General features: G+C 41.9%; 1 long non-coding RNA gene across 1 annotated transcript; it reads right to left on the bottom strand.

The window, feature by feature from the left end:
• Positions 1 to 29,461: 29,461 nt before the first annotated feature.
• Positions 29,462 to 59,780, bottom strand: LOC137332961 (uncharacterized). The gene is made up of 3 exons (XR_010965767.1): positions 59,510 to 59,780; positions 44,040 to 44,205; positions 29,462 to 30,183 (listed from the first exon to the last, which is right to left on the bottom strand). It is a non-coding gene; the product is annotated as an uncharacterized lncRNA (long non-coding RNA).
• Between the last annotated feature and the right edge of the window lie 12,309 nt (positions 59,781 to 72,089).

Here is a 72,089-nt window from a genome sequence, read left to right as displayed (position 1 = left end):
CAGTGGGATTCCACGCTGAGTCTGGCTTCACACAGGTGAGGGTGCAATCGATTGCACCCATATAGCAATACGAGCACGTCCACATGAGCCAGGACTGTTCATCGACAGACAGGGGTATCACTCCATCAACGCTCAGCTCGTTTGTGACCACCGCAAAGGATTCCTTCACGTATGCGCCAGATTCCCTGGCAACTGCCACGATTCCTTCATTCTGAGGGAATCCAACATCCTGCCCCTCTTCCACTCACCGCACACCCTTAAGGGCTGGCTCCTCGGGGACAAGGGATACCCCCTGCACATTTGTCTCATGACACCTCTGAGGAACCCCATCAGTGAACAACAGCGTCGATATAACGATAGCCACATCGCCACCAGGTCTACAATTGAGCGTGCTATAGGGCTGCTCAAGATGTGATTTAGGTGTCCTGATCATTCTGGAGGAGCAATTCAATATGCACCAGACAGAGTGGGATGCATTATAGTAGTGTGTTGTGCTCTGCACAACACGGCACAATGGAGAGGGGTACCGCTTGAGGACACCCCATCCACATCTGCCATCCACATTGAGGAGGAGGAGGAGGAGGAGGAGCAACCCATGGGCAGAGCAGCGGCTCACCTGGCTGCTCGTGAGACCAGGGAGTCACTGATATGCGAACGGTTCTCCTAACATCAGAAAGTGTGAAGAGTCAAGTCGTCAGACCATCTGGAAAGAGCAGCTCCAACACCAGCACCCCCACCCCTCCCTGCACAAAAAAGTCCTGCCACTACACGTACACCCACTGTAAAGTGACGCAATGGGTGGCATCAAGTGTCGCTGTTCATGATGAACCTCATGAAAGGGCCCTATCACAAAAGCCAGTCAAGAATGGGCAAGACGTGACAGTAATGGTGATAATCATAACATTTAATGTGACTTTAACAAAAAGCAAATACAAATGAAAAACATGACCATCTTTAAAACACCCTTGTGCACACCCTTCGTGCTTACAAAACCTTCACGTTTCTCTTATGACTACTTCTACGTGGTGCATCCCCAGGGACTGCAGCAGAGGTAGTGGCAGGTTGCTCATGTTCATTCCCTGACTGCTTAGATGATTTCGGCCCACGCCCTCTGGGTTTTGGAGCCCATGAGAGCCCCTCCAAAGACTGCTCCACCCGCACCTGTGCAGGGGCAGACTCGGCCACCTGGAGAGGAGGCAGCATTCTGGGTACTGGTTGAGAGGGGGGCAAAGGGTGAGACGTGGGAGCGCTTTGAGTGGCGTCCCCACTTTTTTTTTATTTGTTCATGGGATGAGGACATCGCTGGCAAGGCCAGCATTTATTGCCCATCCCTAATTGCCCATGAGAAGGTGGTGGTGAGCCGCCTTCTTGAACCGCTGCAGCCTGTGTGGTGAAGGTTCTCCCACAGTGCTGTTCAGTGGGGAGTTCCAGGATTATGACCCAGCGACGAAGAAGGAATGGCGATATATTTCCAAGTCGGGATGGTGTGTGACTTGGAGGGGAACGTGCAGGTGGTGTTGTTCCCATGTGCCTGCTGCCCTTGTCCATCTAGGTGGTAGAGGTCGCGGGTTTGGGAGGTGCTGTCAAAGAAGCCTTGGCGAGTTGCTGCAGTGCATCCTGTAGATGGTACACACTGCAGCCACGGTGCGCCGGTGGTGAAGGGAGTGAATGTTTAGGGTGGTGGATGGCAGGTGCCCCTTCCATGTTCCCTTTCGCCATCATCCCTCCCCTGGGCCAGGTCCACATCACTCCCATCACCCTGCTGGACAACAGTGTGGTGGACATGTGTGATGCATTGGAAGGCCACTTCTAAAGTATCTGTCAGCCTGTTTAAAGCCGCAGAATGTTGTTCACCCTGAGTCCGAACAACCATTGTTAGGGCCTGAATGGACCCATCTGTGAGCCGTGCTTGAAGCTCAATGGAGGCTAGCCTTCTCTCCATTGCAGACATTCCTGCCCTTACCTGAAACACTATCTCAGATATTTCCACAGTTACATGCGACACTATCTCAGACAGTTGCTCGCATCCCTGCGACACTATCTCAGAGAGTTGCTCACGGTCCTGTGATACTAACTCAGAGATTCCCACCCGTATCTGTGCCACCATTCCACTCATGCAGGAGTTGGACTCCTCCATCCTCTGCGCTATTGTGGAGAGTGGCACCTGTTCCAGTACCTCGCAAATGTGCTGCTGAACCTTGATCATTCTCCGTTTAAAGGCTGGCCCCTGGGGTGCAGCATCTGCATCCAGCTGAGCAGAGCCTGGAGAGGAGTGCTCCCACCGACATGGACTCTCCACAGCTGCCCCTGCCACCAGTGTCTACTCGTGCTCATTTGTGTGTGGTGACTCACCAGGTGCCAACCCAACTAACTGACTACTAGGACCCACCGAGTTGTGAGTATCTGCCCTGGTGGATGGCTCACTAAGATGTGACGGCGTGCCCTCTGCCATCACTGCGGTCATTGAAGGGCCTGTAAGAGAACAGAAGGCAATATTAAGCATCATCACAGATGTGTTATGTTACGATGAGCGTACTGTGGTGTTCAACATGCCAATCATTGTTAACATCAATTCATGTTGTGTGTGATGAATGTTAAAGTTGTGTCACCAGAAGTTCGTGGGGTGCCAGTCTCGCCATCCCCGACGGACAAGCATTCGAGGGTATGGCTGATCTTGAGGGCCTCCTGCTCAGTGTCTGTGAGGACCACTTCTTGTTGTGGCCCCCTCCAGTACTCGGCCTCTCACGTGCATTTTGCGCTATCTTCTCCTAGAAGGGGAGAAAGAGCAGTCGTGAGTGAGTGAGTGATGGTGAAGTGGACAACCGATGAATGCATTGCTTTGGGTGAGGCTGACCGTGAAAGAGATGCATCAGAGGGTGAGTATGAGACAGAGACATGACATTGGATGAGGATTGGGATGAATGGTAGTGGTGGGGTCACAAATTGGTGTGCTGAGGAAGTGCAGGTAAGTTGAGGATGAGGTTTGAGTGGGTGTGTGGAGTGATGTGATGGAGTAGTGTTGGCAATGCAGAATGAGTTGTGGGGGGGGTCGGGGGGGTGATGTGGAACACGGAATGCAGGAGAATCAGTAAGTGTACTCACTTTGGCTGACCTAGTTAGGTCATTGAAACGCTTCCTGCACTGGACCCAGGTGCGGGAGATGTTGCTGCTGTTGGTGACCTCCTCTGCCACCTCGAGCTAGGCCTTCTTCGTGGCAGAGGCAGGGCAGTTCCTCCCGTCTGCAGGGTGAAACACTTCCCTCCTCCTCCTCACCACGTCCAGTAGGTTCTGCAGTGAGGCGTCACTGAACCTTGGAGCAGCCTTGCCCCTGTGCTGTTCCATTGTGGTTTCCGGGTCTTTGCTCCAGCAAAAGCCTTTGGAACAATGGCCCTTTAAGTAGAGCTCCTCCAGCTGACAGCCTGTGATGCGGGTGCGCAGTCCGCCCACGGCACACCTTTCCGACGGCAAACCCAGATGCCACGTTACTAATTCACTTGCAATCGCGTGGGAAACGGACATATTTTATTGGTCGGGTTACCCACACGCCCATTCATCCCCCCCCGCCCCCCATGCTGCCATCCCGCCTCCATTCTAAAATCAGGGCCAGTGTCTCACTAAGAAAATCTTCATTTGCCAACATTATTTTTCTCAAGGTCAAAGAAAAAGAAATCCAAGACATTATTCTCAAATATTAAAGTCAGTAGCACGAAATCTGACGGTAATTTTTTTCTCTTGCTGACTTTTAAATAATTCGTAAGATTTCTCAAACTTAAGGGAACATCTCTAAATGCTCATATTCAAAATAATAAATCATTACATGGATCAGCTTCCTATCTGCAATCCACTTCTTTTATTCAAAGTGTCCTTTGCAGATTGCCAATAAACAGGATGGGGTGAAATTGCACTATGCGATATTAGCACTAAACTGAACCATTATTTTAAATGGGTTAACATTGCCATTAAAATAGCAGAGACGCAGCACAATTTTGTGCCAGATGACTCTTTTGAAGTTGCCTGTTTGTGTATCAAAGTTAGTTCCAATTAAGGTCACATTTGTAAAATTCTCCTAAACCTTTTTAAATTAAGCAAATACAATATCAAAACACACAACACCATTATTAGTCCTATTTTTCATTTGTGCCAGAATGTGAGTAGAAAATTTAAATCGCCAGATCAAAGTATCATAGATAAGACCTATTAGAGACCATTTGAAAACAATGTTCTTTTATTTTGTTTAACCTAAAACCTCTGGATGCCCTTTGCTAATGAATTATTGCAACAGTTAATTTGCAAGAAGGTTGATTATGAAGCAGGCAGGAAAGGCTGGCATTGTAGTACAAGAAAACCATCATGTCTAGATTAAAGCAGCCTTGTTAATTTGGGAGGAAACACTGATATGTTTTGTTTATTCAAGATCCTGTGGATTGCTATTCTGAGACTGACCCTTTCACTTTTCAACAGATCACTTACCGGTAGTCCCTTCCAGTATGGGTAAATGTTGCAAAATCATGAAAGTTTGGCTTCTTTTTCTTCTGAAGTGTTGGGCAAAAAAATAGAGTACAAGTTGTAAAAGAAAAATCGCACTGGTACAGGGTTGTTCTTTTGAGGCAGGAGTTGAGACCCATATGATTTGAAGTCACTTTGTGCAATACTAGGAACACACACATTAATGAGTTTGAAATTTGTTTGTCTAATATTTTAACAAAGATATTAAACTGTTAAAGTAGTACACAAAAAACATTAATGTGAACATATTGGCACATTCATTATAAATATTGCACAATGCTATTTTAAAGCCATTGTTCAAGGAGCTCTACTTTACATCAGGCTGAGCTATGAGCTGACACTGGCTTTCCGTTTTCTGTTGTTTTTATTTCTCACAGAGTTGAGCAGAAAAATTCACCGTATCTGCCAAATAATTAAATTTCTTGAGTTTTACATTTTTCCACGGCATTGCACCTGAATAGGAGTGTCACATCTCAAAGTGTCACACGTGCACTAAGAAAACAATTAAATAGCCACTTACCTGTTAAGTACCAAATATCCAATTTACATTAAATGTAAACAAATCAAAAGAAACAAAAGTATGAATGTGGAATGTATAACCAGCGAACCAGAAAACAGAGCGATAAAATCTCTTAATTTTTTTTCAAAACTATCATTCATGAGCCAGCATGGAACACAAAATTCACCAATCCAATCACTCAGAGTATCTTCATTCTGTTTATGGCTTCCATTTTCTTTATTCACTTGGAACAGATAGGAATAGCATTTATAACACTAAAAAAAAACATTTTCAAAAAAAATCACCAGAGCTGCCTCAAAGTTCAGTCAATTTGTACTAGAAATTCTCATGAGAATTTTCTCTCCTTTGGTCTACATTTCAGATTGGAGGCTGGGTTTTGAATTGGAAAACTTTCCTAGGATTGGGTGTTGGGGATTTCCAGCTGCTGCGGACATGTTCTGTATGTGAAAACCAGTTGTATATATCAAGGAAGTTGTAGTTAAAAAAGATTTCCCTCAAAAAAGACAGGTGGACATTTCTAAAAAAAAGCAACATTTTTTTTAAATTGTGATATTTCATTGCTGCAAAATCTTACTGAAAATCCCAAGCAAACTATGGAAGTTTTATTTTACAGACAGGAAGAGTGGGATGTGGAGAATAAATAAAAATTCTGAGTGAATGGTGCTTTTTGGATGAAATTTTTTATGTCACTGAGGGGGTACTGATATTTTCCAGAGGGGATAGTAATGAAGGCTTGATGCTGAACTTAGGCATTGTAGTTAGATCTGGACCATGGCATATGGTACTAGTCATGGAAACTCAATATTGGGGGGAAAAAGTCTTGGATAGTGCTACACCAACCACAGCTTCAGCAGGAATTACAAATACACAATGGGAGGTAATGGGGAGAGGGGAAAGAAAGTTATAAAAATATTGTAAAAAAACAGGAAAAAGGAGGAAGCTTTTAGGAAAGGGAATAATACATTTTTTAAAATACTTGCATCTTAAACAAATACTGAAAATCCATCACAGTAGGTAGAACAAAAAATAAATAAATATTTTATAGTGTAAATAGCTACAAATAAGAGGAAAAACAAACTTGCATCTTATGCAAATTTTATAAAGTGATGTAAATAGTATTACAAGTATTATATCTGTGAGCACTGTATCTTTCTGCATTAGTAAGGTGTGTAATATTTTTTTTACCTTGTGTCAATCATGCAACGTATTGCTTCAGTAAATTTGCTGTACTACATTATTGGGTAAATCGCTGCCATGCTTAGGATATGGTGAGACCATGGTAAGCCTCAGAAACCACATTTCAAGTCCAATTCCACCTGTGAGTAATGCCTCAGGAGATCCACTAGTAGTCGTCTAAATTAACTAGGATATTTCAATAGGCAATCCAATAGCACAGTGCTTGTGCTGAGTTTGCCTAGAAATTGATGTATCTTTACAGTGCATCAGGACTTTCTACAAGAGTTTATTTCCTGCAGCGAGGAAGCCTGTTAGAAGAAGTGAGCCGCCACAGGAAAATCCATTACAAAGGATTGCTCCAGGTTGCTGTTAAGCTGTCAGCAGAAGCAGGCACCCAAATTCTTAAATCACTACAAAAAGTCATAAGGATAAAACTGGATAGGAGGACGACATGGTAGTATACAGTCAGGAGAGAGTGGCCCTGGGAGTCCTCAACATTCACTCCGGACCCCATGGAATCTCGTGGAATCAGGTCAAACATGGGCAAAGAAACCTCCTGCTGATTACCACCTACCGCCCTCCCTCAGCTGATGTATCAGTCCTCCTCCATGTTGAGTACCACTTGGAGGAAGCACTGAGGGTAGCAACGGCACATAATATACTCTGGGTGGGGGATTCAATGTCCATCACCAAGAGTGGCTTGGTAGCACCACTACTAACCGAGCTGGCCGAATCCTGAAGGACATAGCTGCCAGACTGGGCCTGCGGCAGGTGGTGAGAGAACCAACACTAGGGAAAAAACCTACTTGACCTCGTCCTCATCAATCTACCTGCCGCAGATGCATCTGTCCATGAAAATATTGGTAAGAGTGACCACCGCACAGTCCTTGTGGAGACAAAGTCCCGTCTTCACACTGAGGACACCGTCCATCGTGTTGTGTGGCACTACCACTGTGCTAAATGGGATAGATTCAGATCAGATCTAGCAGCTCAAAACTGGACATCCATGAGTCACTGTAGGCCATCAGCAGCAGCAGGATTGTATTCCAGCACAATCTATAACCTCATGGCCTGGCATATTCCTCACTCTACCATTACCAACAAGCAAGGGGATTAACCCTGGTTCAATGAGGAGTGTAGAAGAGCATGCCAGGAGCAGCACCAGGCGTATCTAAAAATGAGCTGCCAACCTGGTGAAGCTACAACTCAGGACTACATGCATGCTAAACAGCTGAAGCAGCATGCTATTTGACAGAGCTAAGCAATCCCACAACCAATGGATCAGAGCAAAGCTTTCCAGTCCTGCCACATCCAGTCATGAATGGTGGTGGACAATTAAACAACTAACGGGAGGAGGAGGCTCTGTGAACATCCCCATCCTCAATGATTGTAAACAATTTTACAACACCAAGTGATAGTCCAGCAATTTTATTTTAAATTCACAAGCTTTCGGAGGCTTCCTCCTTCGTCAGGTGAACGATGTGAAAATGAAATCCTCGAAATGAAATCGCATTTATAATTCACAGAACAATGCTTGGTGATGACAGACAGTTTTTTCAACTGCCCGTTGCCAAGGCAATCAGTGTGCAGACAGACAGGTGTTACCTGCCAGGTCTCAGAATATACAAATCACCAAAAAAAAACAACAAACAAAAAAAAAACAGAGATAGAGAGGTAGAAACATAGAAAAGACAGCAACTGACCCATTATATTAAAAACAGATAATATTTGTTCGCTGGTGGGGTAACGTGTAGCGTGACATGAACCCAAGATCCCGGTTGAGGCCGTCCTCATGGGTGCAGAACTTGGCTATCAATTTCTGCTCGACGATTTTGCGTTGTCGTGTGTCTCGAAGGCCGCCTTGGAGTACGCTTACCCGAAGGTCGGTGGATGAATGTCCATGACTGCTGAAGTGTTCCCCGACTGGGAGGGAACCCTCCTGTTTGGCGATTGTTGCGTGGTGTCCGTTCATCCGTTGTCGCAGCGTCTGCATGGTCTCGCCAATGTACCATGCTCTGGGGCATCCTTTCCTGCAACGTATGAGGTAGACAACGTTGGCCGAGTCACAGGAGTATGAACCATGCACCTGGTGGGTGGTGTCCTCTCGTGTGATGGTGGTATCTGTGTCGATGATCTGGCATGTCTTGCAGAGGTTACCGTGGCAGGGTTGTGTGGTGTCGTGGACGCTGTTCTCTTGAAAGCTAGGTAATTTGCTGCGAACGATGGTCTGTTTGAGGTTGGGTGGCTGTTTGAAGGCGAGTAGTGGAGGTGTGGGGATGGCCATAGCGAGGTGTTCGTCGTCATTGATGACATGTTGAAGGCCGCGGAGAACATGGCGTAGTTTCTCCGCTCCGGGGAAGTACTGGACGACAAAGGGTACTCTGTTGGTTGCGTCCCATGTTAGTCTCCTGAGGAGGTCTATGCGATTTTTTGCTGTGGCCCGTCGGAACTGTCGATCGATGAGTCGAGCGTCATATCCCGTTCTTACGAGGGCGTCTTTCAGCGTCTGTAGGTGTCCATCACGTTCCTCCTCGTCTGAGCAGACCCTGTGTATTCGCAGGGCCTGCCCATAGGGGATGGCCTCTTTGACATGGTTAGGGTGGAAGCTGGAAAAGTGGAGCATCGTGAGGTTGTCTGTGGGCTTGCGGTAGAGTGAGGTGCCCGTCTTTGATGGAGATTCGTGTGTCCAAGAAAGAAACTGATTCTGAGGAGTAGTCCATGGTGAGCTTGATGGTGGGACGCAACCAACAGAGTACCCTTTGTCGTTCAGTACTTCCCCGGAGTGGAGAAACTACGCCATGTTCTCCGCAGCCTTCAACATGTCATCAATGACGACGAACACCTCGCTATGGCCATCCCCACACCTCCACTACTCGCCTTTAAACAGCCACCCAACCACAAACAGACCATCGTTCACAGCAAATTACCTAGCTTTCAAGAGAACAGCGTCCACGACACCACACAACCCTGCCGCGGTAACCTCTGCAAGACATGCCAGATCATCGACACAGATACCACCATCATACGAGAGGACACCACCCACCTGGTGCATGGTTCATACTCCTGTGACTCGGCCAACGTTGTCTACCTCATACGTTGCAGGAAAGGATGCCCCAGAGCATGGTACATTGGCGAGACCATGCAGACGCTGCGACAACGGATGAACGGACACCGCGCAACAATCGCCAAACAGGAGGGTTCCCTCCCAGTCGGGGAACACTTCAGCAGTCATGGACATTCATCCACCGACCTTCGGGTAAGCGTACTCCAAGGCGGCCTTCGAGACACACGACAACGCAAAATCGTCGAGCAGAAATTGATAGCCAAGTTCTGCACCCATGAGGACGGCCTCAACCGGGATCTTGGGTTCATGTCACGCTACACGTTACCCCACCAGCGAACAAATGTTATCTGTTTTTAATATAACGGGTCAGTTGCAGTCTTTTCTATGTTTCTACCTCTCTATCTCTGTTTTTTTTTTGTTTGTTGTTTTTTTTTGGTGATTTGTATATTCTGAGACCTGGCAGGTAACACCTGTCTGTCTGCACACTGATTGCCTTGGTAACGGGCAGTTGAAAAAACTGTCTATAATCATCAAGCATTGTTCTGTGAATTATAAATGCGATTTCATTTCGAGGATTTCATTTTCACATCGTTCACCTGACGAAGGAGGAAGCCTCCGAAAGCTTGTGAATTTAAAATAAAATTGCTGGACTATAACTTGGTGTTGTAAAATTGTTTACAATTGTCAACCCCAGTCCATCACCGGCATCTCCACATCATGATCCTCAATGATGGCAGAGCCCAGCACGTGAGTGCAAAAGACAAGGCTGAAGCGTTTGCAACCATCTTCAGCCAGAAGTGCTGAGTGGATGATCCATCTTGGCCTCCTCCAGAGATCCTCACCATCACAGAAGCCAGTCTTCAGCTAATTCGATTCACTCCACGTGATATCAAGAAACGGCTGAGTGCATTGGATACAGCAGAGGCTATGGGCCCAACAACATCCCGGCTGTAGTGCTGAAGACTTGTGCTCCAGAACTAGCTGCGCCTCTAGCCAAGCTGTTCCAGTACAACTACAACACTGGCATCTGCCCGACAATGTGGAAAATTGCCCAGGTGTGTCCTGTCCACAAAAAGCAATACAAATCCAATCTGGCCAATTACCACCCCTTCAGTCTATTCTCAATAATCAGCAAAGTGATGGAAGGTGCCGTCGACAGTGCTATCAAGCGGCACTTACTCACCAACAACTTGCTCATCGATGCTCAGTTTGGGTTCCGCCAGGATCACTCGGCTCCAGACCTCATTACAGCCTTGGTCCAAACATGGACAAAAGAGCTGAATTCCAGAGGTGAGGTGAGAGTGACTGCCCTTGACATCAAGGCAGCATTTGATGGAGTGTGGCATCAAGGAGCCCTAGTAAAATTGAAGTCAATGGGAATCAGGGGCAAAACTCTCCCAGTGGCTGGAGTCATACCTAGCACAAAGGAAGATGGTAGTGATTGTAGGAGGTCAATTATCTCAGACCCGGACATTGCTGCAGGAGTTAATCAGGCTAGTGTCCTAGGCCCAATCATCTTCAGCTGTTTCATCAATGACCTTTCCTCCATCAGAAGATCAGTATTGGGGATGATCACTGATGATTGCACAATGTTCAGTTCCATTTGCAAACCGTCAGATAATGAAGAAGTCTGTGCCCACATGCAGCAAGATCTGGACAACATCCAGGCTCGGGCTGATAAGTGGCAAGCAACATTCGTGCCAGACAAGTACCAGGCAATGGCCGTCTCCAACAAGAGACAGACTCACCACCTCCTCTTGACATTCAACGGCATTACCATTGCCGAATCCCCCACCATCAACATCCTGGGAGTCACCATTGACCAGAAACTAAACTGTAGCTGTAAGAGCTGGTCAGAGGCTGGGTATTCTGTGGCGAGTGACTCACCTCCTGACTCCCCAAAGCCTTTCCACCATCTACAAGGCACAAGTCAGGAGTGTGATGGAATACACTCCACTTGCCTGGATGGGTGCAGGTCCAACAACACTCAAGAAGCTTGACACCATCAAAGACAAAGCAGCCCACTTAATTGGCACCCCATCCACCACCTTAAACATTCACTCACTCCCCACCTTGGCTGCAGTGTGTACCATCTACAAGATGCACTGCAGCAACTCGCCAAAGCTTCTTTGACAGCACTCCCAAACCTGCGACTTCTACCACCTAGAAGGACAAGGGCATCAGGCACATGGGAACAACACGACCTGCACGTTCCCCTCCAAGTCACACACCATCCTGACTTGGATATATATTGCCGTTCCCTCATCGTCGCTGGGTCAAAATCCTGGAACTCCCTACCTAATATCTCTGTGGGAGAACCTTCACCACACGGACTGCAGTGGTTCAAGAAGGCGGCTCACCACCATCTTCTCAAGGGCAATTAGGGATTGGCAATAAATGCTGGCTTTGTCAGCGATGCCCACATCCCATGAATGAATTAAAAAATAATTGCTTGCACATGTGGACTGTAATTACAGCATCTGTTGAGTTTATTTACTTATTGAAATTATTCTTTTCCAGGATATACAGTTGAAACTGTGCATGTCGTTTGCAGATATGTTCTGGTGGCAGCCTAGAGGCATTACAAGTAACATGAAACATAGCTATACTTACAGCTGAACAAATGCATATTTTAGCTGAAGCATACCCAAAGTTTGCAAAGGATGTCACAGACCCACAGTGTGTGAGCAGGTGTATTTATCAAGTAAAAACATACATCAATGGTATGGATGGAGTCTGAAAGTGGGACTATTGGAATTTTCTGAAGTGGTCAGGCTTCTGCGGCAGCACAGAGCGAAAGAGAGACAGAGAGACCACCAGAGTTTGCTTGGACATGTAGAAGGAAGGCCTCCCCAGTATTAACAGACCTGGTGGCTGATTTCTCTCTCCATTACAACCCAACATGTGGTGTGACAGTGAAAAAAGAGGCAGAGAGCCATGCCACTGAATCTCCACCCCTTTTGCATCTGATGCACATTTCGGTGGCCATTTAAATAGGAACAGGAAGCTTCTACCAGAAACAGGTAGGGGCTTCAGTGTAATATGCTGAAGATTCCCCCACTTTTGGGCCATTTACACTGTTGCAAAGGGATTGACAAGAATTCACATGCACATTGGCATCCAAAACCCCTAGGCAGTTGCTTTTAAAATGTGAAATGATAAAAGAACTGCAAAGCACAGGCTTGAAAGCAATCAGAAATATTTTAAAACTTTTTTCCTGTTTTTTTGAAACAACTTAGTTTCAGCTAAATTTGTGTGCTACAGGAATTCCACAGTTTTGATATTTTCAAGAGGAGGAGTAATGGAGGGATGCCAGGCAGGTGAGGTTGCACCGAAGGAGTTCTGTGCTCACCTGCCAATATCTTTCTACCCACTAAGACTAACGGAAATGCAATGTTGGGTAGACTTCAAATCACTTGGAAAACAGTGGCAGTTGTGCCATCTCTTGCACTCTGATATTGCATCCACTATCAGTGGCTGTGAAGTTAGTTCAGCCCTTATCTTTTTCGTTGAACGATAATTATAGACATGATGCATTGCTGTTTTATGGAGCAGGTACCCTGGAGTGGCAAAGAAGGCAACCCACCTAATTCAGGTAGCATAACATCCTATAGGCTGTAATGTTGTTAGGTTCAGTTCATTTCACTGCAAGAAGCAGTGCAGCATTTGATGCATTTTGCACTATGCCCATTTGTACAATTTCCACTAAAGATTGTTATTTTATTGCAAAATGCACATTCATTTTCATTTTTAGTGTCATAAATGAAAACCTTTGGGGGGAATATGCTGCCATACCTCCTTTGATATACAGTGTATATACTGCACAGCTATGGGGGTCTGGGATGTACTCCCCAGAAAATTTTCATTTTTGACACTTCATGCATTTTTGTAACATTTTGTAGTGTACTTACTTGTAAAATTATACTAAATGTAATAAATTCCACTGCAAAATGCTGTACGATATAGCAAATGAAGTGTCAAATTTAATAAATTTCTGTGGGAGCACTCCCAAGGCTCCCTGAAACATACAGTACACTTAATTTTAAAAGTGCCACGACACCGCTCACTAACTTAATCAAACATATAAACTGATGTTTAAAACTTTTATGATGAAACTCTATCTTCAAGTTGGAAGAACCTCTGTATTTCTAATTTTATAAACAAGCTGAGTGATCTAGTGGTATGAAGCAGCTGGTTAAAGCATGATTATTTTCACAGTGATGTATAAGGAACCACATTGATATAAACCAAACAACTCTGTTATGAAGAGTTGTAACTGGTTATAGTGAACAAAACTTATTTTACTCCTGATGAAATCACAATAATCCAACTGAGAGGAGACTAATTTAATAATTATTGCTTTGGCTGATGGAAATATTATGCCATTTAACTGTTTACACAAGGTGTTGTTGCTCAACATTTTTTAAAACTCCGCTGACAATTAGCCATGGTATGAATCTCAATGAGAAAAGTCAATAAGGGCTGTTTATATGTCATTAAAGAGAATAGAGATTAAGGTGGGAAACATATTGATGTCTCGTGTGGGAGAAGATGTGTTCCATGAGGGTTACTTGCTGCACCGTCTGTACAAGGACCTATCTACAAATTGTTCCTTTTAGAACTGACTTCAGGTGATCTTCATTGATAGGTGGGCTATAACTTGGGGCAGTGGTGCACAAATATTGAATTTCAGTTGAAAATGGACTTCTGGTCTTCCCCCACCTCTTGGGAGATTGTCAAGGGTTTCAATAGATTGTTGACTGGCTTAGTCTTACAGCTTGCATTTAGTTTTATAAATACCAGTAAGGAAACAGATTAACTGATCATTCTTCACCTTACTAATTGTAGGATATTCCCAGATGCTACATTTGTTCACGTAATTACTTTAACTGCACTCCAAATGTAATTCACTACGTGAAGTACTTTGGCATGTTTCAATGACATTGATAACATTGACATATGATTGCAAGTATTTAATTATACTTAATTATTTTTCCATTGCCTTTACTTGACACAGATCTCAGAGCCAGAAAACATTAGAAGTCATTTCCAGAGATGTACTTCTATGGCTAAACTTTTAATAAATAGAAAGAAAGAACTTGCATATATATGGTGCCTTTCGTGACCTCAGGATATCCCAAAGTGCTTTATAGCCAATGAAGTACTTTTGAAGTGTGGTCACTGTTATAATGTAGGAAACACAGCAGATTTTTTGCGCACAGCAAGCTCCCCCAAACAGCAATGTGATAATGACCAGATAATCTATTTTAATGATGTTGGTTGAGGGATAATTATTGGCCAGGACACTGAGGAGAACCCTGCTCTTCTTCAAAATAGCGAAATGGGATTTTTTACGTCCATCTGAGAGAGCCTTGCTTTCACGTCTCACCCGAAAGATGACACCTTCAATAGTGGAGCAGTCCCTCAGTACTGCATACTGCACTGGAGTGTCATCCTGGGTTTTGTGCTCAAGTTATTTGTTCTTGGGATATGGACAAAGCTGACAAAGCCGTATTTTTAATTCCCATCCCTAGTTGTCCTGAGGAAGTAGCAGTGGGCCTTCTCCTTGAACTGCCTTGTGCTGATGGCGCTCCTACAATGGTGCTAGATAGAGAATTCCAGGATGTTAACACTGCGACAATGAAGTGACAGTGATATGTGTCCAAGTCAGGGTGGTGGAACCTGGAGGTGATAGTGTTCCTATGATCGTCCTGCTTTTGTCCTTCTTGGTGGTAGAAGTCACAGGGCTTAGAGATGTTGTCAAAGTAACCCTGGTGGGTTGCTGCTGTAATTTCTATAGATAGTATATACGGCAACCACAGTGCACCAGTGGTGGATATTAAGACCAGTGCCATGGGGCATCAATCAAGCAGATTACCTTGTACTGGATGATATTGAGCTTTTTGAGTTGTTTTGGCTGCATCCATCCACACAAATGGTGAGTATTCCATCACACTCCTAACTTGAGCTTTGTAGAGGTTTTGAGGAGTCAAGAGGTGAGCCATCTGCTGCTGAGTACAAAGCATCTTCCCTGAGCATTGTGTTATATTTAAATAACTTGTTAAGAGATGAGAGTTTTAGAAACCAGCAAAGGAAAACCAAAAAATTGATAAAGAGGGAGAAAATAGAATATGAGAGTAAACTAGCAAGAAATATACAAACAGATTGTAAGAGCTTCTACAAATATGTAAAAAGGAAGAGAGTAGCAAAAGTAAACATGGGTCCCTTAGAGGCTGAGACAGGAGAAATTATAATGGGGAACAAGGAAATGGCAGAGACGTTAAACAAATATTTTGTATCTGTCTTCACAGTAGAAGTCACAAAAAAATACCAGAAATAGTGGGGAACCAAGGGTCTAATGAGAGTGAGGAACTTAAAGTAACTAATATTAGTAAAGAAAAAGTACTGGAGAAATTGAAGGGACTAAAAGCCAACAAATCCCCTGGACCTGATGGCCTACATCCGAGGGTTCTAAAAGAGGTGGCTGTAGTGATAGTTGATACATTTGTTGTGATCTTCCAAAATTCCCTAGATTCTAGAATGATCCCAGTGGATTGGAAGGTAGCAAATGTAACACCGTTATTCAAGAAAGGAGGGAGAGAAAAAAAAGGGAACTACAGGCCAGTTAGCCTGACATCAGTCGTCGGGAAAATGCTGGAATCCATTATTAAGGAAGTGGTAACAGGGCACTTAGAAAATCATAATATGATTAGGCACAGCCAATATGGTTTTATGAAAGGGAAATCGTGTTTGACAAATCTATTAGAGTTTTTTGAGGATGTAACTAGCAGGGTAGATAAAGGGGAACCCGTGGATGTAGTATATTTGGATTTTCAAAAGGCATTCGCAAAGGTGCCACACAAAAGGTTGTTACACAAGATAAGTGCTCATGGGAATGTGGGTAATATATTAGCATGGATAGAGGAATTGTTAAAGGACAGAAAACAGAGAGTAAGAATAAACCGATAATTTTCAGGTTGGCAGGCTGTTACGAGTGGGGTGCCGCAAGGATCAGTGCTGGGGCCGCACCTATTTACAATTTATATTAATGACTTAGATGAAGGGACCGAGTGTAATATATCCAAGTTTGCTGATGATACAAAGCTAGGTGGGAAAGTAAGCTTTTAGGATTTCAGAAAGAGTCTGCAAGGGGATATAGACAGATTAAGTGAATGGGCAAGAAGGTAGCAGATGGAGCATAATGTGGGGAAATGTGAGGTTTTTCACTTTGGTAGGAAGAAAAGAAAAACATAATATTTCTTAAAGGTGAGAAACTATTAAATGTTGGTGTTCAGAGGGATTTGGGTGTCCTTGTACACAAAACACAGAAAGTAAACATGCAGGTACAGCAGGCAATAAGGAAGGCAAATGGTCTGTTGGTCTTTATTGCAAGGGGGTTGGAATACAAGAGTAAGGAAGTCTTGCTGCAATTGTACAGGGCTTTGGTGAGACCACACCTGGAGTACTGTGTACAGTTTTGGTCTCCTTATCTAAGGAAGGATATACTTGCCTTAGCGGCGGTTCAATGAAGGTTCACTAGACTGATTCCTGGGATGAGAGGGTTGTCCTATGAGGAGAGGTTGAGTAGAATGGGCCTATACTCTCTGGAGTTGAGAAGAATGAGACGTGATCTCATTGAAACCTTTAAGATTCCTAGAGAGCTTGACAGGGTAGTTTACCCTGCTGGAGAGTCTAGAACTAGGGGGCATAGGGGCTGATTTTCGGGCAATGGAGCAGGTGCGATGGGGGTGAGGGGCTCCGAAAATCACTAAAATGCCGAGCGGGTTTGGAGCCCGGCTCCAACCCGCTTACTTCCGGGATCCCCAGTGACGCATCCGGGTGCATGCGCGCCTCCCGAATGCGGGAGTCCCACCTGCAATTAAAGCCGGGATGATAATTTGCATAGTTTGTCCGATAGTTGAAGTACTTGAACTACTTCATTAACTGGACATTTTGGCAGGGGTGCGATTTTAAAGGATTCTCAGCGTATTTCCCGTGCTGTGGGAAACACTATCTGTTGCAACAGACATGTTTCAGCCAGCAGCCAGTGGGAAATGCAAATACTAATTTGACAGGTGGGGAGAAAACGTCATTTATTGCAACAGGGCACTCTGTCACTTCAGACAAAGTTTTCGCTGCAAGATCTTTTGTGTTTCCACTCAAAATTCTTACTTTCCACCTAAAACTCTGCTGTGCAAACATATTTCACCACTCTGCAGACCCCCTCAAACTCACACCATCAGAATGGGGGAGGTGCCATGGCTGCATTCACCACTTCATCCGAGGATGAGCAACATCACCAGCCTCGCCAGGCACGGCATCCACCTCCACCACATCGAGGAGGAGGAGCAGGAGCAGGAGCAGGAGCAACTCATGGGCAGAACAGCGGCTCACCTGGCTGCTTGTGAGGCCAGGGAGTCACTGATATGTGAATGGTTCTCCTAACATCAGACAGTGTGAAGAGTCCAGTCCTCAACACCTGGACAGAGCAGCGGCCCCCCAACTCTGCACAAAACAGTTTTGCAACTACACATAAACTCACTATAGAGTGACCCAATGGGTGGCATCAAGTGTGGGCTTTTGTGGTGAACCTCATGAAAGGGCCTTATTACAGGACCCAGTCAAGCATAGCCAAGATGTGACAGTAGTGGTGACAACAATAATATTTAATGTGAGTTTAACAAAAAGCAAACATAAATTTAAAAAAATGACCAACTGTCAAACACCCTTGTGCATCCCCTTCGTGCTTACAAAACCTTCGCCTTATGCTTCCGACTACTTCTACGTGGTGCATCCCCTATGGCTGCAGCAGAGGTAGTGGCAGGTTGCTCTTGTTCATACCCTGACCTATTAGATGCTTTGGGCCTAATCCCTCTGGGTTTTGGTGCTCGTGAAGGCCCCTCCAACAACTGCTCCACGTGCATCTATGCGGGGGCAGACTCGGCCACCTGGAGAGGAGGCAGCATTGCGGGTACTGGTTGAGAGGGGGGCAATGGGTGAAACGTGGGGGCGCTTTGAATGGCATCCCCACTCCCGTGTCCCCTTTCACCATCATCCCTTTCCTGGGTCAAGCCCACATCACTCCTACCACTCTGCTGGATGACAGTTTGGAGGACATGTGTGAAGCCTTGGAAGGCCAGTGCTAGTGTGTCCTCCTGCCTGTTTAAAGCGGCAGAATGTTGTTCACCCTGAGTCCAAACAACCATTGTCAGGGCCTCAATGGACTCATTTCTGAGCCGTGCTTGAAGCTCCATGGAGGCTAGCCTTCCCTCCATCACAGACATTCCCGCACTTACCCGTGACACTATTTCAGAGGTGCCCTCACGTCCCTGTGACAGTATCTCAGAGATTCCCTCCCGTACCTGTGCCACCATTCCACTCATGTAGGAGTTGGACTCCTCCATCCTCTGCGGGATTGTGGAGAGTGCATCTGTTCCAGCACCTCGCAAATGTGCTGCTGCCCCTCAATCATTCTCCTTTTAAAGGATGGCCCCCAGGGTTCAGCATCTGTGTCCAGCTGAGCAGAGCCTGGAGAGGAGTGCTCCCACCGACGCAGACTCTCTGCAGCTGCCCCTGCCACCAGTGTCTACTTATGCTCACATGTGCATTGGAACTCACCATGTGCGACCCCAACTAACTGCAGCCTGGGAACCACCGAGGTGTGTGTATCTGCGCTGGTGGATGGCTCGCTCAGATGTGACGGTGCACCCTCAGAGGCCAGCAGGTCCTCTCAGGAATCGCCCTCCACCATCACAGCAGTCGCTGAAGGCCCTGTAAGAGAACAGAAGGCAATATTAAGCATGGTCACAGATGTGTGACTTTAAGGGCTAAGTTACGAGGAGAGATTACACAAATTGGGGTTGTATTCTCTGGAATTTCGAAGGTTAAGGGGTGATCTGATCAAAGTTTATAAGATATCAAGGGGAACGGATTGGGTGGATAGAGAGAAACTATTTCCGCTGGTTGGGGATTCTAGGAGTAGGGGGCACAGTCTAAAGATTAGAGCCAGACCTTTCAGGAGCAAGATTAGAAAACATTTCTACACAGAAAGGGTGGTAGAAGTTTGGAACTCTCTTCCACAAACAGCAATTGATACGAGCTCAATTGCTAAATTTAAATCTGAGGTAGATAGCTTTTTGGCAATCAAAGGTATAAATAGATATGGGCCAAAGGCGGGTATACGGAGTTAGATCACAGATCAGCCATGATCTTATCAAATGGCGGAGCAGGCAGGAGGGGCTGAATGGCCTACTCCTGTTCCTATGTTCCGATGTGTCATGTTGCGATGAGCAAACTGAGGTGCTGAAGATGGAAAGGCATGTTAACATCAATTGCTATTGTGTGTGCTGAATGATAAAGTTCTGTCACCAGACGTTCATCGGGTGCCAGTTTTGGCGTCCCCAATGAGCGGGCACTCAAGGGTATGGCTCAGCTCCAGTACCTCCTGCTCTGCATCTGTGAGGACGATGATCTGATGCGGCCCCCCTCCGGTCCTTGCCCTCTCCCGTGCATTCTGGGCTCTCTTCTTCTTTAAGGGGAGAAAGTACAGATGCGTGGGTGAGTGATGGTGACGTGGCCAATGAATGCTTTGGTTTGGGTGCGGCTGACCGTGAAAGAGATGCATCAGAGGGTGAGTATGAGACAGAGCCATGACGTTGTATGAGGATTGGGTTGAGTGGTAGTGGTGGGGTGAGTTATGAGGAGGTGAGGATGTGCAGGTAAGTTAAGGATGAGCTTTCAGTGAGTGTGAGGAGTGATGCGATAGAGTAGTGTTGGCAGTGCAGAATGAGTTAGGGTGTGGAGGTGGTGATGTGGAAGACGGAATGTAGGGGAATGAGTAAGTGTACTCACTTTTGCTGACCTAGTTAGGTCATTGAAGTGCTTCCTGCACTGGATCCAGGTGCAGGAGATGTTGCTGCTGCTGGTGACCTCCTGTGCCACCTCGAGCCAGGCCTTCTTGGTGGCAGAGGCAGGCCACTTCCTTCCTTCCGCCGAGTAGAAGACATCCCTCCTCCTCCTCACCCTGTGGAGTGAGGCATCACTAAATCTAGGAGCAGCCTTTCCCCTGTGCTGCTCCATTGTGCTGTGTGGGTTTTTGCTCCAGGAGCAGCCATTGGAGGACTGCCCCTTTAAATAGAGCTCCTCCAGCTGACAGCCTGTGATGCGGGTACGCAGTCCGCCTGCTGCGCAGCTTTCAGACGGCAAACCCGGAAGCCATATTAAGTGGCTCCAACTGACCCACGATCGCGTGGGGAACAGACAGATTTTTTTGGACTGGTTACCCATGCGACTAATCGCCCCCCCCCCCCCCCCCCCCACCCCTGCTGCCATCCCGCCTGCCCGCTAATATCGGGGCCATGGTCTCAAGATAAGGGGTCATCCATTTAAGACTGAAATGAGGAGAAATTTCTTCACGCAGAGGGTTGTGAGTTTTTGGAATTCTCTACCTCAGAGGACAGTGGATGCTCAGTCACTGAGTATATTCAAGGCTGAGATCGATAGATTTTTGGACTCTATGAGATTCAAGGGATATGGGGATCGGGCGGGAAAGTGGAGTTGAGGTCGAAGATCAGCCATGATCTTATTGAATGGCGGAGCAGGCTCGAGGGGCCATATGGCATACTCCTGCTCTTATTTCTTATGTCTTTATGTTCTTATCAGGACCTCTGACAGATGCTCCATAGGTTCTTTATCAGCATAGTAGACCTTATTAGTATGTAACTGTGCTCATGCATTTATCCATGTTCCATACAGCAATCTCAGGTGTAACCTTTAAGCAGACTGTAATGTTTTTCATGGAAGCTGAGAAAAGGACATCATGCTTATGTCTTAAACTTTTCTCAACTCATGAGCTGGTAGATGTGATTCACTGCTGTACCTGGCAACTCTCATGCAATAGTAACGAGCCACTCTTGTTTTCCTGAAATGAAATTGTGATGAGAATAGAATTTTTATCCTGCATATTTTATATATACTAGCAGATCACTCATGTCATTGCTCATGGTAAGTTAACTGTTACACTGTTTTATAAGGGCAGGAATTTTATACAATGTAATGCAGAATGTATTATTCTGCTACTAAGGTGAAGCTGTATCCATCTAAGAATTCAAAGTCTAATTGCTATTAAGTAAACCCAACTTCAGGTCAATCAGCATTGAATTGTTATTTGTTGAGAGAACTGGAGATTGGAAAATTGAAGATACTCCAGAACCTTCTCCATAACACACATTACCAAAGCTGCCGAGGAAATGGCAGGGGAGAGGGGGAGATCTGAATGCCAACAATGACATTTAAAAAAAAATCAAAGTACTATGAAGAGTATTGTTTTCTCATATAGAAGAGTATTTTAAACAAAAATATTCTCCTGCCCTTTCCCTTCTCTTTAAGACTATTGAAAATACATTACAGATTATCTCTAGAAGATGTCTAAGGGCACTTCTGGTGGATTTTCAGTTGATTTTGAGAAAACAGAAATATCTGGAAATTAGACCTTTCACTCCAATAAAGGCATGTGTGGAAATTCTGTGGCAGCAATCTAGATATTAAATTGAGCTTCATGTGCAAAGATAAATTTTCAGAAAGGATACTAAGTGTACTGACAGATAATTTAATGACTAAACAGCAGCAATATTTGACTCCAGCAAAGTACAATTAAACTAAAGTCTTGAGGGGACTGATAGTTAACTCTGCCACAGAAACTACCACAGAATCAAAAATATGCTAATAACATCAGTAAAGAAAGTCCTACAGCTCTTTGTCACTGAAACTGTGCCAGATACGAGAATTACCTCCACAAGCCCTGCTCAAGTTTTCATCACGTTTAATATGCTGAACAGTGACAACAACCAAATGATTTATTTTTTCTAAATGAAACAAATTATGGACAAAATCATATTACTTCGTATAAACAGTTACTTATTGAGTAATACGCAACTGATTATTTGTAAGTTTGTGAGGGATAAAAGATAGACGAGAGCATCTTAAATACATTATTTTCTTCTTTTTACATATAGACCTGGGTCTCTGAGGTCAGAAACTGCTACCACCTCCAGCAGTATTTGCATCTCTGATAATGGCTCCTCCACCTGCAACTCCAACTAAAGTGACATTGAAAACAGTAATTACCTGAGCACAAAAATGCAGATTCAGCTATTGGTAAGCAAGCTTTCAAAGTAACAGCATTAGTGCTTCAAATGTGCATTAACCATGCAGCGCAACACTTACACAACTCCATGAGCAACATCTAAAACTGCTCCAAGATCGAAGAAGGCTCTTCAGGTACCTCTTTTGCATTCCTAAACTGGATCCGTGAAAAAGTTTGTAATTGATAGGTGATCTTCTCCTTAGCTCTAGTATTTAATCAGTCCATCAAAACTTTTCTGTTTCTTAACTTTAACCACTGTGGTCGTTGAGAGTAAGAATTTTTAGGAGGTTTTTTTTGCAGACCAACCACACCTACTTGCCTTGTTCTCTTCTCTCCAGAAACGTATCCTATTTATGCTGCTAGCTTCAATGTCTTTCTTTGCTAATATACTCAATAACTCTAGTACCTTTTGGTTGAAAAGGTTTTGCCTGACTGCCCTTCTAATTTGTCTCAGGATGATATCTGCATCTGAATCTAAATAAAGGAAGTTACGAAAGTATGAGGTGCGAGTTGGCTAGGATAGATTGGGGAACTTTACTAAAAGGGATGATGGTGGATAGGCAATGGTTAATATTTAAAGAACGTGAGCAGGAATTACAACAATTATTCATTCCTGTCTGGCGCAAAAATAAAACAGGAAAGGTGGCTCAACCGTGGCTTACAAAAGAAATTAGGGATAGTATTAGATCCAAAGAGGAGACATATAAAATTGCCAGAAAAAGCAGCAAGCCTGAGGATTGGGAGCAGTTTAGAATTCAGCAAAGGAGGACAAAGAGATTGATTAAGAGGGGAAAAATAGAGTATGAGAGTAAACTAGCAGAGAACATAAAAATTGACTGTAAAAGCTTCGATAAATATGTCAAGAGAAAAAGATTAGTGAAGACAAATGTAGGTCCCTTACAGTCAGATACTGGGGAAATTATAATGGGGAACAAAAAAATGGCAGAACAATTAAACACAATTGTCTTCACAAAAGAGGACACAAATGACCTCCTGGAAATGTTAGGGAACCAAGGGTCTAGTGAGAGGGAGGAACTGAAGGAAATCAGTATGAGTAAAAAAAATAGTGCTAGGGAAATTAATGGGGCTAAAGGCTGACAATTCCCCAGGGCCTGATAATCTACATCCCAGAGTACTAAAGGAAGTGGCCCTGGAAATAGTGGATGCATTGGTGGTCATCTTCCAAAATTCTATAGACTCTGGAACAGTTCCTACAGATTGGAGGGTGGCAAATGTAACCCCACTATTTAAAAAAGGAGGGATAGAAAAAAACAGGGAATTACAGACCAGTTAGCCTAACATCAGTAGTGGGGAAAATGCTAAAGTCTATTATAAAGGATGTGAGAACAGAACACTTGGAGGGCATTAACGGGGTTGGACAAAGTCAGCATGGGTTTATGAAAGGGAAATCATGCTTAACAAATCTACTGGAGTTTTTTGAGGAGGTAACTAGTAGAATAGATAGGGGAGAACCAGTGGATGTGGTGTACTTGGATTTTTGACAAGGTCCCACACAAGAGGTTAGTGTGCAAAATTAAAGCACATGGGATTGAGGGGAATATACTGGCATGGATTGAGAATTGGTTGACAGACAGGAAACAGAAAGTAGGAATAAACAGGTCTTTTTCCGGGTGGCAAGCAGTGACTAGTGGGGTAACGCAGGGATCAGTGCTTGGGCCCCAGCTATTCTTAATATATATCAATGATTTGGATGAGGGAACTGAATGTAATATTTCCAAGTTTGCAGACGACACAAAGCTGGGGTGGAATGTGAGCTGTGAGGAGGATGCAAAGAGGCTCCAATGTGATTTAGACAAGTTGGGTGAGTGGGCAAGAACATGGCAGATGCAGTATAATGTGGATAAATGTGAGATTATCCACTTTGGTTGTAAAAACAGAAAGACAGATTATTATCTGAATGGTGATAGATTGGGAAAAGGGGAGGTGCAACGAGACCTGGGTGTCCTTGTACACCAGTCGCTGAAAGCAAGCATTCAGGTGCAGCAAGCAGTTAGGAAGGCGAATGGTATGTTGGCGTTCATGCAAGAGGATTTGAATACAGGAACAGGGATGTCTTACTACAGTTGTACAGGGCCTTGGTGAGACCACATCTGGAGTATTGTGTGCAGTTTTGGTCTCCTTATCTGAGGAAGGATGTTCTTGCCATGGAGGGAGTGCAACGAAGGTTTACCAGACTGATTCCTGGGATGGCAGGACTGACGTATGAGGAGATATTGGGTCGACCAGGCCTATATTCACTAGGGCTTAGAAAAATGAGAGGTGATCTCGTCAAAGCATATAAAATTCTAACCGGACTAGACAGATTAGATGCAGGGAGGATGTTCCCGATGGATGGGGAAATCCATAACCAGGGGTCACAGTCTCAGGATACAGGGTATGCCATTTAGAACCGAGATGAGGAGAAATTTCTTCACTCAGAGGGTGTGAACCTGTGGAATTCTCTACCACAGAAGGCAGTGGAGGCCAAGTCATTAAATATATTCAAGAAGGAGATAGATATATTTCTCAATGCTAAAGGGATCAAGGGATATGGGGAAAAAGCGGGAACAGGGTACTGAGTTAGACGATCAGCCATGATCATTTTGAATGGCGGAGCAGGCCCGAAGGGCCAAATGGCCTACTCTTGCTCCTATTTTCTATGTTTCTATGTTTCTATAATACAAATTCAGTACTCTTTCTCCTCGGGAGTGTTCGGTCAACTATATTAGCATGAAATCCACTTCTTATCATCTTTCAATGAGTCACTTGCCAGCAGTCACCTTCCATTCAGGGTGGATTCTGCAAATTATGCAAATTCTGTGCTCTCCGTCCTCTGCAGTATTAGGCAAAAAAAAAATGCCAGCATAGAAATAGTCTGATCCAAGTCTGAGAATCTTTCTATGGGTCACTTACCTCCCTTAAAGTTTCCTCTCTTGTTCCTCCTGAAGTCCAAATAACTAACCTACATGCTCCTTTTGCTCTATGCTTCCTCACTGTGTTAACTATTGTACTGCCTCTTTCTCTAATTTGTTCTTTGCAAGTACCCCAATATTGTGGAACTCCTTAGTTCCTTCAATCTTCCTTTTCTCCTACAACCGACAGGCTTTTAAAGCCCAAGTTTAGTGTCACCTATTCATTACTTTGTAATTTATCCTATCTTTAATCCTACACTTTACAACTGCATTATGGGCCTTGGCCCTTGAGCTTCTCAAAAAAAACACTCCATAGACTTAGAAGCCACGTGTTCACATAATTTCTGAAATTGGTAATGCTATAAGAGTTGCACCAGGGTCACAAAAATCTGCTTTTATAGTGCTAGCGCATATCTTCTAAACAGTAACATTAATTCTATGGTATGAAGTGAGTATTATCAATCGGAAAATTGCGTGGAGGTTTGTTGTGCCGAATTGCTGCCCATTGTTTCTCCCATCTGAATTCGAGAGTTGGTAACAAACCCTGAGATTGCTCTCCTACTGCCCCATTTCCGAGCTCCCTTCCCACAATTTTGAAAGTTTCTTCCTCACACAGAGTTAGTGGTCTGAAGTTAGGGAGTCCTCCTGTAAGTGATCTCTGACAGTTGTTATTGGCTGTCTTCCTCTGCAAGAAGAGTAAAAGAAGTGAGAACTTCAATTTTTTTAAGAGAGCCTACTGTAATATCCAAGTGCCATCATACAGCTCATAGTGGGTGTGATAACATGCAACAGTCAGGCAGATTAGATGGGAGGTTTCTTTTGAACTGAATGCGTATAAGGATGTGAATGAAGTAACACTCCCAGTTAAATGGGAGTTTAAAGAGCACCCCACATCATCATGGGTATTCATGGCAAAGTTTGAAAGTACATTAAGACAGTGTGAGAGGAGGTAATTGTAAATGCCATACATAATGAGTGCACTGCAGTAATAGAAGGTCATGGTTGGCCTAGTAAGAGCATTGAATTTTTTTTTCTACTGCCTTCAGGCATGCAGTGTTATGGAAGGAGGCTCTATCCTCCCATTCCCTTTGCACTGCTTACCTTAGGTTTCTGTGGCACTAAGTGCTAAAGTAAGGGCCTCTCCTCTGCCTCACTTTCTCTAGAAGAATCTTGATGGACCCATTTGGAAAATCAGGCCACTCTGTGGCCTGTTGAAGGATTAAGAAAAAAGCCTGGTAATCTTAGTAGATTTAGTACTCGAAACTATGGCAGGTATCACAGCTGAATTCAATCCTCTTCCCACTGACATTCACATTAGTGCACAAGCCAGCTCAGAGTGTTAGTGATCAAGAACAGGAACCCACCCTAACTAATGAGTACTGAGACTTTCTACTGGCATCTTGGCTGAGATCAACTAACTCAGCAGAGACCAGAGATTGAACTTGGGACTTTCTGGTCTGATGGATGATGTTTTTACCCATTAGGCCATTGAATCAATGGTAGTATCCTCTGAAATGCCATAAGTCATTGGGCGGTATGATAAATCAGTAACTGTTGTGGTGAAGGTCCCAGGAGCATTTGGCTGAATTAGAAGTGGTTTTATACCAGTGTTAATTGTCCTTGAATCATATTACAGTATCAATAATGTTTAATAATGAGTGAAAGATAAAGGGCTTACGCACTCAGTGACTGATACAGGGTGCTATTCTAAATGCATTCTTCGTCGGTGTACAGATGGTTAGTTTCAGGAAATGGTACCTTCCTGAGCTGAGTTTCACAGTTAATAGTCAAAAAGTTAAACGTCCACCTATATCATTAAAAGTCTCATGTATTAGGTATCAGCTATTAAATCCACCTCTAGCAGAAAAAAGTCTCACTTTTCTCATCCACTCAAATAAACAGCTTAACTATACTGTTTTGAAGAAATATAGATCAGCAAAGATTCCACAGAACTCACAGGAAGGCAACCACTGGAAAGGCAGTAGTTTCATTCAATCATTGCACTGGTGTTATTTTTTCAAAGTGGTTCTAGCCAACAATTATATATCTGACCAGCTGAATGTATAACTAAAAAAACATTTATAAAATAACTAACCTATAAAAAAGTACAATTCCTCTAAAAACATTAAAGTTTCCCATGCATGTGCCTGGTATTCCACATTCCTTTATTAATGCTTCTTTGCAGAGGCCTACTTATGTCTGCTGAGACTCACTTTTCCTCCTTACCTGCAACTTGATTTCTTCCCTGGTCATTATTCCTGTTTCTTTGCGTTACAGTGGGCCCAACACCAATGCACAATCAGACCCAATCTGGGGCACTTTCCACTAATATGTTCCTCCTGGCTTCATATAACTCTGCTGTTGGCCCAGGCTCACCCCCCTTCTCCACGTTCTTAACTGTGGGCCGGCTCAGCATTGGAGCCAGCTGGAATTCATTGAGGCCTGACCAGCGAGCTGCAACAGAACGCCCAATTAGCATCCGGAACTCACTAGTTTAATTCAAATGAGGCCCGATGTCAAATTTTGATCAAACCACAGGTCGACATGGACCGGCGCACAAAGCAAACACTTTGCCAACTTGTTGTCCATTTCCGGCACAAATCCAATTTCTCGGTCCTCATCTCTCCATGCTATTTGGCATTTCCATCAACTCAAAGATCTCATTCCATTCCATGGTTAAAAAAATGCAGTGTGAACAAAGCAGCCTTGTAATAAAATGGTGAAGAAGCTTACTTTGCAATCCTGGGTAAATTCACCAAAGGGTATGGAAAACAGAGCAAGAAGGTCTCAGTTCTGTATTGTTAAACTCTTCTCAAATGGGGCAACAATTGGTCTGTGATGTAAAACTGTTCTATTCTCATTTAGGTGAAAGAGAAACTTTAGACCATGGAAGAGGCTGGGTTGGCATGCTTCCTTATGATAGTTCCTGTCTCTTAACGTGAGATCAAGAGGAAGAGAAAGACATTAGAAGAGTCAGACCATGAAGAAGAGACCGATAATGCAGAAATGGGATAAGTGTAAAAATCATACAGAAGAGATGGAATGCTCATCACAAGATCACTAATAAGCTTTGAATGAAGATGATCTATTGCACTTTTTATCTCATTCTTCTAGAATACCAAATCTACCATCTTCCCATTACAGCACCTAATGGTTTCTTAAATGAGTCCAGTATTTTGGCCTCAACCACACTTCCTGGTATCCCTGTCGATCACATCAGATTGGAGGAAACCTGCTCCTCCTAGCCAACAAGGGAACCTTAAAAAAAATTACTGGGTCTCTTTTGGCCCTTGATCCAGATCTAATCAGATTTGGCCTGGTGGTGAAGCATTGCTTCCCGGCTCAGACTTCAGGTTAATATTACAAATTTAAAGAAGAACCCTGCCGTCTTCGGGCAGGCATCCTTGCCGCCTGCAATTTAAAATTCCAGTTGGCCAAATCAGGTTGGGAAGGTAGTGGGTAAATCTCCTGCTCCATTTTAACTGCCATCTTGCCCGGTTTTCACCAGGTGGCATTGGTGGGGCCGGGGCGGGGGGGGGGGGGGGGAGGAAACGGGGGAGTTAAAATCCCTCCCCCCTCAAAAGTCCACAAAATAGATATATCTTTAGGCCCTTTCAGTTCTGTGACCTGGGATCAAATCCAGCCCAGAATTAGGTGAAAGATTCTCTTTCTCTTTGATTGTGTACAAAGAGGAACAGTTAGTGGAACACTGTCCTTTGTAACCTGGGATCAAATTCAGCCCAGCAATAGAAGTTCTCTCGTCTTTCTTTCGTTGTGGACCGAACTATATCCTTGTTATAAAACACTGATTTTTTTGACTCTGTGAACTGTGATTGCTTCTAGCCCAAACAGAAGGGGATGAAGATTTCCTTCTTTCTCTCTGACCTCTGACAGTAGTTAACAGACATAAGCTAATGGAAACTGGCAACCTGATCTGCATGCAGTTTATATGATTCACTGCTCCACGCACATACATCACCTTTTTTAAAAATTCCCTGAACTGTTGCCAACACTCAGCCCAACACAGAAAAGAACTGCTGCTAAATGGAAAGCTCCTAGAATATGTTGAAGTGCGAGAACACCTAACTATTGAGGGCGAGTTTTTAAAAAATCAGATACATGCAATCAGGCACCGAGGCTTTCTTTCATTTTTCTTAAATAATTATATTCTTGTTTTATTTTCACAGAACTTGGGAGCCTCCCCTTCAATGACAATATATTAGCAGCACGACTCCTTAATATAACAAAGTGAAGCATTTTATTTTAATAATTATTTCTAAGCCTTTTTTTTACAATAATTAGGATTAATTTGCACAACACAACCTTTATAAGAATAAGACAAAACAGCTTATGCCACAAGCTACAGAAGAAATGTAATGCTCCAGAGAGCTTAAGCATAAATTTATAATTTAGTAACAAAAAATTAAAGTATTTACAGAATATCTTATGAAGAATTAGAATCTTCCTTGGCCCTACAGAACAATAATACATTTTCCAAATTTAATACATAGGTATCAGCACAATTTTTTGCATGTTTTTTGTTAAACACCCTGAGATAGATGCGTTCTCCCAAAAGAGACACTGTGTTGTGTTAAGATAAATTCGATGTGGACAGGCCCTCAAATCACATGTTGCAGAATGCAGGGAGTGTCTGACAAGGTCGGAGGTCAGCTAAGCAAACGAGGTCCTGTTCCTTTTCACTTCTGGGAGACATTTGTCTTCATTGCAGATACTAAGATGCTTGTAAATGGAGACGTTGCTATGGTGAGGCTTGGGTGCTCCGCTTCTAGGGGCGGACTGGGTGACCTTGAGGTTTCAAAGGTAGAGATGAGCTTGAAAGGAAAGACAGTTTCAGGGATTCCTGGAAAAAAAGTCACAAGGCAAAAAATAGAGTTAATGAATTGAAGGATGTCAAAGCATTGCAGTAGCAAAAGATGACATAAAACCAGATGGGTCTTTCAATTCATTGCATTCAAAAACTTTTGGTAATAAAGAAATGTTCTTTTGCTATGAGGATTTCTCAAATAATATTTTTTTAAATGAAGCAGCAGAAATTTAGAAATATTTTTGCTGCAATTATGGAACAAAATCAAACTTAAGACATTAGTCTTATGTGATAGGAAAAGTCTGTTCAGTAACACAACAGGGTAAATTTTATAATTTTTTTGACTCCCAGTGCACAACTTTGTATGCTGGGAGCACATATATGGAATTCATGCACAGAGATCAGTAGGCCCCACAGGATTTTTTCCATTCATTATGAGCCAGGATGAGCCAAATAGCGTTCATTATCCATTTCTGTCTTGCAGTCTTAGAGTAGATTTTATAAATTTGTGCTTTTGGCACAAAGTTATGAGCACAAATTTGTAAAATGTGCAATGAGATCACAAAATAGATATGGATGACAAAGGCCATCCTTCTGTTTGGTCCATCTTATCTCATCCATCAAGACGAAAGCTACAGTTCCCCTATCAAAACATAGAACTGTTTCTTAAATGATTCCAAAGTTTTTGTCTTCACTACCCTAGCCAAATCATTATCTGTCTGATGAAACTCCTGACTTGACACATTGTAATTTCCAATACCTTGACTGTCTCACTAACAAGCTGTGAGCTGTTTTTGAAAAATCACTGTGAAAGATACTAAGCAATGCTTTACTGCATCCGATAGCTGATGATTTTTAAAATTTCCTTCTTTAGGTCTGGTTTCCATGTGCCTAGTTGCATTTCCTGTCTGGCAGGGTGGCCAGATCAGCTGTCCCTTAAGCCTCTGACAGTGCTCCTCTGTATCACAATAGCCCAGGTTATTTGTCCTTCAACTTCCTCATTCTTCTGTAAGTAAACAACTCACCTTTGCTCGTAGCCTCCCCTGGCAGAGATAGAGAATGTACTGACTACAGAACTGTGCCACACAGCCTCTAACCAGCCACTGTGTGGCACTACCCATTCATACACCAATGTTTGGAGCCATGGGTCTGCCTATAGGCAATAGCAATACAACACTTTCCATTGTTTCAGTTAGATAAAACTGCAAAACTCTTCTTTTTGTTAAATATCATTATGAACCAATGATAAAAAGTTTATTGATCCTTACTTCCATTTATGTTGAGTTGATACATTTTATCAAGTCATGTTGAAAATTGCAGCTACGAGGAGAGATTGGATAGGCTAGGGTTGTTTTCCTTGGAGCAGAGGAGGCTGAGGGGAGACTTGATTGAGGTGTACAAAGTTATGAGAGGCCTAGATAGAGTAGACAAGAAGTACCTGTTTCCCCTAGTGGAGAGTTCAAGAACTAGAGGACATAGATTTAAGCTGATTGGCAGAAGGATTAGAGGCGATATGAGGAAAAGCTTTTTTACCCAGAGGGTTGTGAGTGTATGGAATTCGCTGCCTGAATTGGTGGTAGGGGGCACCTGGTTGTTCTTCGAGCCGGCACGGACACGATGGGCCGAATGGCCCCCTTCTGTGCTATATCTTTTCTATAGTTCTATGGTTCTAAATCCAAACCTGGACAAGGAGAAAAATAAGGGCAGGACAGAAGGTATAAAGGCTTGGTTTATGATATTTCATTTTTAGATGATAAAAATATTTGAAAACCTTAATAGCTATTGGGGTAGATTTTCATCTTCACCACCTGGGCAGTAGATTTCCTGCTCTTTATAGAATCTGTCTGATTTTATTCCATTGATTTCAATGGAATGAAAATCGGGCCGGTTTTATAAAGAATGAGCGATCTGTTCTGCCAGATTACTGCCCAGTGGTGAAGATGAAAATGAACTGAATGTGTCTATCCCAAAAGATACAGAAGTATGCGAGAAGTATGGACATCCAGTTTAAAAACTAGATTTCCGTGGTGTGATTTTTCTTTTGAGAAATTTCCAAACATTGCACTCAAAAACCAGACGGATCCAAAATCAGAGACAGCAACCCCATTGTTCTTAGATTAGCCTACATGTCTATAAAATAATGAGGGGCATAGATAAGGTAGATAGTCAAAATCTTTTCCCAAAGGTAGGGGAGTCTATAACGAGGGGGCATAGATTTAAGGTGAGAGGGGAGAGATACAAAAGGGTCCAGAGGGGCAATTTTTTCACTCAAAGGGTGGTGAGTGTCTGGAACGAGCTGCCAGAGGCAGTAGTAGAGGCGGGTACAATTTTGTCTTTTAAAAAGCATTTGGACAGTTACATGGGTAAGATGGGTATAGAGGGATATGGGCCAAGTGCAGGCAATTGGGACTAGCTTAGTGGTATAAACTGGGCGACATGGACATGTTGGGCCGAAGGGCCTGGTTCCATGTTGTAAACGTCTATGATTCTATGATTCTATGTATGTAATGGATGCCTCACTAAAAACTCTCCGAAAATCCCAATATGCAGACAGAACAGATATTTTAAAAGCTGTAGAGCACTTTCTGAAACCTAAGGGTTAACGTGAAAGGAACAGCACAGCAACCAGCACAGGACTGACTTACAAAGTATGACACCAGCTCCTCCGCAAACTAAAATCAATTTTTGTTCTGGCAGCTCAAGCAGTCAAGTGCTTGACTCTAATCCAAACGGCCTTGAGTTGAAGACCCAGGGCTGCCTGTGTTAATCTTGGCTGCTTTAACCAGGTAAGTTTCACCACTCCCCAACCTGCTTGCTAGGTAAAGCACTGCAGATGAGCAAAATGCTCCATTACACGGGTGAAAGAGAGAGGGAATTAAGATTGCCTGGCACATTCTGCCTGGCACATCCTGCCTCTTGCCTGCTAATCAATAAACAGCACTTATTTCAGTCATGGGAACTTTGTGATTCAGACCATGGTATTCTCCCAGCTAATAGTAAGGACCTTGCCAAGAGAAAAATGGAGGGGGTAAAAAACAGAACAACAGAGGGGGAAAAAGAAAGAGAATATCTGGCTTTACTATTAGATTACAAAACAGTAATGCAAACGAATCCTTAAAACGTTGACTTCTCATTAGAATAGTCTAAGGCTGCCTGCTGTGGTACAGTCTCTAATGGATGTTGGGCATATTTTACTATTTATTGTAATAAGGTGAAACCAAGTTCCCAGGACTATTTATTTACTAATATATATTCATAAATTCAAATGCATTCATACTTCTCACTTTCTTCTACAAATGTTTTAAATGATAAGAAACTAAATCTGATTTATGCTTTGAAGTTGATGACGAAATAATCTGGAAAATATCAAGAGAGGTTGTTCTCGCCAGGGTACTGTAGCAGATATTTGGAAGGCACTGTGTGAAAGAAAAGCTTGCCCTGCAGCCTCATTCCATTGTCCCACAATACAGCTCTTGACATTACACTATAATCCATGAGAAGATCATCAGGAGGAAAATGTTATCATCTCTGTTCTCTGGGTTGGATTTGCGAGGTGAAAGAACAATTATGGCTTCTGTTCCTGCATCAGAGAAGGGACCTTCATTGTTTCTGCCCAAGTTGAATTTGAACCCAAGTTCTTCAGGTGAAACAACAGTGTTATAATGCAGTTCCCCATGTTTGGGCAGATACCAATTTTCAGAGCTGAAAAGTCAATATTTACTCACACTGGACCACCCAGTTTAACATTTATCAGCAAAGTAATTTTTAGAATGCAAGTTCTTGTATCGCCATTTTTAAAACAGTTGGGATATATCTAAGGAATTTTGTCAGATTTTATTTTTTTTAAGGGGCCAGCCCATTTGGTATTGGTGCCAAATTGGCAGCTGGCAGCTGTTGAGCTTAGGTTTTGGCAGTTTGTTTAGGCCTAGACGTGTTGTGATAGCTGGCATTGTTACCCTGTAGTTTGGTCACTTTCCAAGCCACTTGGGAAGACATTCCATGTGCATGGAGAGTGAAACCAGCAGTGCTAGATGCTGCTCCAGCTAGTAAACAACAGTAAGCAATTAAGCCCATACTCCTGTCTGCTATTCAGAAGGATTCCAGGTATTATAAGAAAGCACGGAGTGAGAATCAGGTCCAATACATACTTATTAGGATGTATCCAACCTACCAGCTAAAGAAGACATCCAAAATGAAATTGAAAGTATAGCACTTAACACTATGAAGACATCAAATAAAGAAGAAAGGGTTGTAGGAATGATGCTTGAATAAAAATGTTTGATCAGAGCTATCCACATGCTAACACATTCTTGGTGCAAGTGATGAAGCTGCTCACCTCTAGACTTAGTGCTAAAAGGTTTAGGTGTATTTGTTTGCAAGTTAATGGCAGCTTGTTGGGGTATATTTATGACATTAAACAGATGCTATTAAAGCACTGTAAACATTTTAAAGGAATTATAGAAAATAGTCTGGTGGTTTGAAATTCTATGATAATGATCAAGTTTCAGTGCACCACTATAAAAATGAAGTGTCCTTTGAATAACTTAAGTTTGTTATTTTAGATATTGGAATCTTTGTGAATGGAGGTTGATATTTTTCAGCAAGCTCTTGTTTAATAACAGCAGCCCACCAATGTTCAGCACAATGCTGTCAATTAAACAAGGCTAGATCCCCAGTTTCTCAGTCACATAGCGCCATGCAGTTGGCATAACGGTGATTGACAGTGCGGACGGTTGCTTGATAAACATAAAGCAAGTGTGCCAAACATGGATCAACTAACATGAATGAATGAATCAATGAATATTCAATATCTTCTTGCTATGAAGTTGGTATTAAAAGAAAGTACTAAAAATCCAGTAAAATTAAGGATTATTATTAAAATTTCATTAGCAAATGGGAACTGTTTTCATCACTAAAACTCTTTTAGTTTTTCCTCCTTCGCAATTTGGTTTTCTGAGACTTCTGTTATGTTTTGGACATATTTCCCTGACAAATAATGCTATGTAACCTTTTAAAAATTTTCTCCCTTTTTTCCTGAAAGCTTTGACTCTCATTGGGGTTTGGCTCCACGGGTAGGCCTCTGTACCTCATCCAAGTACTCATTCTTTACATGTGAGTGTAGATAGTGAGTGTCACCAGACTACTTGACAAGTGGATCGAACTGCAGCCAAACCCTATTCTGTTCTCTTTCCAGAAGCCACTAGATAACAATCAGAAATTAGAAATCTGGCTATTTTCTTTCCCTCTTTCCTTAGCCCATAGGTGCTGAAGCTAATTGTAGTGACCCATTTGTTGCTCCAGCTGGGATCAGCTAAATCAGCACTATGTAATGTCTATTGGGATAGACTGTCAGGATAGCCTAAAGAATTAAATAAAAGGGGATGTTTATGAAGACGTAAAATCAGCCTATAAAACCATATTAATGATTTGAACCCTTTGGGGCTCCAATAGGTTTGTGTGTGCCCAAAAATAACAAGATTAAAATGCTTAATATTTTTACTTTCACAGGGTTCTGTTATACTCTGGGCTTTTCAGAATGCCCTTATAGAAAAGAAAGAATGATGGACAGCACAGCTGTTTGTGAATCATTCTGTTAACAAGTTGCCAGTGTTGGAGACGTGTTGTTTGAAACATATCCCTGCTAGCCATAGATCTGGAAACATTTATTTTCCATAAAGTGGAATGTATGTCATTTTGATTTGAGTTGGATACATATTATCTCATGAAGATGTACAGAGTCTTGGCAGATAAGTGAAAAGTTTAATTTTCTTCATATTTTGTAGATACGCAAATAAAATAGCAAACTTTAGCCTATGTGGTAGATTAGTGGGGAATAGTTCTTCACAGCAGCTAACTGAGCTGGAATAGTGCCAGATCAGACTTAGGCCTGCAAGTAAGCTGTTGATCTAATAATAGGCAATTACCTGTCACACAGCTAATGTTAGAAAAGTTCCCTCTGTATGCATTTGTAATGGGTTTAGACTTGTCAGAGAAGCATTATACCTATGTGCCCAAATGACCGTATTTGAAAAACTAGAGCATTTTACTTGGACTGCTCCCAAAGTCCGAGTTCTCTGACATTCAGGTTCTACTTTTATTTGTAGTTGTCTGTCATTTACTGAACTTCATCTGTGAGAGTGAGCTGTTGTCCTTATCAGTCTCCATCGCATATTCCTGCACAGATTTGCACGTTGTACCAATGAACCCACAAAGTCCTTAATCTCATAAAAGGGTATATCTCCAATGCATTCACTACTTGTTCTTTATGTTTTAATATCTATTCCAAATTCACAAAGCGCCCTTTTAATACTTACTCAACCTACATCCTCTAAGAGTGGATTTCGAGGTTGCATATCTTAATTAATAATGCAATGTAGGACTGGACAGTAGCGAGCAACCAAATGCAAAAGCAGGGAGCTGAAACTTATTCTAAGTTATCAATTCTTTTTGTCAAAATGTATTTGAAAAATATTGGGATTCTGAAACTTAATTTTTTTTCAGGGTAACTCCTGCATCTTTCAAGGGTTTTAACTTTGCTCTGAATGTTTCCATTTTACTAAAGTTATTAGAGAGAGATGCTTGTTCAAGTGAATGTGAAAGATCCCATGGCACTATTCAAAAAAAAAGCTTCGAGTTCTCCTGATCTCCCAGACAATATTCCTCACTCAACCAAAAAATAGATTATATAGTCATTCATCTCACTGCTGCTTGTGGGTTTTGAATGGCTGGTGTGTTTTGCTAACAGCAGTCAAAATAATTCAGCATGTAAAGTGCTTTGAGAGGTTTCAATTCAAATGCTATATAAATTCAAGTGTTTTTTTGTGTACATAAAGGATATTTGGTTTTGTTGTGTGTTTTTCCTTTGTTTTGTGGCAATTAAACACTGTCCCAGCTCTGCCTGGTGCATTGTATAAAGCTTTTCTTTACATTACTCCTGAACCTTGATGGAACATATGACAGCTGCTTTGACTGTCAGCCAAAGCTAGGCCTCAGAACCATTTAAAATAAATTGATTACTTTGATTCAGACCTCAAAATTCTGATTTCCTGAATCTGAAGTGCAGAAGGCTCCACTAAAAATCAAGACACGTAATGCACCATTAAATTCAATACAAAGGTGTTGTGAAAGAACCAGAATTCCAATACACTGGTAGTGAAACATGGAGATGAACTGACTTTTGGCATTTTAGCTGGTAATACAAAACCATGCTGCATATGTAAAGAGCGAAGAGAATAATGGCAAAATGGTAACATGCATTGAGAGATTTCTTAAAATGATAATAGCCTGTACTCAGTCAACTGATCTCAGCCAGGGCCAGCAGTACCAGTACTGGATGAGTGCACCCAGGATAAGGAAGGAAAAACAATTATTCAGGGTTCCTGCTTGTGATTGTTATGCAGTGACCCTTATTACAAAATCTATGTGTGTTAGTATCAAGTGAGACCAAAGTGGGACTCAGCTGTGATACCCCCACTTCTCCCTGGCTCAAGTAACCTGTTAATACTCACTGTCAAAACTTACACATGAGGAATGGCCACTTAAGGCTGCTGGCACCTAGTGAACCATACTTCAGTTTGAGTTATTGGCTTCAGCAGAAAAGAGTAGCAAATCGGCATTAAAAATATTTAAGAAAAAAAATTCTAGGTCTTCAGAACTGAATCATTAGAACTGGACAAAAGTTTGTGGTGTAGAAACAAATTTAAATTTATCCAGTTTGGACCGGTTATCATTTATTTGGTTCAGTCCAACCTCATAGATTATGATTCTCAGTGGTGTGAACCAATTACATAAATTGCAATGCTACCAGAGTGCCAGCCAATCTTCCAGCCCCCTAAAACTGAATCCAAATGCATGTACAAAGAATGTCTTCCCTTAAACAATATATCATTCCTATCTAACCTCAAGAAGGTGATTAATTGCAATATGCTTTCGGAGCCTACAGGTATTGGCTGTGAATGAAAACATCTTTCTGTTCCAAAGCCACAATTTACTGGGAAGTAAGAATACTAAATACAAGTGATGTTGGAACCTGAAAGGGAGCTGTATGAATCTATTAAACATTCCAAATATCTGAATAGTTAGACAATATTGAACTAAATTAAACTTTGGCTGGAGCATGCCTCCATTATGGGTGGTATTCTCAGCATTTGTGTAATTTTTTCCGAGACAACTTCCAATTGTTTTATTGAGAAGTTTAGTAAATAGCCAAGCCGATGGTGCAGGGCAACACCAAGGTTGAAAGGAATGGGAAATAAGAGGTAAATGAAGAAGTAAGGATTAGATGGTATCTACTAGCTTTTTAATAGCCTTAAGTTGTAGGGGGAAGAAAAGACTGAAGGAGGTAGAGAGTTCCATAGTTTTGAGGAGCACGGAAAGGATAAAACAAGAATTCCTGAGGCTAGTGGGAAAAATATACTTGAACAATGAAATGTAATTTTGTACAGGATTAAAATGCCTATTTGACCCACTAAGTATGATGGGCAGTCACTAAAAGACTGAATTTGAATCAGTGTACCATTCTACCTGTATGGAAATAAGTAGAGAAATGAAAGAAATCCATATATTTATGTAACATCTCATATCATGGAAATATTTCTAAGCGCTTCACACAATGTACTACTAATGGAGTGCAGACCTACACATAACATGGGAGTCTATGGGCAAATCCTGGTAAAATCTCATAGTTTTACAAACGCTTTCAGATGAACTTTAGCACAGATGACAAGAAGTTCTTCACCTGTGCAAGGTACTTTTAGGTAGGGCAGTGGAGGCAAAAACTCATGTAAGGAATAATTAGATACCATGATGGGGGTGGGAGGGTGGGGAGAATATAGCTTGTGATCTTATATATTAGATGTAACGGAAAAAACTTCTAGGGAAACTCTACATAACACAGTACCTGTAGCCTCCATGCTTACTACCTATGGACCTATTCCATAAGGGGTAGCTCAAATTAAGAAATAATGAAATAATGGAGAAAATAAAGGTAGCTCGCACACAACGACTGATTGGTGACCTTCTTGTATCCAAATCTTGAAGAAAAATTGCAAATACTATATGAATTTACCTACGGAAAGTGAGGCCAATATTCAGCAATGATACCTGACTACCAGGATTTTGAAATTAAAGCTTTTTTCTGCCGTGGAGAATTGTCCAGTCTCACTCCTATAGAGACTGAGTCGTTTGCCAAACTTTGCCCTATACTTCGCTAATATTACAGGCAAATACACTGTCATCCTGAAACTGTATAGCACCTTGAGTGCTACATTCAGTTCTGATTACCAAGGCACAAGGGAAACAATCAAGTCATTGAGGTGGTGACCAGAAGGGCAATGAGGCTGACCCCTAATGTCAGAGGACTGAATTATGAGGAAAAGCTAGAATAACTCAATCTTCATCTTTGTAAGAAGGCAAACAATAGGGTACTGTGTTGAAAGCAAAGGTATATATAAAATTTTAAGGACTAAAAATAGAGTCCAGGGGGTCGATTTGAGTGCTCTCGTCTGGCATTTCAACCTCAAAATGGGGTTGATAACCTGACTGGTTCTAAAATGAGGATTAAAAAGATGTAGAAATAAGAGTTGAGAAAGAAAGTAAGTTAAATAAAAAATAAGAGATCAGAAAGTCAAGCGAAAAAGAGAAATATGAGGAGAAACAAAATAGAAATGAGAGTGGTGAGAAAAAGAATTAGAGAAGTGCTTGAAAAGGAGGAATATTAAAGGGATGGGGCTCACACAGGAAAGTAGGATTAGACTAGGTGGCTCATGTGAAGAAAACACTGGTACAGACTTGATGAGCCAAATGGACTATTTCTGTGCTGTAACATTTTATGATTCTATCTTTATTGTTTTTAGGTATCATACTCTCATTTTCCTGTGTCTAATTGGTTTTATGTAGTATTCAACATTTAAATAAATCTATTCATTTTAATGTGTGCATATTGGTCTGAAAGTATGGCATTTTCTACCTTTCAAAGGAGGCAAGAAAAAATGGTGAGTATTCTACATGATTTCTGTTTTTTTATACACCATACCTGGGGTGGGGTTATTGTTAATCCTGGGTGTGCTGCACCATTCATGACATGTCAGGGTACAAGATTCTGATAAAAGGAAACTCAATTTGTTTATGGAATCACTTTTTCATTGTGTACACAAGAGAAAACTTGAACTGTAAAAGGGACCTTGCGGAAATATAAGATACTGAAGGGAGTAGAAAAGGTTTTAAATTAAACCATGTCTGTTAAAAGGTAAGTTGAGGACTGTTATCAGGAAGCACTTTTTATATTGGGTAAGGTAGCGAAGGCAAAAACTCTGGAATAGTTCAACGGGCAGTCAAATGTTGCAATGGGGGACAATAGAAGGATGAGCTACATGTGTTGAATGGGTTTCCTCATCTACTCTTGTGTATAAACAGGAAAACAATTTCTTTCAATGTCACAAGAGATAAGAGGGAGATGTAATTCATTCAGACAGCTATACATTAGAGACAGCCCTTATGGATAAAACTGAGAGTTACATTTAAATAAATTGGTGCTGTAGAGCTTATTCCTTTCAAAATGGCCACATTCTTTTTATCCATCTATTGGTGCTAAAAGGTACTCTGACAGAAAATGCAATAGACTTCCTGTGTGTTATGTATCCCATTAGAATTCTTACATATTCAGGATTATATGGGCATGTTTGATGTATCTGCTAGATGTTTATTTCCAAAGCAAAACGATGTTCTTTTCCTCATTTTATATATTTTTCTGTTTTTCATTATCATTTTTCTCCCCTCCATGTGAAGTTCTATTTGGCTTTATAGAACAAACAGTTTTGCAATCACCACCTTTCCCAGTGAAGGGGCTATGTGTTGTCTCTGTCTGGTACTCAATATCCAGCAGCCTGGCAAACAACTACCAAAACAAGAGAGTTTGAGTGACAGGCTCATTCTTTCCTGGCTGGGAGTCAGGACCGCAAGAACTTGTGTTACTTCGGCCCCCATAGTGTATCATTTGTAAAGAAAAAAAGTTAAAGAAAGAAATTCGGAAGAAAAAGAATTAAAAGTTCAGTTACTTGGGGCAAAATTCTGGATGGAGTCATGAGAGTTTTATATATATAATTTATATTTAACCCAAAGAATAATAGTACTAGTCATTTTCTTTATTCTTGGAGGTCACTCGGTATTAAAGGAATTTGAGTTATTTGACATGGATTTAATTTTTAATATTTTTAAATTAAATTTGAATTACATATTCAAAAAGAGATCCCTATGTTTCTAGATTAATTCTGAAGAAACTGCTGTGGGGATTAGGTGGTGATAAATCTGGTTACCACTGCAGACTGAGTAATTCATCATGTCCGTCTTCTTTAGATTAGAACATCCTCAAGCTTACTATCAGCCAACGCACAGTGTACACTTGGCAAATATAATTGTATGCAAGTTCAGGATGACTAGTTTAGGCACCACATGCTTAATACTCTGAGGACCAAAGGACTTATTTTTGCTTTTTAATGATGTCTTAGAGGCATTGACTACCTCTGTTTGACAGTCTGCTCACAATTGCAACTGAGTCTGATAACAGCTGTAATACCTTGCCTTAATGGATTAAATCTGGCAGTATTATACCTTTTCAGAAGAAGAATGGATTGGAATTAACATTTAAAGAAATATCTATTTAAGTAACCTCAGGATTTTTTCCTAGTCTTTAAAATATAAATAAGCTGCATCAGTGAGTCGTGTTGCTGTTCGTCAAAATGTTTGATTTCATTCCCCTTTAAAGCTGAATCTAGAATGAGCCTGGTTTGCAACTGGAGGCAACTGGCACAGATCAGACGTCAGGTGATATCAACATGGAGACATGACATCACTGTGCTATCCAACCTGCGTACCCATTCAAGTGAATCTTGGGGATCAAGGGTTATGAAAAGAGCTCCCCTGATGGTCTTGTGGGTAAAGGCACTGTCTGATACAACACACAGCAATAAATTCAGGATTCAATCCCTGCTCTGCTGAGTTAGCAGAGCTCAGCCAGGACAGCAGCTGGGATGCTACAATTGGCCTCAGAAACCCAGGATTAGAGATGGGGAAAAAAAAAATCAGTTAAGGTCCCTACTTCCGGTTGCTATTTACTGATTGCTACTGGAAAGTTTGCATGTCAGGTGAGAATATTTCTAATAGACTGCCAACCCCTCCACCTCCACCAAGGTCAAATAACCTGCCAATACTCATTATCCATGTTCACACATGAAGAATGGCTTCTTAGACAAGGTATAGGAGGGTTGCTGGCTCATCCATTATCATATCCCAGAAGAAGTTGATGGCTAAAGCAGAGGAGGGGGAAACATTGGAAATTTCTAAAAACCAGCAGTACCCAAGTTGAATTAGACCAGACATAGGAACAGGAGTAGGCTTTTCAGCACCTCAAGCCTGTTCTGCCATTCAATTAGATCATGGCTAATCTGAATCTCAACTCCGTTTACCTGCCTTTGATCCACATCCCTTGATATCCTTACCTAATAAAAGTCTTTCGATCTCAATCTTGAAAATTTCAACTGAACCAGCATCCATAATCTTTTGGGGGAGTGAATTCCAGATTTCCACTACCCTGTGTGAAAAGGTGCTTCCTGATTTCACTCCTCAATGGCTGAGCTCTAATTTTAAGATTATGCCCCCTTGTTCTGAATTCCCCCAACAGAAGAAATAGCTTCACTGTATCTACCCTATCAAATCCTTTGATCATTTTAAACACCTCAATTAGATCACTCTCAACCATCTAACTTCAACAGAATATAAGCCAAGTTTATGCAACCTGTCTTCATAATTTAACCCTCTAAGCCCTGGTATCATTCTGGTAAATCTGCACTGTACCCCCCAAAAACTGAACACAATACTCCAGATGGGATCTGACCAATGCTCTGAACAACTGAAGCACAGCTCCCAGACTCAATCCATGTACTACTATTAATGGACTATTAAAAAATAGGTGTATACGTGCTCTGCAAGGGTTTCATTTAACAAAGGAATACACATTGAGCCCTCATAACAGAAAAATTCTACTGATTAGGTTTCTTCTCAGAAAGAAAGTTCCTCAGTGAGGGCAAAGGGTTTAGAATGGCATCAGTCTTTTGAGATTATCAGGCTGAGGAATGCGAAACATTGTGGCTTAATGAATGGCAGGACATGCTAATTCTTAGCGAGTGGAAAAACACTTAATTTTGGAGATCGGATTAACTCAATCAAGGACATAGCTGCTCTCGTGTTTATCTTTTGAATGTAAGGTCAATTATAAATATTTTAGAAATTGTGGCAACCATTTCAAAGTAATGTTCTTAGTTGCAAGAAAAATTGTGGGCCATAATGGGGTATGCACAATTTGATTTAATTATTTTTTAAAAAGACCTTACTAGTCGTTCTAAGCTATGCAGTGCACTCAGTGGGAGAGCAGCTCCTGGTGTTTTCAGTGTAGATTTTATACTAAGTTACAGACAGTTGCTGTGGAACTCATCTCGTAGTAACAGGCAAAATGGTTGGCTCCGAAACAATGTGTTCCAGTTAGCATGTAGGGTATTTGTATCTTTTAATTTCATTCCCATTGTGTGTGATGCAAAGCTTTAACAATCGCATTTGTTAAACTGCTTTTCAGACTGCACTCCTGTTCTGCCTGGACAGATAAGCGAGGGCACTGTGCAAACATTTCTGGGACCACCCATACCTCAGGACATGTAACCATTTATTGCACTGCAGCCACAGACAAAAACTGTATGACCACTGCATGGAATAACTATAGATATAGAGGACTTGTGGCAAGGGATTAAAATATGAGCATCTGATAATATTTGCATGTTTCTATCAATACATGAAGCTCATTTAAAAGGGCACCTTTGCGTGTGTTAAGCTGTCTCTTCATTTACCTGACTCAGAAGGGCATGGGTCCTTTGTGTGAGAGTCGGGGTCTCAGCCGCCTGTATTTCTTCATTGGTACTTGTCTTTGACTGGGACGTCTGACTACCTTTTGTACATAAGTCCTGATACTGCCCTCATCCAGCGCTGACCCCTCTGACAGGACGGCAACCGGCCCTGGGAAAGTAACAAACAAGGTTAGTTACGGTTCAGAATGAAGATGAAGCAAATTGGGAGTGTGCCTGGTTGGAGTAAATTGATGCAAACTGTAACAGCCAGAGTACGTCTGCAATAATGACGGGCAAGTGAAGGTCACGGGAAAGTTAAAATACTGTTCATTCTACCCAAGCAAACATTCAGTGACAACAGCGAATAATTCTCCTCAGTAAGTTGAAACTGATTTTTAAACATCTTTAAGCCATACAAATGACATTTTGTAGAACAGAAACTTTTAACTTGCAAGCCATAAATTCCCAATAGCTCAGGGTCTTTAACCAGAACGAGTCAGTGGTACATTCGAGGATTAATAATCATCTACAAAAAACAGTAGTGAGCAGCGACTAGAAATCAGTACTTCCCCTGATGCCGGCTGCCTCCAAGTAAATCATTTATATTTTACATTGAAAGATTTGTTCCTCATTATTGCTGGGAGTAAAATGAATGCTCTTTTATAATGAGTTGTAACAATGTGTTTTGGGTTGAAACAAGTACATTTTTACAATCAAAATCTATCTATACAAGATCTCTTTTTGAATTTGTTAAATAAAACACATATTCAGCTCTCAAAGTAAAATATCTGGCTCCTCACAACATACTAAAACAGTAATTTTCTTATTAGATGTTAATGTCCTTGTTAACATAAAATATTCATTTCCCACAGAGTAATGTTCTTTGCAACAGCTGTCTAGTTGCTCCCTGTTTATTAAAAAATAATATTCCTGGTAAGATGGAAAAATGTTGCTGCTTGCCTACTAATTTTTTGGTAACATCTAAAAATTTACTCCTTGCTCACTCAGTAATGGCCATAACCTTATCTCAAGTCTACATCTGCCCAGATAAGACTTTCACATTGTAGGCTGCAGCAAACACACTTACATACCTATATATTAAAAGTTTTGCATATAGGAAACATCTCCTGTCCATGTCACAGTCACAATTTTGAGTCATGCCTACTTCTGTCACATTTAATACACCTGGGTGTCATGTGTGGGTTTTACTTTTAATGTATAATATATTAAAAATCTTACATCTGCGCCCACTTCCTGTCTGCATCACTTGTAACATTTTTGTGTCAACTTTTGCATTATAAATTCTGATATAAGATTTATATGGGTTTTACCTGTGTAAACTTGTCACTCCAGTCCTGACAATGAAGAGGTCAGCCTGTAGCCCGATTGAAATTAGGCCTTGAGCCTCATCTACATAAAACCAGCAAGCTGCAGACGCCAATTGAGCGTCCCGATGCAGCTCGCTGGTTGGGACCTAACCAATTCCGGTCGACTCTGAAGCCATAGATTAGGCCCTGCTCCTGCTCGTTCTAACTCCACAGAAGTAAAGCTATTAACAAGTTCTGTCACTTTTTTTGAGCGACCTCCAGTGGTCCATTTAAGATTCCGTAAGTTCCCTAGTTCCTCCCATTTGCTGACCAGTTTTGATTGGGGTCCTACAATGGGCATTAGGACCCTGATATACAAGATGCCTAATGCCTGATTCAGGTGGGTGCCCTGCACACTTAAAATTTGCTGGCATCCAATCTGGTATTCGGTGCACTCCAATGGAGATCAGTCACTGGAGGTTATGACCCAAAATTTGGCCAACTATATTAATTTAATGCTCAAAAAATGTATGCAATATTGTTGAATGTCTCCCTAAAAGTTTTGCATCTCTGTGTAGTTGCTATTAACTTTTTTCATTATAAATTCCTAAGTCAACAAGCTTCTGCCTGTACCGTTTGTAACTTTCCACGAGGTGGGCAATGGAACGCAACACAGCTGTGCAGTATTAGTCACTATCTGGAATAGGAATATTGGGCAGTATACCCGTTATTGTATATACTATCTAGAAATGAGGGACCAGCTTAGCAAGGTTAACAAGATGCAGTCATTGAATGCCCCAACACAACAGCAAAGTCCATGAATGGCTAGTAAAAGTCAGAAGAACATCAAATTCTGATGTTCTCAGCTTTATCTGAAGTGGATACAAATCCAGTAAAGCTGTTAATTCGGGCACTTTACACACACATCTCACAGAAGGAATCGACAGTGAATAAAATATAAATGTCATCTTATGACATCTGAGTCAAGGTCTACCACTGGTTTTCTGTGTCATGGAGAGTAACTCAGAATATATCCCCCACTGGTTGTCTGTATCACCTGTGGGGAAGAGTGTGGTCTTCACTTGCCACATTCCTTCCCCTTCCTTTCCTTTTGACCTGTTCAAAATTAGGAACTCACTTGGTGTGAAATCACAATTTCAAATGTATCTTACATAGCACACGTCTGGGACAGCACTTTGGTGCAATTACACACTTTCCCGTTTGCCCACCTTACAATCAGAAAACTGAAAAAAGATTATTGTACTCCTTCATGAGTGTATTGTGAGAAGGCTGTGGTATAAACTCTAATCCCTTTCAACGTATATTACTCTCTCTCTCCTTGATGCCCATATACATTTACTTCATCCACGGACAATGTTAATCCACGTATATAATTTTTTGGCCAACTAGGTATGGTAGAATCAGGATAAATGCAATGGGAATATACCAGTACTATATTCTCTATCTATCTGCATTCAATGATAATACACTAAGATATCAATACTGATCTGAGTACCATGTTGATTTATTGTAATATTAGTGCCTTGATAAGGCTTTGTGGAGTTTGTAATATTTCTTTAATTATGTAAGGAATACAATGTAAGGATATGTTGGAATGGGCAGTATCACTTCCACATCATTTGAAAAAAAAGAAAAAAAATGATTTAATATGTCTGCCAAATCTTCAGCCTTCACAATTTTCTCCCTCCTTCATGCCTCAACAGTCCTACCATCTCTTTATCTATTTTACTTTTTATGTTTATAAATGCTAATATTGCTAACTTTATCATATGTTTCCCTTTTAAGTGTCAGGATTTTTTTTTAACTCTGTACTTATCAATGGCTAATGGACTCTTTGATGCACCCACTTTTTGCCTTACAGAAATATTTATTTTGTATTTGAAGATTTCTCAATGTTGATCCATTGACCTGTTTGCTAGCTGTTCTGCCCAGTTAATTTGGGCCAGATTCCTTATCTCATTGAACTTTGCCTTTTTTTTAGTCCAGCACCCTTATCTTTGACTGTTCATTATCCTTTCTATTCTGACATTGAACCTAACTATATTGTGGTTCTATTTCCCAATTATTCTTCTATACTCACAACAGTTATTTGCTTCATTTCATTTCCCAGAACTATATCAAGCAATGCTTCTTTCCTTATTGCAGTAGGAACATACTGTTTACAGTAGAAGCAATCCTCCATTCTAAAAAGGTTTCAGACTTTGATCACATGCATTACCTTTTATTTCGATCCATCTTGGGATAATTAAAATGACCCGATATTGTTGCCCTGCTGTTCTTATATATCTCTGAACTGTCTGCAGATTACCTCCACTATCTTATCTCCATTATTTGTTGGCCTGTAGCGCACACTGAAAAATGTATAATTTTCCTTCCTATTTCTTAACTCTACCCGTACTGATTCTGTCTTAACACAAACCCCAGAACATCCTTACACTGTGATAGAATCATCCTTTACTAACACTGCCATCTCACCCCTTTTTTTCCATCCCTATCGCTCCTGAAAAGGTTATAACCAGGAATATTAAGTTCTCAATCCTGTGTAAACCTCAGACATGTCTGTGTTATAGCCATTATAGGGTAGAAATTGTGGAGGTACCGGCCATAATCTTCCAAACATCCTTAGATACGAGGGTGGTGCCAGAGGACTGGAGAATTGCAAATGTTACATCCTTGTTCAAAAAAGAGCGTAAGGATAAATCCAATAACTACAGGCCAGTCAGTTTAACCTCGATGGTGAGGAAACTTTTAGAAACGATAATCCGGGACAGAATTAGCAGTGTGGATTGATTAGGGAAAGCCAGCACGGATTTGTTAAATGCAAATCATGTTTAACTAACTTGATAGAGTTTTTTTGATGAGGTAACAGAGATGGTAGATGAGGGCAATGCAGTTGATGTGGTGTATATGGATTTTCAAAAGGTGTTTGATAAAGTGCTGCATAATAGGCTTGTCATCAAGATTGAAGTTCATGGAATAAAAGGGGTAGTAGCAGCATGGATACAGAATTGGCTAAGTAACAGGAAACAGAGACTAGTGGTGAACATTTGTTTTTCAGACTGGAGGAAGGTGTACAGTGGTGTTCCCCACGGGTCGGTACAAAGACCACAGCTTTTCTTGATATATATTAATGACTTGGACTTGGGTGTACAAGGCACAATTTCCAAATTTGCGGATGACACAAAAGTTGGAAGTGTAGTGAACAGTGAGGATAGTGATAGACTTCAAGAGGATATAGACAGGCTGGTGGCATGGGCGGACACCTGGCAGATTAAATTTAACGCAGAAATAGGCAAGGTGATACATTTCAGTAGGAAGAATGAGGAGAGGCAATATAAATTAAAGAGCACAATTCTAAAAGGGGTACAGGAACAGAGAGATCTGGGGGTATATGTACACAAATCATTGAAGGTGGTAGGGCAGGTTGAGAAAGTGGTTAAAAAAGCAGACAGGATCCTGGGCTTTATAAATAGGGGCATGGAGTACAAAAGCAAGGAAGTCATGATGAACCTTTATGAAACATTGGTTCAGCCACAACTGGAGTATTGTGTCCAGTTCTGGGCACCGTACTTTAGGGTGCAGAAGAGATTTACAAGAATGATTCCAGGGATGAAGGACTTTAGTTATGTGGCTAGCCTGGAGAAGCTGGGCTTGTTCTCCTTGGAACAGAGAAGGTTGAGAGGAGATTTGATAGAGGTATTCAAAATCATGAAGGGTCTAGACAGAGTAGATAGAGAGAAACTGTTCCCATTGGCGGAAGGGTCATGAACCAGAGGATTTAGATTTAAGGTGATTGGCAAAAGAACCAAAGGTGACATGAGGAAAAACTTTTTTTACACAGTGAAAGGTTAGGATTTGGAATGCACTGCCTGAGGGGGTGGTGGAGGCAGATTCAATCGTGGCCTTCAAAAGGGAACTGGATAAATACTTGAAAGGAAAAAATTTGCAGGGCTACGGGGATAGGGCGGGGTAGTGGGACTAGCTGGATTGCTCTTGCATAGAGCCGGCACAGACTCGACGGGCCAAATGGCCTCCTTCCATGCTGTAACCTTTCGATGATAATATTTATGGAGGGATATGATATAAACGCTATCAACTCTGTGTTGAATGCTTTGTACGTTCACATATGTACCACTCAATTCTGACTCCCAATTTTTTTGGGACATTGGCTCTTAATCATTTTTAATTATTATTTAAATTTTTGATATCCATTGCCGTTTCTACAACAGCATTCCTCAGGGGTAAATTTTAACCCCGAAGAATAGGTGAGTTGGGGGCGGGGGGGGGGGGGGGGGTGGCAGTAAAAGATTTTAAAGTTTGGAGCGGGAACGAATCCCGGCTCCAACCTGCTGAATTCTGCGTTTCATCCAGATGCATCTGGGCTCGTTCACACTTCTGAAACCTGGAAGTCCCGCCGGCAGGGCAATTAAGGCATTTGAAGTAGTTAAATGAATTAAATTTTAGTGTATTGAGGTAGACAAACAATTTTAACTCTACCTGAACGTGTCTCCCGCGGCTTCTGAAACACGCCATGGAAACGGAGGTGATTTGCAGTTGGCAGCCATTTGGACCTTGAAACCTTGTGATTGACACGTGAAGAAAAGGTGAGTTTTTGCAGCAGGGCAATCAGTTCTCGCAGACAAACCTTTGGCTGGGAGTTCTTTGTGTTTAGACTGAGATTTCTTTGTTCACATTCAGAATTCTTGTGTTCGCATATATTTACCTACGTTTTGAACCCCCCACAAACTGACACCATCAGGATGGGGGAGGCAATGGATGTATTCAGCACTACATCTGAGGAAAAAGCACATCAGCATCCGCGGCAGGCATGGCATGGAGTTCTGGGAGCTGCAGCTCCACAAAACAGAGGTGCGCCACAAGGACCTGCAGAAGAACAGACAGGGGACCAATGGAGGGGCCCATGTTGCAAGAGGCACTACTCTCGTGAGAGGATCTACAGGCAGAGGCTGAGCTTCCTGGACCTCTCTGAGGAGCAGTGCCTACAAAGGCTCAGATTGAGTCGCCAGGTGGTCGCAGACATCTGCAAGCAGAGCTGCTCCCGAATGGGCCCGGTGGGCACGCATTGACCTCCGTAGTTAAAGTCACCATTGCCCTCAATTTCTTCGCCTCCGGATCCTTCCAGGGCACCAGCAGTGACATCACCAGGATCTCTCAGTTGTCTGTCCACAGGTGTATATGACAGGTCACAGATGGCTTGTTTGCCAGGGCATCCGACTACATCAACTTCCCCATTGACGATATCAGCCAGACTGAGAGGGCAGTGGATTTCCACTCTCTGGCTGGCTTCCCATGGGTACAGGGCGCAATTGATTGCACACACGTAGCAATCCGAGGACCTGCACATGAGCCAGGACTATTCATCATTGAGCCATAAGTGAGTGTGTGGACTGATGTGATGGTGTAGGCTTCGCAGGGCAGTGGGGGGGTTAATGTTCACCACGGAATGCAGCTGAATCAGTAACTGTACTTACTTTTTCCTGATCTGGTTAGGTCATTAAATCGCTTCCTGCACTGTAGCCACGACCAGGGCACTGTGCTCACGCCTTCTTGGTGGCAGAACCAGGAGTCTTCCCCCGGTCAGGCAGCTTTGGCACCTCCCTCCTGTGTCTCACAGCAGCCAGTAGTACCTTCAGGGCGGCGTCCGAGAATCTGGATGCTGGCTTTGCTCTACAATGTTCCATTCTGCTTTTTCCTCCTTTTACCTTCAAAATGCATTGTTGCATTGGCCCTTTAAATAGTGGGTTTTAAATTGCATCATCCGGGTGTGCAGTACGCCCGCTGTGCAGCTTGAGGATGCAAAACCCGGAAGTTGAGTTAAATGGTTATAGTTGAGTTGTGATCGCTCGGGAACACACACAAAAAATTTTTCCGGATTTCCCACCACTTATTGACCTCTCGCACTGAGATCCCACCTCATTGTTAAAATTGGGCCCTTATCTCTCACTACTTTTCAACCTTTTCCTTTCCCTTTCTTAACTGATAATATTTTCTCACTATTTTAGCTAAATTTTTTTGCTTCAATTCCAGCAGTTTTAGTAAGCCTCCTGCTAGATTAGTTTAAATCCTCCCTTACTGCTCTGTTTACCCTCTCTGCAAGGACATTGGTGCTGTTTTGGTTCAGGTTAAGGACATCATTTTAGTATAGTCTTCCAGAAATCACTCCAACGCCTCAAGAACGTGAACCCTTCCCCCAGCACCAGCCCTGTAGCCACACTTCGGCCTTCCTAACCTTCCTCTCCTTAATCTGTCCAGCGTGTGGCACAGGAAGCAATCGGGACATTACCATCCTTAAGGTCTTATTTTCAATCTAATGGCTAACTTCTTAAAATCCCCCTGCATGACCATAAATATACTTCGATCTATGTCATTGGTTTCAACATGGAGCAAGACGTTTGACTGATCTCTTCCCAGAGGCTCTCCACCCATTCCACGATATCCTTCACTCTGCTACCAGAAAGGCAATATACCTTATGGGATTCCCAGACACGACTGGAAAAAAGGCTGACTATTCCCTTGACTATTGAACCTCTCACTACTACCCCTCTCCAATCCTGTAGTCTACCTGCCTTTCACCTCCTTGGATAATCGTTACTCCACAGTGTTGCTCAGGACCACCGTTCCCTGAATCACTGTCCACCTATATTTGTCCAACACTTTGTATCAATTAAATGGTTCCAGTAATTCAAAGGTTCTCTGCCTCTGTGAGTCCTTTCTTCTTCTGCTGCCCCTACAGATGATCTTCTCTTTTTTTACACTATCTCAGTGTCCTGACCTGTCTAGCACAGCCTCTTGGATGACCACATTCTGAGATTACGATCAAGAAACTCCTTATCTTCCCTGGTGCTGTGGATTGTGGCCAATTCCTCCTCGAGCAGAGATCCTCTGCTCCAGAGACTCAATTTTCTGACACTTGATGGAAATATGGTGCCCCTGGATACACTGAGAAACACTAAAGTCACCAAGATCAGCCTATGTGCCAGTCCTATAGAAAACCATACTGCTACCCAATTACTGACTGAATTCTGCCCTTTGTAGGTTAACAGGTATGTGAATTAATTTAAGTCATGTGTATTTTGTAAAAATAGCAAAGTTGCATTCTCTTAATCCACTAGTTGCACATAATTTTATGACATAATTTTTAAAAATCTGTAAAAATAAGAGTAAACCACTTGTGTAAGGAAAATGCTTCAAATATTTGTATAATCCCTGGAGGACTGCAAGAACATTTCTGCATAAGAATGAGATTATAAATTAATAATTATTTATAGCCATTTCAGTTCTATTCATTTGTCTAATTGTAATTCAGAACATTCATCAATAAAACATCATAGAAGATTTCCGTTTAGCTGCTAGCCGGCAGAAATTGCATCTGAAAACTGCAAAGGACACTCAGTACTCAGAGAGGTAACACTTCGCTTTCCTTCTTTCAATACATACACCCACACAGATTATTCGGCTCTCTTCACATTGTAGCATGCTGTCCAGCAGAACCAGTTAATACTGTAAGAGTATCCATTGATAATGGACAACGATCTGTAAAGTGCTTATAGAGGGACTGCAAAAGGGTAAAATCCCTCCCCCTAGTCCCTGTGTTCAGTATGAAGCTTAGAGTGACCACCTATCCAGTTTTGAACCAGATAGTCCAATTTTTGGGAGGAGATGATTGTCTGATACTTTTGATAATCAAAAACCAAATGGTGAAAATCTGTTTTTTGTTTGCTACATTAAAGAAAAACATTGTGAGAAAGTTTAAGCAACCCTGCCTTGCATTCAGTCATGTACCCAATTCGTGCATGTGAACACTAATTTTAAATGCCTTACTCCATCTGGTTTTGGACAAAATGTGGCAGATCTTGGTCAGCCCCCTCCGAGTCTCTGTGACCAGCTTTCGGCCCTCTTCCAGTCTCTGTGACTAGCACATTGCCCTCTCTGAACAAGTGACTTGTAATTTGAAAGTTGAGTGGAACTAAACCCCAAAATGTATCAGGGGCGATTTTAACCCTACTCGCTTGGTGGAAACTGGCCAGGTGGGCAGTTAAATTTGCCTGAGACTTATCTGCCCACGTCCCACTCCGTTCCAGTTGTCTTCTATTTTAACCTTCTCTTCTGAGCAGGCGGCAAAGACGCCTACTTGAAGCCTGCGGGGTCCTTTAAATGTGCAGATCGGGGGCCAATGATGTAATCGGAACCTGGCTGTCATTTTAACCGGTGATCTGAGCGGGGAAGCCACTGTGGCTTTCCCGCCAGGTGAAGGTAATTGGAAGAGGATCCGGGGCCAGATGAGGCTTTCATTGTGGGACCAGGAGGATCAAGAGCACTCTTCTGGGGCTCATAAGGAAAGTTTAGGCTGCTCCTGCCTCAGGCTCCCCGCCTTCCCGAACGCGATACCCTCCCGAAAACCCCTCTCCGCGACTTAGCTGTGTGCTGGCCAACATTCCGTCGGTCCCACCCGGCAGCCTACTGCCGTCCAAAATTACATTCCCGCCCACCGGCAAGTAGCCACATCCCACCCATTTCAAGTGGGCAACTGACTGGAGACATGCCGATGATATCTGGGACTTAAAATCACCCGGTCGTCATGCTGCCAAACTCAGGGGGATTTGGCGTTTGCCTTGGCCCCCACCCCCGATTCCCACTCTGGGTTATGACTTCCTGTTTCTTGCTCAACCCCTCCTGGGGTGATATTGCACTATTTGAGTGTCACCAACTCTTTCACCACCACCAGTGTACTGACAGGATGCAGGGAAATTGATGCTGAATCTAATCTTTTAGGAGCTTTCCTGGCAAAACTTCCCTTAAGAACTGTTCATTCTATCAAGTATTTCAATCTGTGTATTTGGAATTGGATATCACACATAAAATGTCGGTTGTAATGACTACTTATAATTGAGTAATAGCTTCCCAAGAGAGTTAGATTGATTCCAGTCCAATTAACCCTGAATGATGGCAGACTATTTGACTGCAAAGGGCGTAACAGCTGAGCCCAATACTGTCCTCAAATGCTGCTCAAAAACACACAATCAGGAATGGGAACACGGGTTGATTTTCACCTCCCCAGTCTCATGGTGGTAGCACCCATTCTGCATCTGAAATGATATTATCTAACTCAGCACTGAGCAGGAATCAGACCTGAGGATCATCTTGATCTATATGGCTCAGTTACTCACTGGATAAACATGTTGAGCTATTGGGGGAGTCACTACTCTGGTTTAATAATGATTCAACTGCTCTCAAAGTTTACATATATAATGTTTCTGACATTCAAACTTTCATAAAGAAATTCTAATCAGTTTGATTTGGCTTGATGAAGTCCATGTAAATTTAAGCACAAGGATTGTATCCCTTGTAGTTAATCTGTTAGTGTTGACTACATGTACTGAATGCATCCCTGGTTTAAAAATAACTGTGGAAAAAAAATATTAGAAATGAATGACTGGTCCTCACTCCACACGTGTGGTACTGAACCAAACCACAGCGTCTGTGTTCAGACCTAATGAAGTGCTTCCTATAATTAGTGAGAGGTTGTAAAGGATATGAATAACATTATGCTCACTTGGCACCATTCTCTGAGGAAATTACAGGTCAAAGTAGCCACATATTTAAGGTGAAACACATAAACTAAATATAGAATATATTATCCTGCGCTGAACAGTCTAAAGATTTTTTTAAAAAATATGTAACTATGTATTGTTACAATTCAGGGTACTTCCCAATATTCTTTATTAATGCTCCCTAAAAAGTCAGTTTCTGCAGGCAAACCTGTGTCTCCTATGAACTGAAATTTAAACTTATGCACAAATATCTGGGACAGTGGGCCAGAGGCTGAACCATTTTACCATTGGAGGGATGCACCAGGCATTGTATGGGATGCCACCTACACTCCTGTTCTTTTGAAGTGACAGAAAAAATACCACACTGATAATCTGTGTAGCTTGAAATAACCTATTAATTGGGTTTATTAAGAAGTAAGATTATATAGAAGCACAAATAGATCATGTAAGCAGAACATTATTTAACTTTCATAGATGCATGAATCTGTTCTGTGAATCCAACACAATGAATCATTTTGAGATTCTTAGAGTCCTTTCATGAGTATTCTTTAGCTGATGGTATAAGCAATTTATTGGCTCTAAGCACCATGGTGTATGGGCTCACTGCTGCAACAGTTGAATGATATGAACTAAAGCTGTTGCCAGAAATTGTCATATGTATTTGCAGGTGTTCGAGCAGCTTCTGGTTATTAAACTGTCAACCAAAAGCAGAACAAAGACACGACGAGTGTAATTATGGCAGGAACTGGGTGGAATGCGAGTTAAAAGCATGCGGTACATTGTGCCCCTCGGCTACCACCCTGTGACTGTTAACTCCTGACTCAAGTAAATGCCCCATAAATATATGCAAATCAGGGTTCTTTCACTCAGATTGGATCCCGAGGCAATTAACAGCCTACTGGGCAGGGGGTGCTCTGACCACTAAAACCTGCTGGAGAAGAAGCGGGGGGGCCCAAAGTTTAAGTACAACCTTATCTTTGTGGGGACAGGAGAAGCAGGAGTGCTCCTCTGGCCCCAGTTATGGAAAGTTTGGACCTCTTCCAACCCGGGTGCACCACCCATCCACTCCCAACCGCGAAACTCTCTTGAGGCTCATCCCGCAACTTTGCTGAGTACTGTTGGGCGGTTTCTGGACCACCTAGTCTTCATGAGGTGGCAGCTGGCCCGCTGTCTCTTTATAGCTGTTTTGGACATGGCAGCCGGCTGCCGAACTGTTAATGAGGCCCTGCCATTAAAATCGACCGGGCCTCCTACGGCAACTCCCGGGCGGGAAAACAGGTGCCTCTCCTCGGCTTTCTGCCCAGGGGGTTAAATCTCTACTATTGTGTGTCTGCCCCTCTCATTCTACCATCTCCTTATCTGATGAAATACCAGATCAAACAATCTGGCCTGCTGTCCTACAGTGACAGGCTTTTGTTCAACCTGGTGACTTTGGAAGAAAAAACACATTTATTTTAACACTAGCCAGTTGAGAAAAATGATTTGCCTATTCCCTTTATATTATGAAATTAAAGAATAAAGGCAGACATAAATACCAGAATTTTTAATCAGAACAAAGATGGAATTTGCTCCATTACATATATATTAAAATAAAGCAGAATCTTAGACACAAAGATATTGGAATGTAAAAATTGCAGCTTCCGCAATAGTTCATAATGTGGTGTAGTACTGAGCCACACAAATCAGGGAGATCCCAGATTTTATTCCAGATCCATGCTGATCTCATATGAATTGAAAATTGGAGGTTTACTTGGCTCCAGTATCCCTGATCCAGATAAGGGTAATAAAATTACACAGGGTTCCCATTTCTGATTGCTAGTCAGTGACTCCTGCTGGAAAGTGTACATGTGTGGATGTCATTTGTGGACAAGATCAGGTTCTACTGTGATGCCCCAATGTTTGAATAGCCTGCTGAAACAGTCTGTTCGGGTTGACATAAATAGCCACTTGGGTGAGGTACAGGAGGGACTGCTAGTGTCCACAGAATCATATCTCAGCAAGAGTTAGAAGGGTAGAGGAGGGGAGAAAACTGGAGAAATTTGGGGAAACAATATATTAAAAAAAGTGCAAAAATTGAAAATAATCACTTGAGTTTCCAACTTACTTCAGGATTTATTCTGCTGAGAAATAGTGCACAGTTCCTTTGGGAAGCCAATGGATTCATTCAGTATTGCATTTGTGGGAGTGACTGAACAGGCTGCAGCAAGGCCTTATTGTTTTGAATTAAATTAAATCCCACTACTCCATACCACTCTCTATATAAATGATACATGCTGTCCTACTGCACAGTGATTGAACTAACATCCCTTAACTATAACTCTTGAGTGTTCTCCCTCAGCCCCTGTCCAATTGCCTCGCCTTTTGATTTGTCAGATTATTTTACAAGAATTTACATTAGTTTACACAACTAAACATTATTTGATATTACTCAAGTTTACAGCATCAGAATGCAAGTTCAGGCACTAATAGGTAGTGATGCCAAGAGCTTTAAAGAGCAAGTGAAGTATCCAGACTTGTGAAACACTGATTTATGGTGTGACAACATTGTAAGCACCATATTTTGTGCAATAATTTTCATTAAAAAGACAGTACTTGATTGATTAAGTCCATACTTGGTTTCTCATATTGTACATTGGCACAACCTAATATTTATATTGGAGCAAAATATCTTCATGGCATTGCTGAGCTAGCTGAATAAGGGAAAGCGGAAGAAATCCCATTAAAAAAAAACTTAATGGAATTATTTCCAAAAATAAACAAAATAAAATAAATCCTGAAACATGACACAATTTTTCTTTAATTATTGTATTATTAAAAATACTCATGATTAATCAAGAAACAATGTTGATAATGTAAGAATTGTAACATCCTTAATTAAGCCTTATCAGAAACTGCAATCGGAGCTATTACCTGAATGTTTGTGGTGCCCTACGCAGGATGAGCCTGTCATCAACAAGCATTTGAGGATGGCTGATAATCCATGAGGGAATAGCTAGAAGTTGGTTTAGCATCCAATTACCCATGATGAGCACGGGTGCTATCTGAGTCTGAACTAATCCAACCTGGGCCATTTGGATCTATTGTAATGTGTTTTGAATTGGCCCAATTTGACGAATCTTGACTTCAGACTCCTTCTCTGCTCCTCATGGTTAAATGTGGTAACAGGCATTGAGACAAATATTTCTTGAAGTTCTTGATAAATCTCATTGCATAAGTCAGAAATCAGAATCTAAGGTTAAAATTATCCCCAATGTGAGTCATCCTAAGAATGAATTACTATCAATACATGCTCACTACTCAGTGGCAACGTCTAATCCCTTCCAATACTAGCCACAAGAGGCCTGCTTTACTGTGAGGAAAATTTATCTTTTGCTCCTCACTGCCAATGAAAAATGTTTCATCTAGCAACACAACTGTGAAAAGCTGGAACAACCACAGAGGCTAGCCAATCAGGAGTGTTGGTTAAGGCTGGATTTGAAGTTGATGCTCTCTGAATGGTAGTCTAACACTCAACCACTGCTGCTGGGGAATATGAGTGTTACCATGCTTCACAGAACCATAGAAACTTCAGCATAGAAGAAGGTATTTCTCCCATTGTGTCAGTACTGATATTAGCTCCACGATGGAGCTAACTACTCTTATTCTATTTCCCTGCTCTTTCCCTATACCACCATGCCCTAATGAAGTTTTAACCTACAGATAAAAATCATGTTTTGCTTTAGTCTTGATACAAATCCGGTGTAAGAATTGTTTTTGTATATTTGACTTTTATCAGCTCCTATATTACATTGGCAGCATGAGGACAATGTTGACATGTCCTGCAAGAACAACCTTCACATGGTGATTGACAGCTGGTTGAGATTCCCTAGCCAGTGAATGCCAGGGTTTACCAATTGGAACCAAAAAACAACAGGTTTCTTTTGCAGGGTAAACATTGGATATTTACCAGGCTTAATCTCAAAGAAAAACTGCCAGTGATGAAGCTGAATATTAGAGAAGGAGTCACTGGTAAAGAACCCAGCTTAAATAACAATCTTTTCTCAGTTATGAATAACCCAAAACAAACCACATTTTAAAATCAAATTGAATGGTCGCTATTCTCCCACGGGGTAGGTTCCACAGCATGATGCAGATAAACAGCTCCGTGAAGTCCATGATTTGATTGTGACACCAATCAAACAACAAGGTATAAAATAAACTATAAACAATCTTTTTATAAATCTCTGAAGTTTTTATTGTGGCCCAATAACTGTTAGATGCACAAGGTATGTGTGAAACATCATTTCTATTTTTGACATGCAATTATACGGTAAGCCTTGGACTTACATGCAGAGTTACAATGCATCAAAAATAATATTGATTTAAAAGTTATGCATAAATTGCTGAGTCCCATTATACCTGATCATTTCTATTTGCAATTAGCTTTGTTAATTTTTTTTTATCCTTTGCACATAATCACTAACAGGTGTTTTTCCAGTAAATTCCCTTTATTGATAAAGTATGTCACTGATTAACTTTACTTCAGCTTCTTCCAGAAAAGATTTATTATTGAAACATTCAAGAAATGACTTACCTCCAGAAACAAGGGTCAGGGAGACAAAGAGGACCAAGAGGACGAGTGTGTGGAACTTGACGTTCATATTCTTTGCGCTGTGCCTTCAGTGTGAACTTGCAGTTGCTATAGAGTGATCAGTCGCTGTGAGAGGAGGCGTGTGTGTGCCTCAGTGCTCACTGAATGGCTGTTCAGTTCTCAGTAGCTGGGAGTCTTTGTGGGAAGCTCTGTCTTAAATGGATAAGAGCTCAGCTGATCATGTGGCTTACGTCTCATACCTCAGCACTCCGTAGTCGTGCAGGAGGGGCCAGCTCCCCCGCCCCCCCCACCTCACACCCCCCACCTCCAATCCACTCTGTGAGCTGTAAAATTGTAAAACTACCAGCCTGTCCTCTATGACAAACCAGAGGTTATTATAACAAAACAGTCAAACAAACACTGTGAGGGTTGGGATACTGCCAAGTTTGAGGTGGAAGTCATTAACCCTCGTAGTGCCGGATTTCCTGCATGTTTGAAGGGGGAAGTCATTAACCCTCGTACTGCCTGGTTTCCTGTACAGCTGTTTTCCACCAAATTTAATCTTGGAATTTTTATTTTCTTTTCTTTGGGAATTTTTCTAGACACTTTCCGGTGAAAATTAATGTGGCATTGCGCTGCCTTTGTCAACTAAGTTTAAAGGCTACCTTTAAAAAAATAAAAAAGTAAACATTTAGAGGTCCTGTCAATTTGAAGTTGCCAATTAAATAATTGAAAATACAGGACATCGGAAATATGAACAGAAAATGCTAGAAATACACAGTATTTTGTCAGAATCTGAGAAAAGGAAAAATAGGTTAACAGTTCAGGTGGAGACTTTTGTTAGAACAGTTCTGATGAAGGACCAACATCCAAAATCTTAACCTGACTTTTCTCGCTAAAGATGCTGATGGACTTGCTGTGCATTTCCAGCATTTTCTGTTTTTATAGCTCAAAAGTTGCCAATGCTTACTTAACTTTTAAAATGGTGTTAATTTTAGGGATGTAACTAAGGGAGCAGGACAAGGATGAGAATATAAAGAAACAAACTGGTTAGGAGGGCACACAGATTCCTATAGACATCAAATAAAAACAAACAAGTCCAATATCACCATCCATAAAATTTAGATAGGGATAAAAGTACTTCTAAATGCTCAATTTGTGCTAGGTAGAATTTACATTTTGAGGAGGAGATTTTAGTATTTTGATTCCTTTAAAGCCTGGATTTAACTTTGAAAATCCATGGGGGAACCTTATTACCATGGAGCTATTTGAAAATATTAAATACTTTTAGTGTGCTGATGCACTGCTCATTTGTCATTTCACAAGTGTTGTTTTGGTGTCAAGTGAACTGTGCTACATGACAAAGACTGTAATAAACTGGGACAAGCACAAAAATGTATGCAAAGCTCAAAGAACATGGAATTAGCGCAGTCTTGCTGCTTGAACGTTGATGTAAAAAAAAAATCTGGTGTGATGATCTGCCTTAGTTTAGCTTGTTAATTGTAGCCATGTGATTTATATCAATTAGTGTTAATTGTATTCAGGTGGTGCGTAACAATTGGGGACTCTCCTGTATCCATTTATAAGAGAGCTTATCTAGGGAGTGGGTAATATGGATCTCTGTGAATAAAGGCTCAGAAGCAACTGAAGACCAGGCTCTAATATTCTATCTTTCACCACCTGGCTATCCAGTTTGTAACATCCCTATCACACTGCCTGCTCCACAAAGTGAAAAATGGTTGTAAATAAAAATAATACATTAAACACACTTGCACTTAATTAAAAAATTAATAGTCACTTGGACAAGTGTAGATTAATAAAGGAAAGTTAGCACGGATTTGTTGAAGGCAAATCGTGTTTAACTAACTCGATTGAGTTTTTTGATGAGGTAACATAGAGGGTTGACGATGCAGTTTATGTGGTGTGTATGGACTTTCAAAAAGCATTTGATGAAGTGCCACATAGTAGGCTTGTCAGCAAAATTGAAGCCCATGGAATAAAAGGGATAGTGGCAACATAGATATGAAATTGGCTAAGTGACAGGAAACAGGGAGTAATGGTGAACGGTTGTTTTTCGGACTGGAGGAAGGTATATAGTGGTGTTCCCCAGGGGTTGGCACTAGGACTACTGCTTTTCTTGATATATATTAATGACTTGGACTTGGGTGTACAGGGCACAATTGCCAAATTTGCAGGTGACACAAAACTTGGAAGTGTAGTAAACAGTGAGGAGGATGGTAATAAACTTTAAGAGGACATAGACAGGCTGGTGGAACGGGCGGACACGTAGCAGATGAAATTTAACTCAGAGAAGTGCGAAATGATACATTTTGGCAGGAAGAATGAGGAGCAGCAATATAAACTAAATGGTACAATTCTAAAGGGGGTGCAGGAACGGAGACCTGGGGGTATATGTGCACAAATCTTTGAAGATGACAGGGCAGTTTGAGAAAGCGGTTAAAAAAGCATACAGGATCCTGGCTTTATAAATACAGGCATAGAGTACAAAAGCAAGGGAAGTTATGTTCAACCTTTATAAAACACTGGTTTGGCCACAATTGGAGTATTGTATCCAATTCTGGGCACCACACTTTAGGAAGGATGTGAAGGCCTTAGAGAGGGTGCAGAAAAGATTTACTAGAATGGTTCCAGGGATGAGGGACTTCAGTTACGTGGATAGACTGGAGAAACTGGGGTTGTTCTCCTTAGAGCAGAGAAGGTTGAGAGGAGATTTGAAAGAAGTGTTCAAAATCATAAAGGGTTTAGATAAAGTGAATAAAAAGAAACTGTTCCCATTGGCAGAAGGGTCGAGAACCAGAGGACACAGATTCAAGGTGATTGGGAAAAGGACCAAAGGCAACGTGAGGAAAAACTTTGTTAAGCAACGGGTAACAGATTCAATCATGGCTTTCAAAAAGGAATTGGATAAATACTTGGAGGAAAAGAATTTGCAGGGCTACAGGGAAAGAGCGGGAGAATGGGACTAACTGGAGTGCTCTTACAAAGAGCTGGCATGGACTTGATGGGCCGAATGGCCTCCTTCTGTGCTGCAACCATTCTATGATTCTATAATGAGCAGTGTGCCATTGAATCAACAGTAATCAATGTTAGAGGAAAATAAATTCCAAAATAAAATACTGTGCTGAAGAAAGTGCAAAAATACCACCATAGATGTGAAACCAGGTCCTTGGTAACATCAGTCATTTACACTATCCTCCATTTGGCTTGTAAATTTAGTACAATAGTAAGAGGATACCACTATGACAGGAATATACTACTAAAAACATTCATTTAACAGCACTGAATCTATTGAAATTGCTTAATGGGGATGCCAAGTCATCCTTTAACTGAAGTGACACAAACTGCAACAGCCTTTACATTAGATTGCTGTGTTTTCATAGAGATTCTGGGTGGCTGCCACTGTCTGGGGAATTTGGGGACTGCAGAAGAATTTCTCTGCTAATGTAACAATATAACAGCATTGCAAATGGTTCCACTTATAAAGGAAGAATGCAAATGACAGAAATCATCTATAGATTTTCTCCATTACTGCCATTCTTAATTTAAAATCATCAGCATTTTGCATAGTTTGGAAGCACTAAAGAACAACCAATCCTTCAGGGTTAAAAGTCTCAAAATCAGGAGCTCATTTTATATTGACTAACTTTCTCTGTAACTGGTTCATTTTGTGCTCGCAAACTTACATATAAACACTAAGGGTTATAAATTGGGCCGCATAGCGCCCGTTTAGTAGGCGCTACGTGGCCTCCTTAGGACCCAAAATGGCGTCCGGAATGCGCCGCACGCTACCTGATGCCATTTTGGTAAAGGCGTTTGCACACGCGCAGATAACAAACGCCAGCAGCATGTAAAGTAAGGAGAATATGCGTTAGATCAGTGTACAACGCTGATTTAAAGGGACAGATACGATTTTGGAACTCAATGCTCCAGCCAACGCACTGTCTTAACCTCGCACAGCTGAACAGGTCACAAACAGCATGGAGGACCCCCCACCAGCGCTATTTAACGGATCAGGCAGGATTTACAGGTGAGTTGCTGGATTATTGCTCCTGGTTGCTGATGCATTTGTATCTGTTTTTGGAAATCTCCTATACTAGAGGACATAGCCTAAAAATTAGAGCCAGGACTTGCAGGAGTGAAGTTAGGAAACACTTTCACATGCAAAGGGTGGTAGACGTTTGGAATGCTCTTCTGCAAACGGCAGTTGATGCTAGCTCAATTATTAATTTTAAATCTGAGATTGACAGATTTTTGTTAACCAAAGGTATTAAGGGATATGGGGTCACAGATCAACCACGATCTCAGTGAATGGCAGAGCAGGCACGAGGGGCTGAATGGCCTACTCCTGTTCCTTTCTTCCTATGTTCCTATAATAAAGTTTCAATACTGTACAGAGAGTGGGCTGGCTAGCTGACAGGCAACAGCAAGGGCACTGGCAGAGTGGCAGGGGTGGACAGGAATGATATCATCCTGAGGGAGGACAGCAGCTTCATGTTCCATGGAGCCACTGCCATTCGCTGCCTCCTGCTCCTGCAAGAAAGCGGAATATGTGTTGGTGAGTATCTTGCAAGATGTTTGTCTTGCCTGTCATGGTTGAATAGCTGCCAGTGTGTGTGACCTGTGAGTTGTGGGTGTGCGGCTTGCAACAGTGGTAATGTGTGAGGGTGAGAGGAAGCATCTGATTGGAAGAGTTGAGTACTGATTGAAAGGGTTTGTTGGTACGTGGGTGATGGGGGCTGTAATGCGTGGAGCAGTGAATGAGGTGCAGTAGTGCAGTTAGTAGGAAATTGCCACTTGACTGTTGACCTCACTCACCTTGACCACTCGTGTCAAAACATTGAACTTCTTCCTGCACTGCATCCATGTTCATGGTGATATGCGCCTGGCATTGACTTCGTCCCCTGCTGCCTCCCACTGCCTTTTGAGCATACTTCTGGAGGGCCTCTTGGCCCCCCCCCCCCTCCTGGGGAATATAGGACACCCCTCCTTCTGTCCACCTCTTGCACTAAGGCCTCTTGTGCATCAGCAGAGAACCTTCGTGCATGCTCTCACGCAGGCCTGGTACAAACTCAGATCAGCAGATTGGTGAGGTCTGGCATGAAGCTTGGAGGATGTGGGATTTAGTAGTGCCCGACCTTTATTCAATTTTTGACATAACTCAATGATTTGTAAACATAGGGATGGGACTTGCATCTGTGCTTCACTTGTGCGATGTCTGATCTCCGTGCAGACCCATATCTTATATTTTGCAAATAAGAGGTACAGGCTGCCTTTATGTGGTGCTGGCCACTCGCGTGATATCGGCGGCAGTGACACCGCCCCCCCCCCCCACCCGCCTCCTCAATTTGCTGGTGAGCAGCCACTCAGCAGCGCAGCTAGGCCTGGCTGCTCGTAGATATCAGGTAAGTGACCAGGCAGCACGAATCTCACGTGCTGCCTGCATCTCAACGACTGGGCGCGAGTTAATCACACACCGTGACCCCTGCTCCTGGATTCAGGGGTTAGAGTTATACAGCACGGATAGAGGCCCTTCGGCCCATCGTGTCGATGGTTATCAAATTTAATCCCCTCAGACTTGTTATTGGGATTACCAAGTAGATTTAACTCAGTAATTTTAGTGATTTTCCCCCTTCATTTCTTCATGAACTTTTCCAGGTTAACCCTCTGCATCCATAAAGAAAGGACTTGTATTTATATGAAATTATGTACTGTTCTTCTTGCTCAAGAGGGTGAACAGATTTTGCCAGCAATCATTTTCACTGCTGTCAGGTCAGCCAGCTGGGAGGCATGTTCGAGTGGTGCAGGACAGAACTCTCTCCTTCATTGGCTGACTCTTCATGCGGAGACGTCATGCTGAGACTAGTGAAGCTTGTTCTCTTTAGGAAGTCTAATTGTAAATGCTAGTCAACACTGCGATTTGAACTCGGGCCTTCCGGTTTAAAGTGGCCAGCTTTCTACGTTGGCAATTGCCAGCCTCATCTTCAGTGACAGTTTTTAAAAATATATGCTTTCAAGGCCACATTTTTTTGAACATTTTACTTTTCCATACAAATGTTAGCTTTCCCCTTCCACCGTAGTTTGTGCTCATGGTACACATCATTTCCCAGCCTCTGTTGATCTGCCGTGTAACCAGACACCAGAACATGTAGCACAGTACCACGAGCTGACTCCTCCTTTCATTTTCAATCCCTCCCTGTGCTGGTCCAGCCAAGATTGGAATTCCCCACTCAAAGAATAACATCTGCCAAGCAGATATCCTTCTTTGTGTCAAACCACTTTGTGGCACTACCCTTTGTGTTAAACTATTTTTTTTGGCACAGCCCTTTAGCAAACCAATGTGCTGCAGGCCAAGTTATGAAAATCAAATTTGAATAAAACCTGACGCTGTTTTATTTCTTTATTTTTGAGGTATTGCTTCAGTTTAAATCAGTTACCCATTAAGTACCTGAACTTTGAACTGCCTATTGTCAGGATGAGTGATTCTGTAACAGCATCCCAGGCTTCCTTATTTACTCAGGACAGCTATGAACATCATAATTCCCCAAAAAAATCAAAATGTTAGTGTCCAATTATTTTGGAACAATTGTTGTACAACAAAACCTGCTTCTTTCTTCAGCTATTTGACTAGGCAGCCATTTCTTAGAGGTCCTCTGAGTGCCACCGCAACAATTCTTTACTGGGGGAAAATAGAAATAGTAAATCAAGGATGATCTAGTGGTATGGCAGTTTGGTGTATTAATGGGTTTCATCACAGGCTGGAAGGTAAATGGGTGTCACGCTCTAACTACTCAAATGGTAAGTTCCTGGTCTTCGCCAAGCTGTTGGAGTGGGGGAAGAGTTAAAAAGAGGTTATGATCGTCCCAACTGAGACAGAAACTCAGAGGGTGGGTCACCCAAGACTGCTCTTGTACATCTCCCAACAGAAAGAAAGAAAGAACTTACATTTATATAGCATCTTTCATGACCACAGGATGTCCCAAAGTGTTTCGCAGCCAATGAAATACTTTTGAAGTGCAGTCACTATTGTAATGTAGGAAACACAGCAGCCAATTTGCCAAGAGCAAGGTCCCACAAACAGCAATAAAATAAGTGACCAGATCACCTGTTTTCAGTGATGTTGGTTGAGGGATAGATGTTGGCCAGGATACTAGGGGACCTCCCCTATTCTTCTTCACATTGTGCCGTGGAATCTTTTACGTCCACCTGAGAGGGCAGACGGAGCCTCGGTTTAATATCTCATCTGAAAGACGGCACCTCGGACAGTGCAGTACTCCCTGAGTATTGCACTGAAGTGTCAGCCTAGATTAGGTGCTCAAGTCTCCAAAGTAGGACCCACAATTTTCTGACTCAGAGGCAAGAAGACTACAACTAAGCCTCAGCTGACGATAGTTCTGCAAAATGTACTAATTAAATAAATTGAGCGAGTATTATTAAATACTCGCTCAATTTATGCCATGACTGGACCAGGAATATTTTTAAAAGATTGTTTTTTGAGCTGCAGGTGGGGCTGGGTGGCAACATTTTAGAATTAATTTATATTGCACTTGGGAGAGGAAGGTGAATAGTGGGGCCAGGAGTATTTTAGATTTATTGCAGTCAGGAATAGGGTTTGAGGAGGTGAATCTGAGGAACAGGGCTGCACTAGGAAGATTTTGCAGACAGTAATGGGGTTTAGAAGTAGGCGTGGGCTGGGAATATTTTTAATTATTTGTTATTGCAAGCTGTGTTGAGAAGTGATGTTTGGGGAAGAGATGGGGCAGCTGGGTAGTTTTTTTGTGGTTGGGAGTGGGGTCACACTGGGGGCACTCTCACCTCTGAGTCAGAATGTTGTGGATTCAAGCTCCGCTCCTGAGATTTAAGCACATAATCTAGCCTGATGCACGACTGAGGGAGTGCTGCACTGTCGGAGGTGCTGCCTTTCAGATGAGACGTTAAACTGAGATCCCATCTGGCCCCTCAGGTGGATGTAAAAGATCGCAATGCATTATTTGAAGGAGTTCATGCCAAACAGATAGCTCCTTCAGAGAACCAGTACAGGCACGAAAGGCCAGATGACTTCCTTTTGTGCTGTACAATTCTATGATTTTATGTTTGCTGGACAGGAAAAGGAGTGGTCAGGGGTTATAAACCACCAGTCTTGGCATGATCTGTAAATGGTCAGTCTTGCTGTCAGTCACAAACATGTTATGTTTTATTTCTCTCTTTAAAATGTCTTGCATGATTGCAAAATAGTTTTGAGTCAATAAATAAGAGTTTTTCTTTATAATTGATAGCAAAATTGTCCATGCATACAGCATGCCACAATAATCTGTTTGTAAGCTCCACCCATGTCCATTAGATTTAGGATATAGCAGCTTTCAATTGTATTTTAGGAGTTAATAGGAGTTACAGTCCACCACACTGCCTGCACAGAGTGACATCAGTGCATTATAGGAATTAGAGCCTGTTAGCTGGTTCAGCTTTTGCAATCAGTGAAGTCCCAAGGGACACAATGGTGCTTCTGTGAATGAAGCAGAGCTCAAGTTCTGAGCCCTGGAGAAGGGGGCAGGTATGTGGGGAGAGACATTGTTGCAAGAATTTCCAATACAACTGCATGGGGAAATGAATTATGTTTTTTGAATGCTTCAATTCTACATGTGTTTGTTATACATTTAATTTTTAAACATACAGGATAGATTTTCGTCTTCGGAACCTGGGCAAGTTCATGCTCGCTGATTGTTAATTGGTAGGTTTTTGGTGCCTGCTGCTTCTTCATTGGTTGTTTTCTAACCCATTTAGTCTTATTTGAGGCAACTTGCATCATTTAGTAAAAAATTACTCGATGTGATTTGTAACTTTATTTAGTTGAACCAATAGGAGAATCTTTTGCTAAATAAATATTTTCTATGTGTGATACACACTTTGTATGTGTGATGTGGTGTAACAATGAGTATGATAGATGCACAACTTTTAATCACCCGAGTGAATTTCCTTCATCCAAATTTATCTTACGATTTTGTACAGATAGGGTAAATCAAAATTACATCAAATTAGCCAAGAATGTACGGGCAGAAGACATAAATTGAAATTAATGAAAAGGAATTTTAGAGCAGCTGTTAGGAAAAACATTTTTTACTGGAAGGATAAAAAAATGACTGTTTTCTTGTTTGGTAAATTATTCTCAGAGTCAAAAAGCATCAGGTTTATTCAAATTACAATTAGATACTGTGATGGCAAAGTTAATGTAGGAGAGCGATGAACTTCAAAGAGATGAATGATCTTTTCTAATCCCCAACTTTTCTTGTGTTTTACAGGAGGCTTTGTGGGAGACAAACTAGAAAATTTTACTTGGAAAGACAATTAAAAGAGGAAGTAGAGCCAGACTATACTTGGGCCTGACACTCATTCACATGCTACACCATCCCCTCAATTGGCAAAGTCTCAAACCCAAATTATACGCAACCACTATTGCAAGATTATATTATGTTAATCATCTCTGTTCTCAATACAAACTATTTAAAAAGAAAAGTTTGGTTTTCCTGCCGATAAAGCTGGAAATCAGTATCACACTCACATTTGCCGTTAGTCTGTGTTTGTCAGAAAGGCCTTTCCTGTTGTCAGTCAATATTAGATACAGTCACATATGCCAAAAGTGTCCAAAACATGGCCTGTGGGCCAGCGTGGCCCACAAGCTACTTTGATCTAGTCTGAAAAGCTCCTATTAATTCCATGTACAAAGCTGACTCCAGCAGCTTTGGATTTCAGCTTTTTCAGTTCACGGGTCTGGAATACTGGAAAAAAGCTGCTGCCTGTTTGATGGAATTTGACCAGTCAGGGAGCAGCCTTTAGGTTTCAGGAGAGGTGTAAGATGGTGGAAAGGATAATGTGGAGGCCTCACATTTTCTGTGTGTAGATGGATCTCACCTTTGTGTATAGGGTCTTGTATAGGGGGTCTCATACTGCATAAACATATGTGGCCCACTCAGTGGTTTGAACATGTGTATTCAGCCCTGAACCTTAAGATCCACTCAGATCTCACTTAATGACTTAGTGTACAGTGAAATTGCTCCTGTACCCACTGAGTGCAATAAGAAGCAAAAGAATAAGTTAGGATTAAGACACATTGGTTGGGTATTGCAGTGAGAGCTTTGCTCTGTATTAACTGTGCCGTGCCTGACATGGAAGTGCTCGATGTTGACACTGGTGCAAAAACTAGAAAGGTATTTAATTCTGGCCCCGATATCCCTCAGATTAATGCCGAATAAATAAAACCAGAATATATGAGCATCAACGTTTACTGGCAATTTCATAGGATTTATGATTAGGTCCTGATCATTGCAGTCACCTGAGCAACAAGCAATTATGCACGGAGTTCAAGGTTAGAATTATTCATGTTCCAGCCAATGCTGTCAATAAAGATATACAGACATTTTATCCCCTGAACTCTGTATGCTAAATAATAATAATAATCCCCCGAATTATATGAAAATCCTACCCTTGTAAATTACTCACTCTGATTTTAGATCATGTTGATTATTTTGTTAGTGTTGCAGCTATGACATTGAAGATTCATTGTTCTTGTGTATATATTACACAGAACAGCTGAGGGCTATGGGATGAATTATTGAGCCCCTTAAGGCCAATGCTGGTCTGGAGCTTGCATGTACTAGTACTAATACCATTCATATACAATCTAGCCTAATGTCACGAACCTATGTGTTGAAACAGTGGTGCAAAGGCACACAAAACAATAACTTTCACTCAAAAACAGAAATGGAATCTTAAGGGTAGGTTTCATGAATTTGTGCTCTGGGTGGGAAACTTGGGTGGGAAGATTGGCACACCTGGTGGGATTTTCCATTAATTAATTTTAATGGACAGTAAATTCTGTATGGCCTGTTGACTGCCGAGCCCAAATTTTCAATATGTGCTTCATTCAGGCAAAGCTCTGCAATGGGTGTGCAAATTCCATAAAATCTGCCTTTCAGTGCTATGTTAATGCCACCACAAATGAATATAAAAACTGCCCTGATTATCTTTCCCTTTTAATTTTCTCCCCTTCTCTTTTAAAGGCACTGGAAATCGCTGGATTAAAGTACCATAAGCACAGGCAGATCTCCAGTGCTTCATTCAAGTGGTCATTTTTTCTAAGTGAACTTTGACACGAAGTGCAGAACTTTCAACAGCGTTGGGAACATAAAACAAGCGGTAGCAGATTGACTGCCCATTATACACCCTGCCCAATTTTCCTTTCAATTGAGTTAATGGAAAAAAAAATGGGTGTCCGATTAGCTACTGCCTTTTTTACGCCCCAACCTACATTGAAAGTTCGGCCCCAACTTCAGCAGACTATTTGGTGTGGATAACATAACAGAGAAAGGTCGATCCTATCCCCACCTGATGGACACATGCATGCACTTTCCATTAAATAGTAATCAGCAGCAAGAAACTGGCTGATTTTTGTCCACATTAGGCCAGGAGTGTGGAGAACAATTATAGCATCCTGATTACTGCCTCAGCTGAGCTCAGTGAACCCAGCACAGATTAGGACTGGGATCTTAGTAATAGAACCAAATATTTAGCACTACCACACTGCTTTTGATTATATTGTGTTTCCTATTATTTTGGTATTGAAACCTACTTTGAGCACAAAAGAATAATGCATAACTCTCCTTGAATAAGGAGGCAATAAATACAGGGTCTACAAGAAGGTTTAAGTGATCTGAAAGTCCTCTCTTCTCATTACTACGGATTAGGTGATACAGATGTTGATTGAGATAAAGATAGGTATGTAGACAGCTTTTGAGAATGTAGCATTTTACTAGTATCTACTTAAAGCATATCTTCAGGATTAGTTTTACCAAGTATCTATATTTTATCAGTTGCAAATCCATTCCTCAGTGGCTGAATCTAATTCCTTGCATTGCACCTGTTGGTCAATGCTGTTTATTTAGCTGTTACTAACAAGAGATGGATGAAAGGCTTATGGACAAATTGACTTCTAGCTTGTAATTATGCATTCTAACTCTGTAATGCCAGAATTAATGATTATGTTGTTTTTGCTAGGCTCGAAGCCCTAGCTTAGTAAAAAAACATTAATGATAACAATGTGTTTCTCATTTATATTATAAAAATGACTGATTCTAATTGAAAAAGACTGTGGTATATTCTGTTGTATTCTCGAACACCCAATCATGCCCTCAAGCTGTCAATCTCTCCCTGCGACTGCTGATACTTTCTCCAGTTAACTCAAACTGCTCTCCCAATTCAGAGACTGCCAGCGCTTACTTCTATGAGATGCTTCTATATTTGCCTAGATCAGATCTATTTTCCCTTCTGAATCAATATTTGAGACATGTCCACTTTCCTCTCTGAATCTTCTGCTTTACAGCCTCAGGCTAATTTTACTTCACTCTCCGTGGTTAATGTTTTAGTGACTGAAACCGATTTGACTTCCCTCTCTCTCTATTTATTGCTAAATTCTCTATTAGATCCACTTTGCTGTCTGATTTTTATACTCACTGTCTGAGACAAATCCTTTCGCACTCCAAAAGGGCAATTTTAACCCTGCCCACGCGGCAGA

This window comes from Heptranchias perlo, chromosome 15 (assembly GCF_035084215.1).
Source record: "Heptranchias perlo isolate sHepPer1 chromosome 15, sHepPer1.hap1, whole genome shotgun sequence".
NCBI lineage: Eukaryota > Metazoa > Chordata > Chondrichthyes > Hexanchiformes > Hexanchidae > Heptranchias > Heptranchias perlo.
Note: the sequence above shows the minus strand (reverse complement) of the source record. Positions and strands in the feature narration are given on the sequence as shown.